General features: G+C 35.4%; 2 protein-coding genes, 1 non-coding gene and 1 pseudogene across 3 annotated transcripts in view; 3 read left to right on the top strand and 1 right to left on the bottom strand.

The window, feature by feature from the left end:
* Positions 1-67, top strand: part of LOC116108025 — a 612-nt gene extending 545 nt beyond the window's left edge. The window contains exon 1 of the mRNA XM_031394308.1: positions 1-67. This exon is cut by the window's left edge and continues 545 nt beyond it. Coding sequence (XP_031250168.1) covers positions 1-67 — 67 coding nt within the window.
* A 17699-nt stretch (positions 68-17766) lies between these two features.
* LOC116108024 (zinc finger MYM-type protein 1-like) lies at positions 17767-18846 on the top strand. The gene has a single exon (XM_031394307.1). It carries the CDS (start codon positions 17767-17769, stop codon positions 18844-18846), a length of 1080 nt encoding a protein of 359 aa, XP_031250167.1.
* Positions 18847-44961: 26115 nt separating this feature from the next.
* Positions 44962-59115, bottom strand: LOC116108022 (annotated as a pseudogene).
* Positions 59116-60105: 990 nt separating this feature from the next.
* Positions 60106-60212, top strand: LOC116108045. Its single transcript, XR_004124578.1, has one exon. It is a non-coding gene; the product is annotated as a small nucleolar RNA R71 (small nucleolar RNA).
* The last annotated feature ends 11877 nt before the right edge of the window (positions 60213-72089 follow it).

Here is a 72089-nt window from a genome sequence, read left to right as displayed (position 1 = left end):
ACTTGAGACCTTGAGCAGGCGTCTGATCAAAACTAGAGTCTCTCTTCTCAACATCCTCAATAACTAGATTACAAAGTTTTGATACTCTATACTTGTACATCAATCAAATACACTTGTATATTCCTATTGATACGCAACACTTCCACAGGCTGATAACAAGCAAGTCATTGTAACATTGTTTGGCATCATCCCCACTATCTACATCTCTCTAAAAAGTTCCAATGCCTCAATACCTTTCCATTTTGTGAAAAACCAGCTACCATTGATGTCCAAGACACAACATTTAATTCCATTCCTTGGCTCTCGAATTGCCTAAAGACCTCGAATGCATTGTCAATAAGACCATTTCCTATAGAGACCTGTAACAAAAGCATTGCAATCACTTACATCCAAATTTTCCATTTCATGAAACACTTTGGGCATCTTCCATGTACACCCACACTTTCCGTACATATCAATAAGTGAACTACTAACGCACTTGTTCTCCAATAAACCTCCTTAATCACAAAACCATGAATCTGAATCCCAAGTTTGGGATTCTCAAAGTCACCCACAGCGGAAAGAACAATAGACAACACTGTGCTTCTCAGGCATAAATCCTTCCAAATGCATCCTTTGAAACAAAAGAATCGCCTCTTCATAATGTCCACTATGATTAAACCCTGCAATCATACCATTCCAAGACAACACATTGGGTTCCACTCTTAAACGACCCATCTCGTTAAAGAGTTTTTTCGCTACATCCACACACCCTTGTCGCGCATAAGCTGCAAGCAGAGCACCAAAAGTTTTCACATCCGGTTGGGCTAATCTGTCAAACACTTAGTGAGCGTCCCCAATGTCCTGACATTTAATGTACATATGAATCAAAGAAGACTGAACAAACGAATCAAAATTAAACCCGTATACAAACACCATATGAATCACATTGTCATCGAAGTCTTGGTGATTTGCATATTGAAACAGAAGCTCTGTTACGAGATTCGCGTCATTAGAGACGTCGGTTTTGAGAATGTGAGATGAATTGAGTGAGTTGAGGGTATGAAAGGCGTTGAATGTTTTTGAAATGAAGCATTATGCTTGCATGGTTGCCCCTTTAAGTCATACTGGAAGGTTAGAAGAGGCATATAACATGATTGAGCGAATACCTTTCGAGCCAAAAGCAAAGCTGTTGTAGAGTTCACGGTAATGTCAGGCCAGGTAGTTTCTGCCTTCTGGGACTAAAGAAATATAGACAATTAATGGTTTTTATATTTGAACTCATCCTACAAGAATAGTCCTTACCACACCAGATTACTCATATAAAGCCAACATTCATCATTCGCATTCATCAAAGAATAGTCCTAAGTCATTACCACACCGGATCCACCAAAAAACAGCCCTCAAACTTCCTGTCACGCCATTGAAAAGGACGCTGTCTGGCCAGTATGTATTTTTCTATTACTTGTTTTTCCTTTTTTTTTTTTTTTTTTTTTTAATTTTCTTTCCTTCTTCAAATGGAAATTTTGCATGTTATTTATGTTAGAAAAATCTTAATAAACATTATGCATAACATACATGCTTAAACAAACACCTTTACATTTTCATATCTTACTTGTAAATGTAATAATTCACACAACTAAAATAATTATATGTTTGTAATTCTATAACACCTTTACATTTTCAATGCTTTATACGAAAATTAACACTTCCCATGTATTAATTTTTTTCTGGAATTGATGATATCCTAATCAGTAATGTATAAAATATTCATAAATAAAATGAAATAATATATTCAATATTTAAATCATTATTGTATACTATAAAAAAAATAAAAAAAACTCCAATTCAATTGGACCGCTTCCACCCCAAGCATTTAATTCCAATCGAAATAATAAAAAGAATTAGACTGATGGAAGCAATCTGTTAATCAAGTCCCAAACAACCAATACCATTACATTTACACCCAAGGATTGTAAAAATCCCCCAAGTCTCAAACAAAACCAAAATGACATGTTACCCCTCACTAAATAGGATTTAATACTCATACTTTCGCATAAGCCCTTGTCTTTTGCAGAAGCCCAAACATCTCAGCTCTGCTTTTCACAACACCCACCTAAATAAAAACCCTAATTTCCCAATCCTCTTTACCCCTTTTATTAATTCTATTTGTTGACGCTTGATTTTTTATGCCAACGACTCGCACATGAGAAGTGCTAAGCGGACTTAGGAATCACACGTGATGGATCCATGAGATTTGAATATGGAGCTGAGATTATATATTTTGCAGAAAAAATAAGTAAAAGATTGGCAAGAGGGGTTTTTATAGTGGTTCGGATGCTCAAGAAGCGACTCCTACATCCACTGTTATTTTATTGATCTCTCACTATTTCTATGAATTTGCCCGTAAGGCATACAAAGATGAAGAAATACAGTGTTTATAGAGAGAGAATGAAATGAAGCTCAAATCTCAGCTCAACCTCCTTCTTCGGGAAGAGGAGTGCCTATTTATACACCTTTGCACTCAATGTAATGAGTATTTTGCAAGTTGTCTTGACACATGGAAGACTCTCATCCATTCATCTCTTAAAATGAGATAGAGTTGGTGCAAATATCTTTGAGGAAATATGGGTTTGAGCACATTTATTAGGCTGATATAAGTGTGACTTTTGAGGCATAACAGTCTTTATAGTACTTGAATCATCTATGGTTACTTGAATCATCTATGGTTCAGAGACCCTATTGCAGATAAATCTTTTGGGGGAGTAAATTAGGGAATAAAGGTCAATGTTTGGTTAGTAGTTTGGGTTCTGCAGAATGTGGGCTCAGTTGTGTCATCAACTTCGAGGAGGTTTTATCTTACTAATGACGTTGAGTATAGATGGTGAGATTGTCAACTTCAGATATGGATTGTTTGGGTTGAGGTTGAGGCCTCCCAAATCTAATTTATATTTGTCAAAGGAATTTCAGTTGAGACGTGGTTATTCGATTCCATCATTTGCACGGTCCATTTGTCCATTACTCTTGGATTTGCATGATATATATTTGCTGATCTCCCATCAATGTCAAGAGCTCTTGCCCTTGCACAAAAGATGCTTTTTGATGTGAACAGAGGAGAAGTTGTGGATACTTAAGTTATTTATGAAGTTTACCCCTTTCAAATTGCAGTTGAGGGGGGTTGAGAATGGCTCTTAACAATGTTGGTCAGCTACCTATCAATAAATTAAGGGATTCTATCTCATCTAATACTTATTTTTCTGAGCTCCCACATGAGGATAAATCGCAAGCACTCCTTGCACAGTCTCTTCAAAGTCAAGCTAAGATGTTCAAGACTATGGTGGCAGTGGTGGATGCTAGTTACTTAGCTGCACTTCGAAAACATTAGAATACTCCTATTCCTGATAAAGTCAAAGATTTGATTGGAGAGTCAGTTACAAGCTGCAAAAATAATGGGGGATATTTCAAATCACATGGATAAGAAGCGTTCATTATCTAATAAACCTGTCATGGCTGTGGGTGCTGAAGCAACTGTTGTCTTAGGATCTTCATCTCTTACTAAACTTTTTCCTACACCAACCTTCATGAAGGTTATAATGTTTAAAGCTGCTGTTTCGCTTATGCTTTTTCTTACCCAAGCCCAGAAAGCAATGATGATAGCTTTAGGCAAGACTCAGTTTTTGCCCCGGGACAGCAACTTTTGGGTCAAATACATCTATCTTAAAGACAGTAACTTCTGCTAGAAAATTCAGGCAGTGGCCCACGCTGTCATGCATCTGTTGAGAAGACCAGTTTTCAACTGAGAATAGCATTTTATGGATAATGAGAAAATGAGTACTCCAATTGGTGTCCTACCATGGGCAACTTTGGGGGTACTACTGCACTTGCGTGGAATTGCTCGTGTATGAGAGGAATTGAATGGTTTGCTGAATCTTTGCCCGTGGCTCCTTTAATTCCCAATTCAGAGCATGATTCAATATCTACATGAGGCATCTCAGAAGGTGAAGCAGACAGATGGCACCATAATTCAAAAATCTATAGAATCACTAAAGTACAGGTTGAAGAAATTTAGATTGAATAAAGTAAGACTTAAATTTTCTTTTATTAATGTATGGTCTTTATAGTTCTACTCACTGTATTTTAAAATTTTTATAAATTAAAGTGAGAGATTTTTATGTCAAATTGAGTCTGCAGGATTGTTGTATCATCTGGGTGTTTAAGTTTTATCATGAGTTATTTTGGTGCAACAATGAGACTCCAATGTTTTTAGACTATATTATAAGTCTTGAGATGGATGCGGTTCTAATCTTTACTTCCTTGCCACTTCCTTTTCTTTTGCAATCCTGATTTACTGGCTGAAGCAATACCTAATCAATGCAATGAAGTATATTTAGTTTTTCATTTCAAGAATTTAAATCTTAAAGTACTGTCTACCATATTACTACTATGTCTTGGTTTAGCACTTTGTGGCTAGTGCAGTTTTTTCTGTTTTTTCTTAATCCCATATTTTGTTGTATTACTATTAGTTAGCGAATAATAATGTCTACTTTATCTAAAAGTAATATAAGCTACTTTTGGTATTCCATATGATTGGAAATCCTATCTGTATCTTTTCTGAGAATATCTTAAATTATGGCTGCTTCCTTACCATTACTAATTAATAATGTAATTGAGTGAATTGCTATAAAACTATTTTTTTTTTTTCTCTGAATTCAATATATATGACAGTGCAATTTAATTTCTAAAAGGTATTCTGATAGAGTTGTAGTGTTGATTTTAATGGTTTCTTATGTTGAATATTGGGCTTGGATCCAAATGGCATTGGATGGCCATATTACAATATCGCTTTAGATAATCTCCCATCTCTACAATTGAAGTGAAGGGATCAAGTTACACTTAGATATTAATGTGGTTATTACTTTAAATATTTTGGTAATGTAATTAAACATTTGTAATATTTTGTATTATAAACATTATTTCTAATAATGTTATTGATCAATTTATTGTCATCATATTGAAATTTGTTGAAATTTATTTTTCCCTTGTGTGTTGATGTTCATTTTAAGAAATTTTGATTTCGCAATGTTTTTCTTAAGGAATGGATTGTTGTTGATAATTATACATCCCCTAGTGTGTCGATTGTTCATGTTGGGAATGTTTGATTTTGCATTATTCTTGTTAACAAGCGATAATTTTGTTGAAATTTAATTATGCGGTTGTGTGTGGATTGTTAATGTTCAGAATGTTTTATTTTCTATGTTTTTGTTGATGAATGATAGTTTAATTGGTGAAATTTATATATGCTCTTGTGCAGATTGTTCATTCTGTACATGCTTGATTTAACAAGTGGCAACTTTGTGGGAATTTTTTGAACGAAATAGAGAAGCAACAGGAACAATAATAATAGTTAAACAAACAAACAGTAAACAAGAAAGTAATCACGCGCGATTTACCCTGGTTCACCATGTAGGCTACGTCCAGCTGTCAATATATTGCAATGCCTCACTTCTCTCGTTTACAATGAATGAATTGTTCTCACACCCATAACAAGAAAAGTATGTTTAATACTAGGTTAAGGGATTAAACCTAGTTTTACAAGAATCCTATTCCTAAGCCCAACCCAAAGGAATTAATAACTTAAAAGGAATCCTACAGCGCTCCGTTACCCATTAATGCTGAAGTATTCGACAACTCCAACATTCTCCCACTTGGCGATACTTCACACATGAAGGCCTATCTCATCAACACACCATGTAAACTTTGCTAAGCTCACAGCCTTGGTAAAATCTGCAGCATTAACATGTATCACCTTCTCTAACAACACCAATTTTTCCTCCACCTTTGCCTGATGAAATGGTATTGTATGTCAATGTGTTTTGATCGCGATGAAGCAGGATTCTTGGCTAAGTAAATAGCCCCTTGTTGTCACATCCAATCTTCACAGCATCAACTTGAACCAGCTCTAAACTCAATCTTCGAAGCCACATAGCTTCCTTGCCAGTGTCAATGCCATGTATTCTGCCTCAGTCGATGACAAGCCACAGTACTTTGCCTTTTACTCATCCAACAAACAGCAGCACCAAATAAAGAGAATACATACCCACTTGTGGAACGCCTACTATCGAATCACCTCCCAATCAGCATCCACAAAGCCTATCACATCTAGCTCATCCAGTCTCCATGCGCCCATAACATAATGATAAATCCGAGGTCCCACGAAGATATCTAAGAACCCTCTTTACAGCACTCCAATGCTCCTTACCAGGATTTGACATAAAGCGACTCAAAACTCCCACTGCTTGTGCAATATCGGGTCGCGTGCACACCATGGCATACATCAAACTACCGGGGAGCGGGGCACCCGCCCGCTGACCGGGCAGCGGGACCCCCGAGTGCGTCTCCGTTACCCATTAATGCTGAAGTAGTCGACAACTCCAACATGTTTGACATTATATTATGCTAGCAGGGGATGATTTTGTTTAAATTATCTGTGCCCTATGTGCGGATGGGAACATTTGGTTTTATATTATATTTTATTTAAGGAATAGTGATTTTGTTGAAATTTATTTGCGCCTAATGTGTGGATTTTCATTTTACGAATGACATTGTTTTAGATGAATTTGTATGTATGTATATATATCTTATTTCATTTTGTTTTGCAATTTATATCCAATGTGCTGGTTTGCAGAGTCAATTGTCAAGAAATTCGATAAGAACTATTCATAGTGAATTTGGAGCCTCACGGCAATGGTTAATTGGAGAGAGGTAAATTTAGTTTATGTTATGTTCACACGAGTACAGTTTGTATTTGGTGTTAATTGTTCATGGTGTTGCAGTTGTGACAAATGAAGAATGCATTAGGTGTTTGATACAGTAAAGTTAGATCATTTTTTCAAGTTGGTAAACTTGAATCAAAGTCTCCTCATGCTTTTTGTTGATGCGTGATTTTGACACCAACTAAATGCACATGGAAAATGTTGAGCTAACTCAGAAGACACACGTGTACGGGGGTATTGAATTGAATAGAAGATGAAGAACAATGTTTAAAGTGGTTCAGATGCTTAAGTAAGCGAATTCTACGTCCACTGGTATCGTATTAATATATGAGGTCAGGTCGCATTCAGCGAGCTAATTTACAAGAGATTACAAGAGAGAGAGAGAAAGAGTATATATACGTTATTCCAGAGAGAAATTAGTTAATCTCACAAATAGGAGAGGATCTCTTTATTTATAGTGAGACAAGTTGAGGTAATGATTACTAAATCAAGGAGTGGGTCAGATTGTCGTGCAAATCCTTCCTTGCGTCTTGTTGTTCACCTGCTCGAGTGATTTACTCGACGTTTGCAGGGATTGGACATGTGGATCATCTCCAGCCTTTCACCAGCCTGGCGCACACCTATTGCACTGGCAGGAGCATGCCGCTTGCATCAGCGTGCGACGTGGTTACGTTTGAATGGCTGCAGGATTTACCTAAGCTCTGACCGCTTAAACTGACAGGGTTCTGTGTCAACCCTATTTTTACAGGCATAACACTTCTCAATGTCATATTTTACACTATAGAATAAATTTATTTTGTTTATTTTCTTATTGTTCTTAGAAAGTAATTTGATTCTTATTTAAAGAAATAAAAGTTTGATTTCAATTTATTGATAGAGGATTACAATTCACGATAATATAGATAAAGGGAGGAATTAAAGGGGCAAGGCAACAAAGAAAGTGATGAGGTTTGTCAAGGAAAGAAATCCATTGGAAATGGCCTTCTCTAAACCCTAACATTCCCCCTTAAACTGATCTAGGATAATTTTCTAATATTGAGCCACCTTCTGGATTTCATTTTTCATCTGAACAGCTACAAATTCTCTACTGAATTGTTTTCTTTTATCTTCAAATTGACTTTGAACATAAATCAAAAAATTGCAACTCCTGCTGATTTACACCAGCTTGCAAGCTACATTTGGATTCACAAACCAACAAATCACAAAACAAAAGAAATAACCATATGTCTGAAAAACTGTAACTGTGAGAAAAACTACAACTGTGACTGCCAACTGCAACTACCAATCATCACAAAGCAATAGGCTACAGAACAATAGTCTGAAAAACTACAATTGTGACTGCCAACTGCAACTACCGATCATAACAAGAGAAAAACTGCAACTGTGACTGTCAACTGCAACTACCAATCATCACGAAGCAATAAGCTATAGAATAATCAGCTTTCACTTCTTATCATATCCACAACTAACTGTATCTGCCAATTGTAACTCAATCTAATTATTCACCAAAGAGTTTCTTGGCTTAATAGAACAACAAGCCACAAGGAAATCAACCATCAACATTACAGTATATAAGATATTAGAAAGATCATTTCAGTAAACCAAAATGTAAAGAGTTTCATCCAAAGTAGTGAACTTGATCATTTTAGTATATTAGTGTCATCTAGAGCAGTGTACTTGATTATTTCAGTAAATCACACAACAATGAACCTAATCATTTCAGTAAATCTGAAAGCATATAGTGTCAATGAAGCAGTCTGTTCATTTCCTCTTTACCAATAACATTCAATTTGCTTCTTAATTCAGTGAACTGAGTAACAGATAAGGCCTTTGTCAATAAATCAGCAATCTGAAGTTTAGAAGGCACATATTGGATGGTTAGCTTCTTTGTAGTCACTTGCTCTCGAACATAATTTGCATCTATCTCTATATGCTTGGTTCTAGCATGAAACATTGGGTTGGCTGCCAAGGTTGCAGCACTTATATTATCACACCAAATGACAGGTGTGATTGAAATGGATAATCCTAATTCTACAAACATACTTTGCAGCCATGCAATTTCTATGGCTATTTGAGCTAGAGCTCTATATTCCGCCTCAGTTGATGAAAGAGCAACAACCTTTTGTTTTCTAGAGCTCCGTTGAATTAGATTGGGTCTCATATATACACAACGCCCACTTGTAGACCTCTTGTCTTCATGTTACTGCCCCAATCCTCACCAGCATAGCATTCTATACTTAAAGTGCTTGCTGCCTTGAAATACAATCCATAATCCAAGGTGCTTTGATGTATCTTAGGATTCTCTTACAAGCTTGCCATTGAAGGTCTGTAGGAGCTTGCAAAAACTGACTTAGTTTATTGACTGGAAAACTAATGTTAGGTCGTGTAAGTGTCACATATTGTAGTGCACCCACTGTGCTCCTTTATAAACTTGGATCAACAAATAACTCACTATCAGTTGAATATAACTTGGTTCCCACTGCCATCGAGGTGGCACAAGCATGACAATCCAACATTTTTGTTTTAGACAGTAGATCAATGGCATATTTTCTCTATTTCAGATGAATTCCAATAGCAGTTTGTAATGCTTCCAGGCCCAAAAAATAGGACAAAGATCCAAGAGTTTTAAGTGAAAACTCATCATTTAGATCTTGCATAAGCTAAGTGATGAAGGAGTTATCTAACCCTGTTATAAGAATATCATCTACGTGCACAAGTACATAGGTGAGATGGGAATTCTGTTTGAAAACAAATAGACTACTGTCAGAAACTGAATTTTGAAATCCTTTTGCTGAGAAGAGCTGTTTTTAGCTTGTCAAACTATGCTCTTAGAGCTTGTTTGAGCCCATATAGGGCTTTATGCAACTTACATACATAGGCTGACTTAATAGGATCCTCAAAACCAAAAGGCTATTGCATGCAAACTTCTTCATTTAGAGCTCCATTTAGAAATGCATTATTTACATCCACTTGTTGAATATCCCACCCTTTAGTGACAGCCAAGGTGAGAATTATTCTAATTGTGGAGGCTTTAACTACTGGACTAAATGTTTAAAAATAGTCAAGTCCAGGGGTTTGTTGAAAACCCTTGGCAACAAGTCTAGCTTTGTATTTTTGTAACGTACCATCAAAATTAAACTTGGTCCTAAATACCCATTTGTTCCCTACAATATTCTTATTTGAAGGAGCAGGAACTAATGTCCAGGTTTCATTTTTCAGCAGAGCATCAAACTCACTTTTCATTGCATTTTTCAACTCAGGGCTGTTAAGAGCTTCAAGAACAGTGTGAGGTTCAGGTATCACTGCACAAGTTTCTAAACTAAGACCTTGATAATGATATGAAGTGAGAGTAATGGTTGTTGTGTTGATAACATATGCATACTGATCAGACTGAATATCAGAGGCTGTAGTGTTTGGCAAGGCTATGGAGTGATCAAAACTAGGGCTAGTAGCTACAATGTTTGGTAAGGCTGCGTAGTGATCAGTGGCTGTAGTGTTTCTCAAGGCTACAAAGTGATCAGAACTAGGGCCATTAGCTGTAATGTTTGGTAAGGCTGCATAGTGATCAATGCCTGTAGTGTTTGTAAGAGCTGTTGTTTTGGATGTAGTTAGCATTGGATGGGTGTTTGTAGCAACAGATTTGTCAGTGTGTAACATCGTAGAAATCTTCGATGAAGTGAGATCAACCTCAAGTGAGCACGTGGGAAAGGAAAGTGATGATGGTATAATTGGAAGAGTCAAAACTGATGTATATGGTAAGGGAACAAATTTGGTAAAATGTGGTGAAGTAAGAGTGTTATTTGGTTTAGCATTGGAGAGGTCTGTTTGAGAATGGGGTAGAGATGATGAATGTTGTGTTTAGGAGGATGATAAAATGTTGGTAGGAAAAATAGTGTGTGGAGAGGTAGAACAATGTGGAACTGCAAGATTAATGCAATTGTTCTGCCATTTTTGGACTGATTTGGAGAGCTGGTTACTGCAAAAGGATCTTTCAGGGTGCACTTTGTACCTAAACTATTATGAATAGCAGTATATGGAAATGAAATAGAGGTGGAACATGTTTTAGGTAAAGTTGTAGGAGCATCAGATTTTTGCTGAGAGGTTGAGGTAAAATTGGAACTAAATGGAAACTCTTGTTCATTAAATTTTACACTAGGAGTGACAACAATTTTCCCATCAGGCGTTAGACACTTGTAACCTTTATGAACAAGCCTATATCCTACAAAGACACACTTAGTAGAGTGAAAGCTAAACTTGTGATGATTGAAGACCCTAAGAAAGGGAAAACAAGAACACCAAAAAACTTTTAGACTTTCATACATAGGAGGTTTATTAAAAAGTTCCTCATATGGAGATATGTTGTCCAAAACTAGAGTAGGCAGTCTATTAATCAAGAACATAGCAGTTTCAAAAGACAACCACCAAAATTGAAGAGGCATAGATGCATGTGCAAGCAATGTAAGTCCTGTTTCTACTATATGTCGATGTTTTCTCTCACATCACCTATTTTCCTGGTGAATGTGAGAGCATAAATCCCCAAATTGAATTCCTAAGTCTGTAAAATAAGAATGAAGTGCAATAAACTCTCCACCTTGATCAGAGTGTAGGCATTTTAACTTAGTATTAAACTGTCTTTCAACCAAATGATGGAACTTAATGAAAATGGACTTAACCTCAGCTTTAGTTCTAAGAGGAAATAGCCAAGTGTATCTACTGTAATCATCTAAGAATTGTACATAATACCTAAAGCCTTGAGATAATGTTAGGGATGTAGGACCCCAAACATCACTATGGACAAGTTCTAAAGGATTTGTGGCTTGTGTATGTGAGGTAGGAAAGCTAACATTATGCATTTTTCCTAGTTGACATGCATCACAAAATGAAGTGGAGTTGTTATCATGGTCAGAATTGGTTTTTGCATACTTATGCTATTTGGGCAGTAAAGATAGGATTCTATGCATGACTGTTGTTTCGTTTGCAACAACTACTAGCAAGTGCACTAGTCTCAAGTAATATAGTATAACAAAATACAGGTTATCGTACCCAAGAGATTGCGTAAACAAGTACTAAAATATTAATTAGTCTTAACTTTATCTAGATAATCAAAACTTAGAATGGTGATCTTTAAAACTAAAAATATTAAAATCTGAAATATTATAAACGAATTTCAGTAAAACTAAAATTAAGAATTCAATGAGAGAAAACGGCTAAGACTTCAGGCTCATCTATAACTTCTCTGCACCCCTTAATTTACTATGGTCAATGAATTTATTTAATTAATGTGACAACAGGATTTCCTAGGTTAACCAATATTCTTTCTCAAGCAATATTTATTCTACTTCTATTTCATAACCTAGATATCTCTATATGGATTTAATGAAATAGACGAGCATTAAGCTTTATGAAATCCTCTAACTTTCAGCACAAGTTAATCCTGCCTATGACTATTGCATGTATCAATTCATATATCTCTATATCTAATTAATCCATGGCCTATATTACTAAAGCACTCATGTGATATCTCCTCTCGGTCTCAATCACACAAAACAATTCTATCAGAAATTGATCAAGTTCCTAATAGCATTAAGCACATAATATAGACTCATCATTAGAAAAAAAAAATGCATTGATCAAAGAGTAAAAGATTGATCACAGATCCATAAATAGACTAACCCTAGTCTTAGCCTATTAGTTCATAATAAAAGAAACAAGAGTAGAATCCAAGCAATAAATCACATTGAAAAAGTAAAAACAAACTCTGTGATGAATTTTGTTCTTGATTCTTCTTTAACCCAATAATCTCTCCCCAAAAATGGGTAAAATTTGGCCTCCTTAAGGAGTAATCTTAATCACACTTAAATACCCAAAAGAGTCCTAAGTGAAAAAGGAAAGAAAAACTAATAAAAACCCTAAAAGTGTCCGACACAGCCCTGGCCGTGTCCAAATGTATGTCACCACAGCCTAGGCCATGGTGTTTCCTGTCCTCGTTATTTTATCTTCATTCCAACACCACGGCCGTGGTGAACCACCAAGGCAAGGCCATGGCCTTCAAACTTGTTAGCTAATCTCAATTTCTTCAAGCTTTGAATTCCAATTTCATTCCAATGCTCCAATCTACTCAATTAATGCCTGAAAATTACAAAAATTCTCCAAATCAATAGCTAACCATTCATATTTCAAACTTAACAAAAACTAACATCAAAACACAGAAAAAAAATGAGAAATTAACTAGAAGGCTATAAAAACAAACCTAAAAACATTAAATTTATGCAACTTATTAATGACACTAGAGTGAGGGTGTCCCAACCTTCTATGCCATGTTAAATGATGTTGAGCATTTGTGTTTATAGTGAAGTATGAAGCATGTGAACTAGATAAGTTCTTGTATGGCAAAGCATTCATAGTATTTTCAGCAACTTTTATTAACTTAGAAGTAGGCAAATCAGCAATCATATCAGAATTTCTAGTTTGAATAATAGGTAAAACAGGACATTTTCAAGTAGAATCAAAGTTGTCACTTTTATTTATAGGTAAGGTAGTACATTGTGCAGAAGACATGTTATCATGAACATCATATTTCAAGGGAACAACCTTTGAAGTAGAATCATAAAGTGTTGTAGTAACATTTGAACCAGAATTGATAGCTTTTGGAACACTAAAACTACCTTGACAACTTGACTGTAAGTCATTATTAATAGTTCTTTTGCAATGAAAGCTGTAACTATTTGAACCAGGATGTTGAAAAACAGGTGATGGAATGGAAACAGATTTTGATTGAGAAATGGAATGAGGAATACGCAGTTGATACATGCCACCTTTAAGATCCCCTTGCAGTAATGTTACTCTGGTTAATTGGTCCTTGACAACACAACACTCAGCATCAAACTCAATAATTACATTATTGTCCTTAGTGAACCTAGAAATACTGAGCAGATTTTATTTTATTTTAGGAACACACAAGATATTTTTAAGGTGTAAACATTTAGAATGAAACATACTAGGTAAGAATGTGTTACTAGTGTGAGTGATATCCAGGTGCTCACCATTTCCCACTTGAAGTTGGCTCCACCACCATATTCCTTACTAATTTGCAACTGACTCAGGTTTGAAGCTACATGATCAGTGGCTCCAGAGTCCATATACCATGTGGGGTCAGTAAGGGTAAACTAAGTGGCATATACAAGCTAGGAATTATGGTTTGCACTAGTAGAAACAGCAGCTATAAATGCTTGATTGTGACCAGGACTAGTAGATTGTTGGTTAGGTGGTTCAAAAATAGATATTGGAGAGGGCATATTGTGTGATATATTAATTTGTTCTTGTGAGAAACCACTATAACCAGAAGCAAAACTAGACTGTCCAAGATGAGGACTAAATTGTGGTTGACTAGTTGGAGACATTTGCTTCAGAGTAAGAGCAGAAGCATATGGATACTGAGCAATGTTTGGGCTATTATTTGTGTTATGAGGCTGATGGGGAAGCGAACTAGGAAACTGTAAAGGTCCAAAAAACTGGTGCAGATTGCCATTGTAGGCAGAATTAAATCTGTGGTAACATTGAGCAGCTGAGTGACCTGTTTTGTTACAAAGTTGGCAGATCAGTCTATTTCAATTATTACCACGACCTTTTCCTCTTCCATATGGAACAAAACCAGTCCATCTAGGAGTAAACATGGGAGTATTGTTGTAGGCAAAATGTTGAGTATTTGAACTAGTAGGAAAGTTGTTCGATGGCAGTGGATATGGCTATTGAACATGGGGATTTCCTAGAGAATTTAGAGATGGTACAGAGCTGTAGTTCCCAGTAATAACTCCATAGGTTTTGTCATTATTTAGTCCTTGTAAAGAGCTGATGTTGGGTGACTCTCTAGAACTTCCCAAATTTCCACTTCCAATGTTATTTGTAGTTGCAATATGAGCTGAACTATTTTACAAGTCAATTGAATTAAACTTGTCTAATCTAATTTCATATTTTTGAAGCAAAGATTGTGCTTTTTGGAGTGTAATCGAGTCTATTTTCAATTCAAGCCTAGATGTAAGATTTACCACCACAGGATCATATTCAGGACCTAAACCATCCAAAACATATTGTAACAAATCTTCATCAGAAATGATCATACCACTAGCAGATAAACTCTAGCTAATTTCTTTCATCTTTTTGATATATTCAAAAATGCTCAGATTGCCCTTTTGAGTTGTCTGTAACAGATTCTTAAGATGCAATGCCCTAGCCTTTGAGCCTATATCAAATTCATGCTCTAAAACTCTCCAAATATCTACTTAGAATACCTACACTTCGATACAGTACCAAACATACTTTCTGATATTGAAGCTAACAGCCAACTAACCAGGAACTTATCTGTTCTCTTCCATATTATGTAATTTGGATTAATTTTGTCTTTGATAGAATCATTCTTAACCCTAAGTTCTCCACTCAGTTGACTCAATTCATTATCAACATTTAAATCAGACAAAACTAAAGGTGAAGGACAAGAAATTTTACCAAGCAAGTGGTCTTCGATTTCGTACGAACCTACAGCAAAGAGAACTTGGAACTCCAAAATCTGTAATTATCCCGAGTGAGTTCTGGACTGATCACCGGTAGGTTTGAAGCAATCACATATGTGGATCAATTTAAAGCTTCCTTTAGCATTTCCTCAAGGCTATTAGGCAGAGGAATTGAGGTCGAACCATGAGTTTTAGCCATCGACACTAGTCACAGCTCAGATACCATGTAAAAGAGCAAGGATTGGAAGATTTCTAGAACGAAAAACAGAGGTAAATGTCAAGTAGGAGCTACTAATTTCATTATTTGCTAAGTCAGCTCACTTTACTCTTTTATATGTAAAGAGTAAAGTGAAAACAATTGAATAGCTGACTAAATACGGTTGTAAGCAAAACTACACCGTTTTCAACACAATTACAACAAGTCCTCACAGGTTTGATAAGTGACAAACAATACCCTTTGACTTTACATCCTAACATTGCTGATTAATTAAACAGTGAATAATTAGCAATAAATTAATCACTTTTTTATTTTTATAATTGGTGAACGCAAACTTTATATTATTCTCTCCTTATGAATAATTAGAGAAAATAGTTGTCATGCTTCATTTGTTATCTTTCAGTGAGTTATAAAGAAGTTATTTTCTTCTAAAGATTATAAATATTTTTAATACTCTTTATTTGAAATATAATAATATAATTAAAATAAATCTTCCCTCTATTGTATCATCTTTATTTAGTTATTGAATTGATGGATTCTTTTAGATTTGATGAGGTTTCTTTTTTTTTTTTTTTTTTTTTTTTTAGGAAGAAACTTTCAAATTAATGAAAAAAGTAAAATATGGGTTGTAAAAATTAAATATAAATTAAGATTCCACTTTTGCCTTTGCTGAAATAGAAGACCGGGTTACTAATAAAATTAATAGGGGCTAAAAATCATTTCCTTACCTCTTCTTGGTCTTTGTGGAAGTTGTCATTATGGTACCTGGATCCTAGTTAGTAAATATGAGTATAAAACGCGTATTTACGTATTTTACAAAGGGCTGCCGAATTATTTGCGAATTATTGGAGTATCCGTATAATTCACGAATAATTCGCGTATTATTCGCAAAAAAGAAAAAAAACTTATTGAAACGATGTCGTTTTAGTGGGGGAAGAAGAAATCAATGGGTAAGGCGCAAAGGAAGAGATTGGAAAAGGGGGGAGGGGGGAATAAAATAACCAATAAATATTTTACAGCCATTAAAACCAATCTCTAACCGGCTGAAACACATCAAAATAAACACCAATAAAACCCCACCAACCAAACCCATTACGCCAAAAACATTCATCATCACAACCAACAAAACACAAGCAAACCAACAGAAAACAAAAAAACCAAGAGAAAGAAGTTGAATGGGGCTTACACGTTCGACCCATTGGCGAGAAACGTCCGTATCCAAGAACTCCGACTTCAAACTACTCATCTTTCTGTTGAGTTGAGTTGAGTTGTGTTGTGTTGTATTAAAGAGAGAGTGGCTGTAAAATGTTCACGAATTATTACAAAAAAAAAAGAAAAAAGAAAAAAAAAAACTGACTGAAACGACGTCGTTTTAGTGGGGGAAGAAGTAATCAGTGGATAAGGCGTAAGGGAAGAGATTGGAAAAAGGGGGGGAGGGTGGAAGGGAATAAAATAGCCCTCTCAAAAAGTTCAAAACTCAAAATAACATCCATTTTCGCGCCCATTCCCCCACACCTTTACATTTTAAAATCAAAACACATACAAAATCATTTTATATTCTTAAATTATTTTTGTGCTATCTAATAAATTAGATTGGATTAATGATATTAAAATAATAATTTATTGTGAAAAAAAAAACTGTTATATATTATAGGTATAAAATAATAGTTAGACTATTGTAACACTAATCTTTTATATAGATTTGTGAGACAAAATTTTAGTTCTTGATTTAATATAATTTAATGGATTAATGGGAAGTTAAAATTGGTTGCATTTAATATCAAACTTATCAAGTTTTAAATTAGTAATAAAGAATCATGGCTAAATATTGTGTTTGAATCTGAGACTATAATTTGAATATCAGTTATATATTGTATATTTGTGTTATGGTTAATTGAATACTTTGTATTTGAAATACTATATTGATTTTAGCCAAGTAATCCATAAAAGTATTAAAACTCTGATTGATATTGCTGTATTTTTCAAAACGTATTATTGACAATGCACCATATTAAACCTGTATATACCCGTACCGTATTTTTCTCGTATCCGAATTTTATGACCAAATTTTTATAAGCGTATTTTTCACCGTTTGCCGTATTATACCCGTAAAAATTTCATATTGTTTTTTTGCCGTACCTGTATTTACTAACTAGGACTTGGATTGGAAGCATCAGCAATCCACACCCAAAAATCAGTGGCTCATTCGGTAAAGCTTCATGTCTCAAAGTTGAGTCAACTTTGGCATAATTAATAATTAGATCATCCTAATGTTCGAGACCAAGTCAGAATGCGTTATTTACAAAAGGGTCCTTGTCAACCTCGCAACCATAAGTTTCCCAAATCAAAATCTGGTGATCATGAACGGAGTTTCCAACATTCTTGGTTTGACAAATATCCCTATTGGTTGGAATATAGTGTTGAGAATGATGCTACATATTGTTTATGTAGTTATCTTTTCAAACCAGATAAAGGTGAGCAAAGTGGCGGTGATTCTTCTGTTCTTGATGGGCTTCGCAATTGGAAGAGATTCGAAAAATTTAAATATCGTATTGGAGGTCCTAACAGCTATCATAACCAAGCTTTGAAAAATTGTCAAGCTTTGATGAACCAAAAGCAACATGTGAGTACAATTATTAATAAGAAATCTGACCAACAACGAGAAGATTATCGTATTTGGTTGAAAGGATCAATTTTTGCTAGTCGACTTCTTCTTCGGCAAGGATTGCCTTTTCGTGGCTATGATGAGTCTAATAATTCAATGAATCGGGGAAACTTTCTTAAACTTTTACACTATATAGCTAAGCAAAATGAAGAATATAGATTAGTAACATTGGAGAATGCTTCTGGACATGATAAATTGATTGCTCCTAGTACCCAAAAAGACATAATCATTGCATTTGCAGTTGAAACCATCAACAAACTAATTAGTGATCTTGGAAATGCTTTTTTTTTTTTTTTTTCTATATTAGTTGATGAAGCTCGTGATGGATCCAACAAAGAGCAGATGGCAATTATCTTACGTTATGTAAATAAAAAAGGATGTGTTGTTGAGTGTCTATTGAGCATTATGCATGTCACAGATACGACTACTTTGTCACTAAAGATGGGAATCAAAACATTGTTCTCTAAATACAATTTGAGTATATCAAGATTACGTGGACAAGGTTATGATAGTGCAAGTAATATGCAAGGTCAGTTTAATGGGTTAAAAGCACTTATATTGAAAGATAATGAATATGCTTTCTATGTTCATTGCTTTGCTCACCAACTTCAACTGACACTTGTAGCTGTGGCAAAAAAGGATACAAATATTGAAACTTTTTTTGAAAGTTTCTTGTGTGATAAATATTGTTGGATGGTCACCTAGAAGTCGGGATCTTCTTAATGAGGAACAAGCTTTGAAGCGACTTTATTGAGTTTGATTAATTGGTTTCATCTGTTATTGAAGTACTTGAGGATCTTACTGAAAATTATGATAATAGAGTTGAAACAAGTGATTTGGTGGATTATATGACTTCTTTTGATTTTGCTTCTAACCTGCACATGATGAAAAACATTTTGGGAATCACATTTGAACTTTCACAAGCATTGCAAAGGAAGGATCAAGATATTATAAATCCCATGTCTTTGGTTCACTTGTCGAAAAGAAGAATATTGTCGATAAGAAATAATGAATGTGATAATCTACTTATGAAGTTTCTCATTTTTGCATTGCTCATAATATAAATGTGCCAAATATGGAAGAGAAATTTGTTGCACGAGGGAGATCGCGGCGTAATGTTCAAGAGATGACAAATTTATTTCATTATCATGTCGAGTTGCTCTATGCGATAATAGATTTGCAACTATCAGAGCTTAACAATCATTTATGTGAAACCTCGTTTTTTTTAATCCTAATATATATTACATATTCTTTGTGATTTTATTTTTATGGAAGGGGATTTCTGTTAGTTTTTAAAAGTTTATTGGGAATGAAATTGCAAGAAAAGGAAGCTGCTGGGTTTGCATGTAAAAAGGGACAAAATCTGGAGGTTTTTTAAAAGAAAAGCTGATGTGGTAGGGGTTTACCGGAATTATCTGTAATCTAGGGGCAGAAGCATAATTCTAGAAAGATTAAAAATATAAAAAAAANGATCCTAGAAACACTCAAATTACTCAAATACTTATACAATACTTAGTAACGATTTTCTATATGTGAATAACAAAGTGAATCTCCAGAGTTTATTTAGGGTCTTATTTATAGACCATGAATAAAAATTGTGTGTTTTCTCAAGATAAATAACTATTATATAACTTCTAATAATTGTCTAGAAGTTATTTAATAGTTAAATTATCTTGTCCTAAAGTTGCATTTGGTTCGGGGTGATATAAGATTAATCCTGTAATCTTTATTTAATTTTCAAGATTCCCTCATTTATTTGTCAAGTAATAAAATATTATGTAATCTTTTATTGCAAATAGTATTTACTGTTGGTAATATTAGAGGTAATCAAATTATCTTCCTAAGGGGTGTTAATATAAGATTACCGAGGTAATCTTAATTTTGACCCTATTTTGCCCTTAATCTTTTATCATTTAGGACACATTTGCCCTCATATGTCTAGCAAATAACAATTAGCCCATACCCCCTACATTTGAAATATAGCTAAAACACCCCAGCTATAAAAAAGTTTAAAAGTTAACAAAATACCCCCAGTTACCCAAGACCACCGTCAGCCGCTAGCCACCACCGCTGGCCGCCAACGAAAGTTGTCATATAGGGGCAAGACCGACGGGATCTTGTCATTCGTGTGTCGGTAAGGACGTTTCCGGCCATGGATTTATGATCCATGGCCATGAAGATCTGGCCGTTTCATGGCCAAAGATGTGGCCATGAAACGCCATAGATCTGGCTGTGAAAAGGGAAAATCTTGGCTATGAAATGGCCGTTGTTTCACGACCACATCTTTGGTCGTGAAACGGCCATATTTACGGCCAGATCTAGCCATGTCGGATTAGGCCTTACTGGTGCACGACCAGCCAGATCCGGTCGATCATGCACCATTACGACGGTTGCCGGCGATGGTGGCTGGCTGTCGGCAATGGCTTGGGGTGGGTGGGGTTGATTTTGGTACAAATTAAAGATTTATATGGCTAGGGTGTTTTAGCAAAATTTCAAATATAGGGGGTTAAAAAAATAATTTAAAAAATAATAGAATAATAATATTATATTATTATTTAAAAAGGAGGGCAATTTAGTAATCTATATAATATACCCACTCATTTATTCTCTCAACCAAACATATTATTGTAACATACCCACCAATTTATTCCAACCAACCAAATATATTTCTCTAAAGATTCCTTGGTAATCTATCTTTCCAGTAATACAACATTCCCTGAACTAAACGCACCCTAAGAGTAATGTCTCTTATATGAGACATATCTCTTAGGCCAAAGTGTATAAGGTTTATCATATTTGTTATAAACCTTTAACACTTTGTTTCTTGCATGAACTCATGCATATTTAATTATATACTAATAATTCCCACTTGATTAAATGATGCTTAAGCCTAGTTTTGCAATAACTGTTCAGTAAACTGTTGTAAGACTATATATGTGAAACCCCGTTTTTTTAATCCTAATATATATTACATATTCTTTGTGATTTTATTTTTATGGAAGGGGATTTTTGTTAGTTTTTAAAAGTTTTATTGGGAATGAAATTGCAAGAAAAGGAAGCTGCTAGGTTTGCATGAACAAGGGGCAAAATCTGGAGGTTTTTTGGCGGGGAAAGCTGATGTGGCAGGGGTTTAGCGGGATTATCTGTAATCTAGGGGCAGAAGCATAATTCTAGGAAGATTAAAAAAAATAAAAAATAAAAAAAAGGGGAGGCTGATTTTCCCTCGGATGAAGGAAGAAGAAGACTGTGAGAGGAAAAAGAAGAAAAGAAAAAAGGAGAAGAGAAGAAACACGGAGAGGAAGAAGAGAGAAAAGAAAAAAAAAAAAAAAAGAGAAGAGAGTGTGAGGTTCAACCGAGAGGAGTGAGAGTGATCTGGAATCGGTGGAGGAGAGCAAAAACCGAGCAAGATTAACCCAGATCTAGGCTCGGGATCGGAGGAGAAAAAAATGTTTGAAGCTTGCTGGAAGTTTGGTTGAGGTGAATGGTGAGTGGATTTCCAAATACTTGTTTTAAAAACTCAATTTCATTTGCATGTCAAGTGATGAATTTCTATTAAAATGTTTGGGGCAAAAATTGTTAGTTAATGGTGATATTTGCTAAATCCCACTTTGCATGTTTCAGCTGAATTAATTGCTGGATGATTTTGCACTAGATTTGGTTCTAAAGTATGTGATTACATGCTGCATGCTACATGTATGTTTATATACTGTTCACATGGAATTAAATGATGGTGAAAATGCTTGTAAGAGGTGTTGGTTGTGTTTGGTTGTTGGGATCTTTTTGTAAGCATGAAATTTTGCTAGTTTATGCTGCTGCATGTTGAATTTGAGTTTAAAATTTGCTATATGGTGTTTGGCTGGGTATATTTGTGAAAATGTATGGTTATGGGGTTGCTTTACTATGACCGAATGCATAAAAAGAAGTAGGCAAAGTGAACATGAAATGGAGGTGGTTTCTTTTGCTGCATGTGGCTTCTATTCATGATTTATTTGGGTTTCCAATTGTGATGTTTGTTGGCTGCATTTTTGGCCGATTAAAGCAAATGGAGGCTGGGATTACATGGGTTTTGTGGACTGCATTTTTGGCCAATTTATTCATGTAATGGTGGCTAGATTCATATGTGTTTATGGCTGCATTTTTGGTCGATTTATGCATGTGATTGTGGCTGGAATGTTGTTGAGTAAATAAGTTGTTTTGTGTTTTCAAATTCTCTAATTTAAGGCAATTTGAGTGGAAATTGTATCTTGAGTACTGCATTTTAAATATTCGGTGGCCCCTTTTTATTTTCATGAGATGCACATTTTCGCATGCATAATGTAATTCATTACTCCTCGATATATATATTTTGATTATATTATCTGCATATGTGATCAAATTAGAGTTTGACATGTTATATGTAGTGTTAATTGATTGATATAGGACTTGGGTTTTGGATTTAATTAAATTGGGTGTTAATGATAAAAAGGTTATAAACAATTTATTAATTGCTTTGTTTGATATTCGGTCAAATAGTTGAAAAAGGTTGCATTGAATATTTCCATTAACATATTATTCCCTTTTCTAAAAATTGTTTGAACGTTAATATAAAATAGTGAGATGATGTTTTTATTAGATTTTTTTTTCATATGAGACAAAGTTCTAAATTTCTTTTACTTTAAAGAAATTGTCTTACAATAATTACTTAGCAGGATGAACGTGTGAGAGTGGACTGGGAGTCATGATCTGAAAATATTTGTAAAGTTGGGATGCTTTGAAAGTTTGAGAACAAATGGGGTTCAATAGAAAACTGAATAATTTAATAATTTTCTACAAGTTCAAGTAGTCAAATTTTACGGCTATAGAAAATTGGTATTCTTTTTGGAGTGTTGCATTGAGTCTGAAGCATTAAATGCAAGCCAGTGCTTTTCATGTCTATGAGACTCACATGGAGTGCAAACCTTAATTAATAATTACATGTTACAATTTTGTCAGGGTTTAAGTGTTAAGCTTAAGAGTATTGAGGGTGTATTTGAAACTATGATGCATCGAGTTTTGTGGAAGTGCCTGTCATGTGAATTGTAGATTTGTTTAATAATTGTGTAAAGTTTCTTTCGACTCCCTCATGTTTACTTCATTACTTGTCTTTACTTACATTTTAGCCCAGAATACACTACCATAAATTATTTCATAATGTTTTAATAATTTTATAAAGGCCTATGTTTTGAAGAAATATAATGTATTGGGTTAAGAATAAGTATAGTAATGCCTTACAAACCACCCTGCAAAGTACCCGTTCCCCAAGGATACAGATTTTTGGCTCTGCCTGAGAGATGCAGGATCTCGTCGGGTATGACAGTTTCAGATTTTGGCTCTGCACATGCGTATGACAGATTTTATTGGCTTTGCCTGGGCGTTGAGTGGTCCGCCAGGTATGACAGTTTCAATGGCTCTGCCCGCGCGATGATAGACCTTGCCAGGTATGACAGGTACATCCCTTGCTTTGCCTGCGTGCGGGACGCCCACCAGGTAAGACAGATTTCCCTGAGGGTACTAGTTGTGGTGAGAGTTTTCTGTTATTAATATCAAAATCAGTTTTAGAATGTTCAAAATCACACAGTTTTTAGTATCTGCTATGAGCGATAATCTCAATATGAGTTTTTAGAATAATTAAGAGAGCTTTCAGTATTAGCCATAGTTTCAGAATAAGATATCAACTTATCATTTTCAGCATCAGTAAAAGCTATAGTATTCAGTTTAAAGTTCAGTTATCAGCATAAAGTTTACAGTATTCCAAAATCATTTATCAATGCATAGTTTCAGAAAAATCAGCTTTCAATTTTATATCATCACAATAGTTATAAATTTAGTTACCAGATTTTGTTTTGTGATCATGAGTGTCCATTGAATGATGGTTTGGATGTCTGCAGCATGACTAGTAGTGTCAATTGGATTCAATGTCCTCTTAGTGAGGATTTCTTCTCATTATATAGGCACAAATGTGCAATATACAAGGCTAGAATCAAGCCTAAATTACCGTAGAAATATCTGCCTAAATTACAACTATTAATACATATTCTGACTAAATAAGGAAGTGTATATATGTACAACTGGTGAAAACTAATTAAGGAAAGCCTATCATGGTGACATCCCCCCTCAAATTGATGCTGGTCGGTCAAGAAGCATTAATTTGCCTACAAGAAACTGATGACGTTGTCGTGTCATGGCCTTCGTAAACACATCTGCAATCTGGAGGTCAGTAGAAATATGAGGAAGAGAAATGATACGAGTGTCCAATACTTCCCGAATGGAATGACAGTCCACCTCAATGTGTTTGGTACGCTCATGAAAGACGGGATTGGCAGCGATCTGAATGGCACTAGTGTTGTTAGCATGTAGAGGAGTAGGATCGAATTGAACACAACCAATCTCAGCAAGGAGGCCACGAAGCCAAAGAATCTTAGAACAAGCAGCAGACATTGCACGGTATTCAGATTCGGTAGAAGATTTGGACACGCGATCTTGTTTCTTACTCTTCCAAGATATCAAAGAGTCACCAAGAAACATACACCAACCTGTAACAGATCGGCGCGTATTAGGACATCCTGTCCAATCTGCATCGCTGTAAGCCACAAGCTAAAGAGGAGTCCCAATAGGGAAGAATATGCCACGACTAGGAGAACCTCGAAGATATTGAATGATACGACGAACGACAGCTAAGTGTAGATGACGTGGAGCTTGCATGAACTGACTAACCTACTGTACGGCAAAGGAAATATCAGGACGTGTAATGGTTAAGTAGTTCAAACTCCCCACTAACTGTCGATACATAGTAGGGTCGGAAAGGAGATCACCCTCTTCCCAACGATACTTCGTGTTTACTTCCATAAGAGTATCCACAGAAGAAGTATCTTGAAGACTAGCCAATGCAATCAGATCTTGAGTATATTTATGCTGATTCAAAAAAATGCTAGAAAAATCAGTATGACTTCCAAACCTAAGAAGTATGTAAGAGAACCAAGGTCCTTCATATGAAATGAGGCTTGAAGATGTTGCTGCAGTCGGGTGATCAAGCTAGAGTCTGTGCCAGTAATAACAATATCATCAACATAAACCAGAAGAAGGACAATGCCAAGAGATGTCTTGCAGAAAAATAAAGAAGAATCATATGCACTCAACTGAAATGAAAATTGGAGCAAAGTGGAGCGGACTTTATCAAACCAAGCCCGGGGAGCTTGTTTCAGCCCATACAATGATCGTTTCAACCTACAGACATCCGAGGAAGAAGATGATGACAAACCAGGTGGAAGGGTCATGTATATCTCTTCTTTGAGATCACTATGAAGAAATACAGTTTTGACATCCATCTGATGAAGAGACCAACCTCGGGATGCAGCAACAGACAGGATAGTCCGTACCGTAGTCATTTTGGTAACGGGAGCAAAAGTCTCCTCATAATCCACCCCATATTCTTGTCTATTGCTAAGGGCAACCAACCGGGCCTTATACCGATCCAGAGTTCCATCAAAACGCAGCTTGATAGAATAGACCCATTTGCAACCAATAGCTTTCACTTGAGGAGGACAAGGGACAACATCCCATGTATGATTATCCTAAAGAGCCTGAAGTTCCTCGGCCATTGCCTCACACCAACAGTCATGTTTAGCTGTCTTAGAATAATCGGATGGAATGCGAATATTAGACAGAGTAACATGGAGAGAGGTAGTAGAGAAACCATACCAGTCTGGCGGACGAGACACTCTGATCGAGCAACGAGGAACTGGGATAGTATTCGGATCACCCATAGACGATTCAGTCTGAACAGGTTCCGATGGCGGGCTAGGCTCAGGAAAGGGCAAAGTACATTGTCGTCTTTCATATACAAGTCCAGATTTGAATCGGTCAATAGAAGGAGGCAAGTCATCAAAATGAGGCAAAACATGTATCTCAGGCAAAGACTTATCATGAGAAGGAAAAAATGACTGATTTTCAAAGAACACAACATGACGAGAAATACGAAATCGGTTAGAGCATGGATCATAGCAAACATAGCCTTTGTGTGAAGTACTATAACCCATAAATGCACATCTAACAGATTGAGCAGATAATTTATGTCGTTCATGAGAAGGCAAATGAACAAAACAAACACAACCAAAAGTATGCATGTCAAGGTATTTAGGGTGCTGATTATAAAGACGAAAATAAGGAGTTTCATAATTCAAGACAATAGATGGCAATCTATTAATTAAATAAACAGCCGTAGATAAAGCTTCAACCCAGAATTTAGGAGGAACAGATGATTGAAGCAAAAGAGTACGAACAACATCCAACAAATGTCTATTTTTACGTTCAGCAACACCATTTTGCTGAGGTGTATATGGACAAGAACGCTGAGAGACAATGCCTTTTTGTGTGAGAAAATCATGAAACTCACGAGACATGTATTCACCCCCGGAATCAGACCTCAGAATTTTAATACAAGAAGAAAATTGAGTCTCAACATAAGCAGTGAATTGTTGAAAAACAGATAAGACCTCAAATTTAGCACGAAGAAAATAGATCCAGGTATACTTTGTATAATCATCGATGAATGTAACAAAGTATTTATAATTTGCATGAGAGATAACCGGAGAAATTCCCCACACATCACTATGAATTAAATCAAAACAGCGGTTAGCATGACTACCATGAGAAGGAAAAGAAAGAGACTTACTTTTACCTAATTTGCATGTGGAACAATCAAAAGAGAGAGGAAAAGAAAATTGATCTTTATTACCCAACAAACCAGAGTTTATTATATGAGATAAAATAACAGAATTAGGATGACCCAACCGTTTGTGCCATACTTCACACTTTTTGTTCACAGCATTACAAGCAAATGAAATAACAGCAGGAATGGAAAAATGCATCGGAAATAAACGTCTAACTTTTGGCCCCTTCGCAAGTATCTTGCTCGACACCTGATCCTACACAAGACAACCATCACGAGAAAAATGAACATCACAGTTATTATCAACCAATTGCCCGACTGAAATAAGACTGGAAGAAAGTTGAAGAGATACAAAAACATCTCTAATAGTTGAATCAACATCCCCAATAGCATGAATAGGTAACTGACAACCATTAGCAATCTGAATATGTGTCGATCCAGTATAAGTTCGAACATTGCCAAGAATATCAGAAGAACTAGTCATGTGATTAGATGCACCTGAATCAATAATCCATGAGGGAGAAAGCGAACCGTTACCTTGCAGTCCTAAGGCTGAAAATGCGAAAATAATCATCTGTTGTACCTTCTCAAGAGTAAGAGCAGAGGAAGCACTAGGAGTAGCAGAAGAAGCGGAATCCATAGTAGACTGATAAGCATTGGCCTGACGATTCTGAGGACGAGTAAGACACTCCTTAATAATGTGCCCCAGCTTCTTACAGTAGTTGCAAAATTTCCGTGTACAGTTGGTGGCAATATGCCTATATTCCTTGCAGCTAAAGCATTGAACGTTCCGCATGTCCCGTCCCTTGCCTTTTCCTTGAGCAGTATAAGCCACTGCATTGGATATCATTTTGTCGTGCTGATAAGTGGCCTGGGTGGTTAGTCGTTGCTCCTCACGAAGTAACTCCCCAAAACAGATATCCAAAGATGGCACGGGATTGCGATTCATCAAATTAGAGCGAGTGGCTTCAAATTCAGGTCGTAACTTCATTAAAAATTGATCTCGCTTGCTTTGCGCATGAATTTCCTGCACAATTGAGAGAGAATCTTCTAGTACTTTGGCATAAATAATGTCAGTAAATTCTCCCCAGATATTATTAAATCCAGAAAAATAATCCTAAATGGAGAGATCACCCTAAGTATAACTAGCAATCTCGTACTCTAATTGAGAACGTCGAGCAATATTGTCTTGATTATATACTTTTTTTAAGTATTCCCACATAGATTTTGCAGTCTTATATGGCCTTAGATTAAGAACAATAATAGGATCCACTGACCCTAAAATCCATATCATCACCCGAGCATCTTTGGTTTGCCACTGAGCTAGTTTAGAAACATTCGTAGAAGCCTTATCACTCCCATCAATATGACCCCATAACTTTTTCCCCATAACAAATAAACGAAATTGAAATTCCCGGGCAGAATAGTTCTTACCCGTGAATTTCATCGCAATAAAACCAGAAGACATGATAGCCGAATTAAACACTAACAAAAAATAGCCAATAGTCCAAGAATAATCCCAAACAGTATCAACCAAACAATTTCAGAAAAGAAAACTGGAACGATACCTGCCCAAACACGTCAACAATCAATTCCCAAAAAAAATGGAAAACCCAAACCACCCCAGAAGAGATCGACCACCACCAAGGAACCACCAGAAACTGCCGACAAACGCAACAAACCACCAAAAACTGCGGACAACCTCAGAACCAAAGATGTGCCACCAAGAAAGCACACCCAGAATGCGTCGAAAAACTCCAAGAGACACTCAGACAGTGACGAAAATACCAAGGAGTCCCAATAACAATGCCAACAGCACCCAAGAGGAAGCCCAATGTGACCAAAAACACCAAGAAGGAAAAAAACAAAAAACCCACATGAGAAAGGTTTGTAACTTAGGAACCTAGCTCTGATACCATGTCAATTGGATTCAATGTCCTCTTAGTGAGGATTTCTTCTCATTATATAGGCACAAATGTGCAATATACAAGGCTAGAATCAAGCCTAAATTACCGCAGAAATATCTGCCTAAATTACCGCAGAAATATCTGCCTAAATTACAACTATTAATACATATTCTGACTAAATAAGGAAGTGTATATATGTACAACTGGTGAAAACTAATTAAGGAAAGCCTATCATGGTGACAGAGTTATTATTTTCAGAATCATATGCATTCTTGAGTGATGACATAGATGATTGCAGCATGACTTATAGGAAACATTGTTCCCAGAAGCATAAGCACTTACAGTTATGTTTTATGTTTCCAGAAAAAGAATTTTAAGCATTCAATGATAAGCTATAATTTAGGATTTGTTTTCAGCTTAAATGATGAGATTACAGTACTTAGAACAACATTAGAAACGAGTTATACATGCATACAGGAATGATTTAGTTACTTCCTTAACACGTTCATAGAATCATGTTGTTTTCAGGATTTCATAAGAACTATTGTATGCCATGATTATTGTTTGAAGAATGTTTTGCAAACTCTCCCCAATCCCCCACTCACTGAGTATTTCAGCTCACCCCTTTTCCCTAGGTTCACAAGAAGAGTCGTGCTGAGGAGTGATTCCTCTCGAGGTTGGGCCCATACGTCATCGACTCATCATGTGTGTAAAAATGTCATGCTTGTTCCCGCTACAGAATTATGTTTTATCCCTATGTTTATCTCCTGTGTTGATTATAAAAGATATGAAGATTTGCTACCATCCGTTTTTGTATTTTATGAACGTACGAGTTAGCTTTTAGATTTTCAAATGTATGTATATATATCTTATGTGTTTATGCTTTCAAAACGAATCCAAGCGAATGTTTTTTTTTTTATGAAAAACGTATTCAGAATACAAGTTTTTAGATTCCCACACGGCACGTCTTGGTCGCCCGAGTCTTATAGGTGCACCCGGAGCTTATGGGATAGGGAGGGTCGAGGCGGGTCGTGTCAATATATGGTTATGATCTTTACATGTACACGATTTTAACCATCAATTGGAAATTGACATATGTTTATAAAACTCAATAACTTTTCTTTCAAAGTACAACTTGGTGATGAAAGCTTCAAATTGTTAAAGGAAGATGTACAAGTCCTTAAATGAGGTTACAAAAAACTTAACAGCAATGTTTTAAATATCTTCTAATTTGACTCAAAATCGTAACTATGGATTAAATTATGGGAAATTTTCTTTCACCCCACACGTTTCACCTATTTGTAGTGATCACCCATTGGTTTCAAAAATAGGACCCAAACCCCATTTAGTCCAAGTCCATTAGTGTATATCCATTAATCAGCAAAATGACCATTTTGTCCTTTTTCAACCTTAACCCTAACCCATTACTTAGAAAATTGATACTTTGGCACTTGTTCAACCCAAACACCCAGGACACATTGTTGATGCCACCATTGCTGGCTCTCATCACCTTAAGGCAGACATTAGAAGCCTTGAAGCCCCCGTGGAAGCCTTTTAAGGCCTTGTGGTTGTTAGGAAACGCTTAAAGTCTTATGAGTAGCGCCAATAGAAGCCATTGTCTAACCTCACGGCACTGCCAAGGCTCGATGTGGCCTTTCTGGCACTAAGAGGTGAGATGATGAGATTCTTGGCCCAAATGAGACTTTGGTTGTGCAAGAGTTTTTATTGAAGAATCAAGAAGTCCAAGCTTTGCAAGGTGTGCACCAATCGGCCCAATCACTCAAGGAAGTCCACAAGTTTGTCCATGGAGTGCTAAAGATCCAAGACATTTCTCAATGCCTTTTATTGGCTCAAACTGTGGGCATCAAGTGTGGAGAGGTTTATTTGGCCCAGGCCCAATGATGAGATGTTATTTGATTCAAGTAGATGAAGGTTAGCTAAGTAATTAATTGTTAGAGACATAGATCATAAAATTAAGTGAGTGGTTGTGCTATTGCATTAAGAGGTATGGCCTTATATTTTGAATTTGTGGTGGGGAATTAAGCCCTTAAATTATGTGTAATATTTGCAATATCTTGTAAAGGGCATTTCCCTTTATTTGTATTGCCTATATAAAGACAACTCTCCCATTTTTGAAAGGTTAGAGTTAATGAATATGATGAATGGTATTTCAATGGAAGTTGAATCTTCTTGTATTTCCTTTATCCAAGTTTCGGCCTAAGCTTGGTGGTGGATAAATTCAAGCTGGTGGAGTCTCCTTAAAGTTTGAATGTCCCTTGGCCATTTATCCTATTAAGTTATTTTCATTTTGGTTCCCATTTTCCCATTCTCAGTTTTGCTTTATGAGTGTGAAATCTTTGCTTCAATTTTTGAAGTGTCTTGATTGGTTGATCTTGGGGATTCTTAGCATTCTAGAATTGATGATTTAAGGTGTTAAAAAGAGATTGAGAGTGCTTGATTTGTCTTGGCCGAATTAGTGTTGAGTTGGTTGAATTTTGTGTGTTTTGATGTTAGATTGTTGTGTGTATGAATGAAATGAGATGAAATAGGAATTGAAAACTTAATTTCGTATCATGAGATATGGCTCACAAAGCCAGTAAGGCCAAATACGACCTCCTTGGTCCAAATAAAATGATAATAACAAATTTTTGTGACTTCCAGTTAGTTTTAATTAATTTAGTTGAGCTGAGTGCTTGACCAGCGGGTGAGGAGTTAGAGCCAACAACTATCAACAGGCATGACCCAACATATGGGCTTGATTGTGAGGGGAAGTGTTGGCGTTACACACCGACTAGGCACGCTCAAGCCTATTGGGTTATAAGAGGGGGTAATCCTTCCATTCAACAAGGTCTTATTGGGTGAGAAGTTAGGTCCATCTCAAATTCTATCATGGTTGAGCTGAGTGCTTGACCAGCGGATGAGGAGTTAAAGCCGACAACTACCTCTAATAATAGGCATGACCCAACATATGAGCTTGACCTTGAGGGGGAGTGTTGGAGTCTCACACCGACTAGGCACGCTCAAGCCTACTGGTTTATAAGAGGTGGTAATCCTCCCATTTAATAAGACTTTATTAGGTGAGGAGTCAAACTCACCTCAAATTCTATCAAGTCCTATTTACAAAACTAGTGGATGCTTCATACAATTACCTGAAATGCGTGAGGGTTACGGAAACTTTCCCATTAAAGTATCAATAAGTCTATTTTGATAATACCAGATGCAAAATTATTGATTGAAAGATAATAAAATTTAATGGGAAATATTAAGATCTCCTAAATTAGAGCATATCCGCCTTTCATACAAATTTTTTAAGAAAAAAAAAAAATTAAGATTTGAGTAAATATGGTGATTCAACAAGTCATCATGCTCTTATTTTGATGATAACAAACTAATTTATCCCAAAGCATGATGACTACTGTTCAAGTGTGTACTTAGAAGACAGTGAAGTTTCCCAAAGCAACGCAAAAGCTTATCAATAGAGAGAAAAGGACAAGATTAGGTTAAGAACATTCAGCATTTCAAGAAGTTTAGTCTAGGTATAAATTTCCTTGTAGGTCTTTTTTTTTTTTTTTTTTTTGGGTAAAGCACGAGTCTTAGTTTTGAATTGAATATTTTCTCATGAAAGCTCATCAAGTTTATTTTGGGTTTATATTTGTGTGCCTAAACTTTATATTTTCTAAACCAAGTTTCTCTGCTATATCAAACTCACCGAATCCAATCTGGCTATCCCTTTCCTTCAATGCACGAGCCTACCAGTGTCGGAACCTGCAATCCAATACCATTGAGTCTATAGGACGAAGTGGAAAGACTGGAGTCATAGCCTCGTTCGTAGGTGGGAAAACCTGTATCTCTTCTTTCTTCAAAAGTCAAAAAGTCTCATATGAGAGTGGACTTTGTACCCAAAGACCATGACGGATGTTGAAAACTTATAGTTTAACTCAATGAGATAGCATTGAATCCTTCAATCTTGAAAACTCGTCAAATTTGATTATGGGTTTATATTGTGCATAAAACATATATTCTTGAAACTAGGGTTAAAATGGCTTTTAAAGTTTTTTCTAACATTTCATTTAATCCCAAAGGTTTAAAAATTTCACTTTAGCACATCTTGTCAACCAGATGTGTATCTGGATTACTAGCGGAATAGAGTAAAGAGCAACCTATGTGTTGCTCTATTATTTGATTGATCGGATAACCCACAAGATCAACCAAATAGCATATCCGATAAATTGGATGACCGTTGTGAGCTGTAGCGACTAGTTGCCATGTCTACACAACTAACCGTATCCTCTATACGTTTAACCAGATCTGAAGAGTTGCTTCAACTAATTTTTGGCATAATGCTTTTTTTTAGAACCTTTATATATAAGCATATTTCAATCGTTTAAGATGAACTTTTGTCAATCCTAAACTTGGATATATACAAATTAAAAGTGTTTCAATCATTCTTTTAATTTTCATTTGGGTTATGACTTAAGTCATACATTTGCATTTATGTTGGTTTTCAATCAATCTTATTTTGACACATCAAAACACATGAAGACTGAACAATTTACGCAACTAATAAAACTCTTTCAAATTACCACTTATTTTATTTGTCTTAAAGAACTTATATCAAATATGTTACCGATTGATTCCCATTTGAAATTTTGTAATAAAAATCTTAATTTGAACGAAATGGGGAGAGAAAGAAGAGCAAGAATAACTGTGTTGCAACTATTACTATTATTTTTATTTGAGTTTTATTTCTGTTCATAAACGAATGGATTTTGCACCTTTTTCAATGGATTAAAAATGAAAATGATAGATGCAATCCATAAACGAACGACACCTACTCAATCTCTTGTAAAATTTAGAATTAGTTTTAAACACCCAATTCACCTCTTTCTTGATTAGGCTATCGATCCTTTCAAAATCATCATGACTTCAAGTTGAATCTAATGATGAATGCACCATCCAAAAAAAAAAAAAGAATTTTCAACAAATTGAAACAAAATACTCAAGGAAACATAGATAATGAAATGTTATCTACCGCCAGAGAGGTGCATTTTGCACAAACCAACTCTATATTTTAAGTTTGAGTTTCAAAAGATTTGAAAACAAATCAAGAAGTTTAAGAATTGATTGAAAATTACAAATTAAGGGAGGGCGTTAAGAAATTACTTGTGATTTTAAAACTAAAAAAGAGTTAGACTTTGTAATCATACTTGGGCTAGCATAAAAGTAATGGTTGTGTTAGATTAAGGAAAATTCATATAATTAAGAATAAGTCTGATAGCCCATAATATTTTTTATTTTTTTTTTAAATATAAAAGAAAAAGAAAAAAAAAAAAAGAGTCAAAGTTATTGTAAAGGGAGAGGCGAACCCTAAAGGTCACTGAAATTCTTTTCTTTATTATTATTAAAAAAAATTTACTATATTTATCTTGTCGAAATTGTTCTTCATAAATTAAATTTTCTTTCATTGCAAATATAAAAAATTAAAATAGCATTTTATAATATAGTGTTTTCTACCTTAAACTTAAGTGGATTTTAAACAACAACAAAAATTGGCTCACAACCCAATCTTATAAATTTTCTTTCACAATCCTGACGTGTCAGTTTACAATTGGGTAGACCGAACTCATAGAGAGCATGCAAGACCCATTTGTGAGTTGATAAATTGCGAGCTGCTATGTTAGGGTTGTAAAAGAAAATTTGTGAGGTTGGATTGTAAATGTAGTATTTTCATTTAAACAAATATGATGAAGAGACTAGTCAAGTTTGAAAATTTTCCATTTTAATTAATTGCAAACAACATATATTGGTTAGGCATATGCCTTAGATGCTAGTTGTTTTTTGATGATAAACATTAGAATAATGGATAAAAGAATCTTATTCATGATAAACCATACAATGTATCAAATTACTCGATAACTGAATCAACACAATGTCTAAGGCCCTTGGACTCAGATTAATGTAATGAACTACTTATATGAGGTGGTTATATAGTGGAGACATAGTTCTTTATATAAGTCTGAAAGTTGTTCACAACCATAAATAAGGTTGAGCATTTTATTTGGTTAAGGTTATTGTGTTGTTTGCCTTAGTGGGGGATGATGAGTCTCAAGTCATTAAAGTGAAGACTTTAGGGTAAAAACACTTGTGTATTTAAGAATACATTGAATAGACCACGTGAGCTTAATGTTTAGTATAAATACGGTAACTAAACATAAATTCAAATAAATTTGAATAAAGTGTGAATGGATAAAGACACTCTAGCAATTAAGGGCATGTATATCTAAATCATGAGTGGATAAAATATCTCTTGTTTATAGTATGTTTTATTTTATTAGAATAAAATGTGAGACCACATGATATGGTCAATATGTTGGCCAGCTTTTTGAAAGGATGTACTTATAAACATCGAGAACTCTAATCCATAGATATAAAATTCACGAGTCCTAAGTGAGAAAAAAATGTCACCTTGGGGATTTTTCAAGGACTTGGATAAAAATCTTTGGCTAAGTATTTGATGATTAGATTTATCAATTTGAGACTATGTTTGTATTTATATAAACTATGACAGTCTTAATTATCCATTAAATGAAAATAGTCTCAAAAGATTAAGATGTAATTAGAGGGGTAAAACGATAATTTTCTCTTAACTCCAATTATTGATATTCAGTGAGGATACCTATGTAATTTATTAATTACTATATGGATAGGGTTTTAGTGTAAAACTGTTCAGATTAATTTATTAAAACTTTTTTAGTAGAGTATTTAATTAAAGAGTTCAATTTTAGGCTTTTAGTGGAATAGCCAAAATTAATGGATCAAAGCGCACTGTATTTAAGAGTTAAACTGGTAATAGGCCCATTCCTTGGAGCTTTAATTAAATATGTCCATATTGGTCCCTTATGTAACTCTGAAATAGTTCTTGAAAAATAAAATTATATTTTGTTTTAAACAAAACAAAGTATAATATAATTATGGTAACAAGGTTTCAAACACATAACCACAAGTTTTAGTAAAGCCCAAGTTTACCACTAAGCCATAAATTTTGATACATGGTATGCACACACACACATATACACAATGAGGTTAAATAGGTCATTCAACAAATTGGGTTAATTGTTATTTAACATCAAACGGAGGGCATTTTTATTCAAAATTTCTATTAAGTAAGGGTAAAATTAGAACAAAAATAAGATTACCACAATAATCTTAAAATACCACATTCTAAGTTGGTAATCACATAATCCCCTATGGATGTGTTTGGAATGGGGTTATATAAGATAACAAAGGTAATCTTTGTTTATTTTGCAAGATTCTGTTGTTTGGTTTACAAGTAATAAAATATTACGAGTATCTTTTACTGCAAATAATATTTATTGTTGGTAATGTATGAGGTAATCAAATACCTCCCCTAAGGGCTGTTATTAAAATATTACTGAGGTAATATGATTTTTATACGTATTTTGCCTTTAATTAAATACCATTTTGAATACAATTACCCTCAAATGTCTATCAAATAACAATTCTCTAGCCCTTTTACATTTGAGGAATTAGCTATAACACCTCAGTCATAAAAACGTTTAAAAGTTAACCAAATACCCATAGCCACCTAAGACCACCATCGGTTGCCAGTAGTAGTTGCCGTAACGACACACGACCGGTGAGATCTGGTCAGTCGTGCGTTGGTAAGGCTGTTTCTATGTGGCCGTGAAATGATCATGGATCTATGATCTATGGTCGGAAATGGCTTTGTTAGAGCACGACCGACCATATACGATCGGTCATGCACCACTTCGTCGACCGCTAGTGGTGGTGGCTGGCTGTCAGCAGTGGCTTGGGGTGGGTAGAGGTGATTTTGCTACAAATTAAAGTTTTAAATGACTGGGGTGTTTTAGCAAAATTTCAAATGTAGGGGATTAAAAAATGATTCAAAATATAATAATAAAAATAATATTATATTGATATTTAAAAGGGAGGGCAATTTAGTAATCTATATAACATACTCACCCCTTTATCATTCCAACCAAACATATAAATATAACATGCTCACCAATTTATTCGAACCAACCAAACACATTTCCCTAAACATTCCCAATAATTTTCAAGGTGATCTATATTTTCATTAATATAACAATCCCTTATAATAAAACGTTAAATGATCCAAACGAACCTTATATCACCTCTTATATTACCTGAATAATAAAAGATTATCGAAATTTTTTATTACCTGCTGAAGCAAACAAGGTAATTACTGGATTAAAAGATAGATTACTAGAGTAATCTTCTTAGGGCCCTAAGTTAAAATAATAGGGTTTATGATCCAGTCAAAACAATTGAATTAGTTATTTTATTGTTCCAGTTTTCTTTTTATACTCTTATTTTGTTTCTGCTTCTATTCCTTTCTAACCCCAATTCAATATTACAAACAAATACAACCTTAATATGGCTAAGGCCTTTATTTTTTTAAGTTGCACAATTTAAAATCAATTTCCTCAAGTTCAAGCATGTAGTATTCTCGTAATAAGAACATTAATCACATCGACATAAACATGTGCTCTTGACTTATTAACAACATTATATCTTCGTTAGTAATCTAACATAGGAATTGATTATTTAAATGCAATAATCCAAATTCACAGTATCAATTGACCTTGTTGGAATTTTGAACTAAGGAGACTCAAAGAAATAATATAATGAATTCTATTGAATTGATTATAATTGAATCAACATTTCCTATTTATACTAAAATAAACTATAAAATAAGATAAGTAAAATATTCTAATAATATCTAAAATCTCCTAAAAGAGTAGACTCAATATTATTTAACTATTAAGGAAAAATATATTTTTCTACCGTTTGCATTCCAACAGACCCCACAAAAGAGTGAATGTTGTCATCAAAGGCCATGAAGAAAATATGCTAGAACAATCAAGTGCAAACCAATAACAATCATAATTCCAATAAATAATCCTCGTGTATAGTCTAAAATGGAGTTTGTGCACAAGTGGAGAGATCCAACCCACTTCATAAATTATTTATTAATTTATAGATAATGAATTACAAAATGCAATGTCTTACCCATGTTGCTTCGAGTAAAGGGAACAAGCATTACACACCCCATTAAATTTATTCATTTTATCATAAGGTCTCCCCTTTTAGTGACACTAGAAAAATGCCCAGATGGAATGAAGGAAATCAGGGATTCCCACAATCTTATGCTTATTAAATAATGAAGAAATCGATTGCTTCAATGAATTTTAAATAGGCTGTAGTGTTTTAAGCATTGGATCAGTCACTCAGAAATTGAATGAATGTTTGTGCTTTTTAAAAGTGGATTTTCCAATTACACCGACCCAGTAGCGATAATGGAACTAATTTAATAGCATAACCACATAATATTGAATATTTAGTTAGGTTTATCTGGAACAATGAAATAGTGTATTATGAAACAGGATAATGTACACACTAATTAAATATCATAGATTTAGGTTATTTATCTCATATTTTATGTTATAAATCTATATCAAATTTTAACTAATTGATTCGTACATCATATTATTATGACATTTGTCATGACATTTTGATCAACTTGAGTCCAAACGTTGTCGTTTCAAGTGCTAGGAAACTTCTACCTAAAACTAACTGAAGTTTGAAAAATCCGTGAATTCAAAGTGAAATGATAAAAATACCCCATGGTAATAATGTTAAAAATTTCGCGACCTTTATCCATCAGGTGGATCATACTTGATTCATTTAGGATAAATATACAAAATAAAAATCATTATTAACAAGCTACTAAATAAACTATTTCTAATATTATCGTTTAGGGGTATTTTTGTGATTTCAATTTTATTTATAATTTTAATAATATCTGCTAGAACCAATAAAAGTTTTCTAGCATTTGAGCGATAGAACTAGGATCATAATAAACTGAAACCATATGAGTGATTAAATATTTGTCTCGCATGTATATATATATAATTAATAAGGTCATTTTTCTTATCAATACTAGTACAACATTATAGGTGATGGAAATGGAATGACACAACTACCAACTTTTTTTTTTTTTTTTTTTTCTCTGTTTCGTGTGTGCAAGGATGAAGAAAAAAATGGGCGATTGTTAACGTTATAATGCAAATGGTTAATGTTTTTCAACAAAGAAAAAAGGTGATGAAGCTTTAGTTCAGTGTGGTTAGTGGCAACGCCGATTATGGCAGTGATGGCGAGGGAGAATGATGATGGCGAAGTTAAATGATTTTGATGATTGTCTTTGAAGTTAATTGGGAGTTAAATGATTTTGACGATTATCTTTTAGGTTAATTGGCTATAAAGCAAAAATTATTTAAATCATACAAAGTAAAACAAACTATCATTAAACAACCCAATTAATGACTTATATTAGTTTTCTAATATTGCATATTTATATACATATTCTTTCAAATTTGTGTCAAGTGTCCCCCAAATCCAAATGTGACAATATTTTTATTAGAGTTTGGTTTGCCCCATTATTAATTTAGAGCAAAACTTGCATCAGTGTGAGTACTAACTTTCAATTAATTAACAAAAGGAGTCCAGCTGAGGTTCAATTAATGGAGATATTAATGAGTTCCATTGCGATGGAAAGGGAACAAAACTCACATCACAGTCCTTATGCAGAGTGAATTGATGATTCAAAGAATAAAGGAAACGACACCCATCAAGGATGAAATAGCGTCCCCTAATATTTGGAAAAATATCGCAAATCTCCCTTGATAATGGTTAAAGTTTTAAACTCGTGAGCCTTAAGCTATTTAACACAAACCCCACCCTTTCGTAGTTACTCATCGTCGATGTCACCAGATGCGTCCACGTAATGAAAATAAACTATTCAATTGCCACAAATAATTCTTGGAAAACAAGCCACACGCCACTTGGAAGCCATTAATTTGGGAAGTTTCGCTGAGAAATGGAAGCACGTTATCTTGTACCGTCGGCAACATTAGGTAAGTAGCACATGGCAGCATCAACAAGTGCAACTGGGATAGATCATAGATTGATAAAATTTAGTAAGGAAATTGGGTTTCTCAAGTAGAGCCCAAATAAGAGGTCCATTAACATAAAAAGAGTTTCCCTTACTTTTCTCTCACTTTCTTTCATTTTCTTTTAATACAGAACTCTCAGTTTACTAATTTCAAACTCTTACAGTCATTGAAGATTCAAGGATCTTCAATAAGCTTTAAAACATCCTTTATATATATATATGATCCCGCAATAAAATCAACCTAAAAAGTCTTTTGAGTTAGTTTTAATTATAAGTCTAATTTTACCAAAAACTATTTTGGTATCAAACTGGTAACAGATATACAAAAAGGAAATTTCATAGGCAGCGCAAGAGAAAAAGGAATGTTGGAAAATGCATGGTTAAGAAATTGGGGATTAAAATTGAATTGAACCATTTATAAATTTGTGGTTAAAAAAAGAAGAAAGAATTGAATAATTGGCACCAGTCCTACCAATACAAAAAGAAGATATAATCTTCCAGTAGAGTGAAAAAGTGTTAGGATTATTTTAGAATTAGGATAAGTTTGTTAAGTCTTTTATTATTATCTTTTATAATTATATTATTATCTTATTAGGATAGAATTAGGATTATCTTATTATCTCTTTATAATTAGAGTCCTTTTGGGACTTATTATCCTTTTATAATTAGAGTCCTTTTGGGAGTCAGTAGAGTCAAGTGTAAGACTATATAATAGCCTAAATCTAGATTGTGGGAATCAATAAAGAATTTTGTCAACTAATTTTTCTATTTCTTATTCTTAGAGGTCTCTGTTCCTCATATAAACAGATCCTATCCCAAACCCTATCATTGGTGCTCTCGTTCTCTAGTTATGGCTGAAGGCACTCGCTTGCGTCTTTTGGATGAGCAGCTTGCTAAAATTATGGCTCTACAATCTACCTGTTAGTAAACGGTCTCGTATACGCAGCGGAAACGAAAAATAATATAACAGGATCGTTTACATGAGTCAAGATCAAGGGTATGATTTTACAATTTATATTAAAAAATCTGCATAAATATTCAACATGAGTTAAGAGAAACAAACGCACATTGAAGGCTCCTCCAAATTTGTCGACGAACGTTTTGCTACCGATCCAAGTGTAGAATCGAACCTGCGTAGTCCACACGAAGACAATCTTAAAAGAACCAAAGAGGGATTTGCTAGATCCTCTTTGGCTTCAAGATTAAGAAGAAAAGAAGAATCAATGAAATTGATTTCAAGGCCAAATCAATCTGCCGTGGGAGTGTATTCAAAAGGGGGCTGCTGTGTATATTTTTCTTTTGGAAGAAATCAATTCATTTTTTTTAATTAACACACACACTTTTCTTTTTATAGTTAATCAATTGCCCTAATCCCATACGGAATAGGCTTGGGCTCCAACCCAAACGCCCCATGTTGCCAAGCACTCCCAATTTGATTTATTTTATTTCCATCATTATCTCAATTAAAATCAATTAATATAATATATAAATATATATATATATATATATATATATATATATATATATATAACATTTACAATAATGATAATATATTTAAATATGTGCGAACACATATTTAAACGTAATTTCACTTATTTATTTTTCTAACTAATTAAATAAAGGCTACGACCTCAGCAAATTTAATTACAATGTGAAATTACAAAATACCCTTTCGCCTTAAAAGACGAAAATGCCCTTCTTTCTCTTGCATCTTAATTGTCTTCTATGTGTGTGACCCTTAGGCTCCTCATCATATCGGCAGTGTATAGTATTGCGATTAACACTAATTAATCGTCTCACTAATACACAAGACCAAGATTGGCCCCTAGCAAGGCATCATGGCCACCTGTAGATTCGGATTCAGCAAAGTAGCTACCTGTCAACGATATGGTTACCGTGCAATTCGATCCTTTCATCATACGTTATCCCGACGAGACGAAGACATAGAAGTAGTGTCACCTTCGGTTACTCTCGATATTATTTATTCATTTTCTGGACCAATGACCGCTATTATAAACTGGATAGAGCAACAACTCAATCCCACTGTGGCCACAGTTTTATGTCATTGCCATATACTGAATTGCGCCGTGGATAACTTTCTCCCGTACCCGGGAGTGATAAATCCTCTGTCAATCCACCATAGTCTTGATACACTCCTTGATGCAGCCAATCACCACGGTATTGACAGCTCTGAAAAGACTCTGCGTTAGGCTAGTGTCAAACTACACCAATCGTTGCACAAGTGCGCTTCCGGTGATCTCAAGTCTAAGGATCACATGCACCACCATTCGTTAGAGGATTTGTTCCATAGACACTGGGGTTACCATCCATATGGAATCCTCTGGTGGGTCAGTCCAGTGAACTTGCTGTGGTGTAATCGCCTACAACAAACACCCATGTGTTGCACCAGGTTGTCACCAAACAACCTTGACAAGTGAGATCAGTCACTGCCTTTCGACAAGGTCGTTCAACACTATGATAGCCTTACCGTATTATCTGTGCCCTTAGTTCAGAATAATACTGGGGCTACGCCCGTTTCTAAAATGGCCACCATATGTGCTCATAGGGTTCTCACTATCAAGATTTGAAACACTTGATACCCTCGTCATGGCTCTACCATTCTAAGGACATATATCAATACATATTGCAATAATAATGATTTACACGATATAGAACAAAATGCCTTTTATTGATTAATGAACATTATTACAAAGAGTCAATTCTATAATAATTGATTGGCTCTAGGGCATCTACTCTAACACTACCTAGGCAGAGACTCTCACTTCTTTAACAAAGAAATTGGAAGTTTTGACAGTTGGTTTTCAAGATGTTACTTTGCAGATTTCAGCTCTAAACAACAAGTTCAATCAAACCTGCCAGCAAAACCAACAACAAAACCAACATTTCGGTGAATCATCTTCCGATTTGACTGGGTGAGGTGGATTGACTTCTGAGAGTTTTTTTCCCAAGTCCTTCCGTTTAGAAGTCCTTCGTTTTGATGGCACGGATCCGCATGGATGGAGGTTTAAAGCCGAGCAATTCTTTGATTACCATAATATCTCTACTGAGCAACGATTGACGATCTTTTCCTCTCACATGGATGGGCCAGCTCTCTCCTGGTATCGCTGGATGCATTCCAATGGGTAGATTCGTTCTTGGCATTCTTTCCTACAAGATTTAGATGTTCGTTTTGGGCCTTCGGAATTTGTGGATTACCAAGGGCAGTTGGCGAAACTTACTCAAACAGGTTCTGTAGTCGCTTATCAAACAGAATTTGAGGAACTCTCTAATCAAGTTTCTGGCCTTCCAGGTACGTTCCTTCTAAGTTGCTTTGTATCAGGGCTCAAACCAGGAATCCGAAGGGAGGTGCAGTCCTTTCGGCCTCACACCCTTAACCATGCCATAAGTCTTGCCCGCTTACAGGAGGACAAGCTGCAGGATCTACACCTATACTTGCATTCTGTCGACCCCGTATCTTGCGATCCTAGTAAATCAACTCCTAATGTTCCTTCAGTGCAACAGACCCTTTTTCCTACTCCAAACAAATTGGATTCCTTGCCTATTAAGCGACTCACAGCAACACAGATGCAAGAACGACACAAGAAAGGTTTGTGCTATAATTGCGATGAGCACTTTCATCCTGGGCATTGCTACACGGCCAAGTTCTTTCTCTTGTTGATGGAGGAGGATGATGATGAGCACGAGGATGAACCGAGATAACTGTTGTTGATGGTGTCGTACCTTGCAACCTTGAGGACAAGGTTGAGGCGAAAGGGAAGACAATGTTAGGATTATTTTAGAATTAGGATAAGTTTGTTAAGTCTTTTATTATTATCTTTTATAATTATCTTCTATAAATATATTATTATCTTATTAGGATAGAATTAGGATTATCTTATTATCTCTTTATAATTAGAGTCCTTTTGGAACTTATTATCCCTTTATAATTAGAGTTCTTTTGTGAGTCAGTAGAGTCAAGTATAAGACTATATAATAGCCCAAATCTAGATTGTGGGAATCAATAAAGAATTTTGTCAACTAATTTTTCTATCTCTTATTCTAGGAGGTCTCTGTTTCTCATATAAACAGATCCTATCCCAAATCCTATCAAAAAGAAAAAAAAAATACTTTTGCAGACTTGATTGACTTCTTCCTATTTCCTTTTTTTGCCAGTTTTTATAGATGGATATTGAGTTTGCTTTATTTTATTTTTTCCCACGAGCCATTATGCTATAGTAATAGTATTGGTTAGTTTTAATTTCATAAATCATCCCTAGAATTAAAGTTGAATTTGAGGGGATTAGTGCGTAGAACAGAACAGAAGTTTCTTAACCTAGGCATGAGAAATCGGGCCTGCTCTGCTTGCCCAAGCTTGACTATGGGTTGGGTCATTCCAAGCCATCATTTTAAGGTTTTCCTTTTTTATACATGTGATTATATGTAAGTACTATAAAGAGCAATTATGGAGTTATTTTCTTTTTGATACTCTAGGCTGTATTATATGACAGAGTTCTAATTAAATTATGGTTGAATAGTGCTCGGTCTCAATATGGTTATATATGAGTATCAAAAGGTTCCATATATGCACTGAATAGTCACAACTTTGATTAGAGCAATTTCTAACCAAAGACTATTTCAAGTTTTAGGCTGATAATTAACAAAAAAAAAATTTACTTACTTTATACAATATCTACATATAATAACGAAATAAAACTTGTAACTAATACTAGTGTTATTACGTATATGATATTTAATTAAGTACAAAAAACAAGCCTCCATAACATTACTGTCACCTTATATATATTTTTAAATCTTTGCATCTCTTTCCTTAAATAAATAAATAAGTTATAATGAAAGAGTAATGTTATGCTTACAATTGAGTTGTACAACTGAGTCATACAAACAGACAAAAAACAAATGACAAAGTAATCATTTTACATAAATTTTGTACAATTTTTGTCTATTTGTATGACTCAGTTGTGAAAAAAATATTATTAATAACTAAATTACAAGTGAAATATGTTATATCAATTTATTTTTATAACTTAAAATGGTGCTCTTTTTTTTTTTTTTTTTACTTAAAAGTTGACAATTTTTCTGACTGTGATTCGTTATAATCCAATATTGAAATATATATTACAAATCTCGAATTACATTTTACAAATACAAATTAATGTTTCTAATAAATTTTTTCTCTTCATCACATATAATCAAAATTCTTTGAACCACTTTCGAACCCACTCCAACGTCACAAACAGAACAACCGTGAATGGTCCTTGCCTTGAAATTGTAGGGATAAAACCTTTATACAAAGCCATCACCCCCTCCGTCCTAAACCTTGTACAGCGGCGCAGCCCCGACCTCCATCTTCATATTCATCACCCTAGTCTTTATCACATCAATAGGATTTGATGCCACTGCGGCCACAAACCCCGCCTCTAAGCTTGCTGCCACATTGGTACCGATTCCATCACTCATCACCCCTTCCTCCAATATCATCTCCTTGATTTGATCATATGACGCTAGCTGTGATGCAGTCACGATCATTGCCCAGTTCACCGTGAGACTTGACCCCTGCCACAGGCTCATCACGCCCTCTTGCTTTGACATTTGACTTAGTGCATCAACTACACTCTTGTAGTTGTGGCGTTGGTCGATGGGGAGACGTCCATCAGCCTGCATGCGGACCATTGCCACGCCCGTAGGGTTCCCCACGACTGCACCGACACCACCGGCGATAAGCCCTGCGGCTATCTTATGCATGAGAGGCAAAATTTCATTTTCTTGGTTAATTAGTCCATTTGTTTTCAGGAATATCATAAAGGCCCATTCGGGTGGTAGAGTATAGGGTTTGGCGAAGAATGGTAGCTGAGACACTAGAAAAAAGGGCAGTGGCCCCTTCGATTTGGATAATACGAACTCGTATTGAAATGGGGCCAACTCGGGAGGATGGAGCTACGTGAAAGTTTGAAGGTAAAGAAAGATTTGCGCCATTAACTGAGTTGAAAGATATTGCAGGATGAGGGATATTAGAAGCTTGCATGGAGGGTTTTGGGATGTGAGATTCGCCTTGAAGTTGCATACGAACATTGATTAGATCAAGAGGCTGTGTGGAAGCTCCAGCCACAATGGAAGCAATGCCACCTTGAACGAAACCTTTGAGCCCTATGAATTTGCTTTTTTGTCTTTTATTGACGCACCGACTAAGCCAAAAAAACCAAGGCTAGCACTTGAGTATACCTTTAGGGTTGATAAACAAATCTTAATCCAGAAACTTAAGCCTCAAAGTTTGAGATAAAATTTGAATAATTCATTCCATAACATCCAAAATGAAAAATGAGTTTATATAGGGTGACAACCAACCCTAATAAGACTCCTAATAACAAAAGAAAACAAAATCTAAATTAATTAAAACAAGAAAACCCGAAATAAAATAGGAAAAAGTGCGCAGACAACTAAAACAACCTCACAACATGACACAACGGTGGATTTTGACCTCGAAAACGAACTCTAACTGGTTAAAGCTGTGCCACATAGTCAAGCTCGAAAAGAACTTTCTGTCAATATCTTATGGGCCCGGTAACTCCTCTCGGATCAACAGTTATGACCGTTTGAATGGGACATGCTCATTTAGGATCTTTGGGCTTTATATATGGGCTTCTGATGCTCAACGCCCTTCATGAATTCATCTGCTAGACGTCTTACGTTAGTCCCCTCCACTTGAGAAAAACTCGACCTCGAGTTAAGTTGGGCATCAGGATACAAGGGTTCATTAGTGTTAGGAAACGATCATACATGGCAGCGGAAACAAAATAGTTTAAACATTATAGATCGTTCTTTGGAACCAAGATCAGGGCACAAATTTACAGTTTATACAACATATTAAAATCTGCAATAAAACAGCTCAAGGTTAAGAAACCATACCCAAGTTTGGAGGCTCCTCCAATTTGTCTCGGAATAGGTTTCGCTATCGACCCAAGTGTAGGATCGAACCAATGTAGTCCACACGAAGACAACCTCAAGGAATTAAAGAGGAATTTGCTAGATCCTCTTTAGCCTTTAAGAACTAAGATGAAAAATCAAATGAAATATTTTCTTCAAGCAAAAGAAATCTGGCGTGAGAGAGAAGAAAATGGGTTGGAATATTTTGCTTTCAATGAATGAATGAATTTATTAAACAATTCACAAAGTGTTGTACTTATACAGTGCACACTTTGCCCTATTCCATCATGGAATAGGCTTAGGCTTCAACCCAAACACCCCTTGTATCCAAACAGCCCCTTTAAGATATTATAATTATAATTATTATTGTTATTTCAATTAAATTCAATTAATATATATATTTCATATATTAACATTTAACAATAACAAAAATTCATTTAAATATATGCGAACACATATTTAAATATAATTTCACTTATTTAATTTAATTAAAAAAATTAAATAAAGGCTATGACCTCAGCAAATTTAATTGCACTGTGAAATTACCAAAATACCCTTTCCCCTAAAAAGACGAAAACACCCTTCTTACAAACTGGTTCTTAAATTATTCTCTATGTGTGTGACCCGTAGGCTCCTTATTATACCGATAGTGCGCAGTATCGCGATTAATACTAATTAATCGTCTCACTACACACAGACCAAGATTGGCCCCTAGCAAGGCATCATGGCCACCCGATAGATTCAGATTCAGCAAAAAAACTACCTGTCAACGATATGGTTACCGTACAATCCAATCCTTTCATCATCTGTTATCTCGACGAGACCGAGGCATAGAAATAGTGTCAACCTCGGTTACTCTCGATATGTATGTATTAAGTTATTGGACCAATGACCTGAATAATAATCTGGATAGAGCAACAACTCAATCCCACTGTGGCCATAGTTTTAATGTCACTGCCATTTACTGAATTGCGCCATGAGATAACTTCTCTCGTACCCGGGAGTGATGAATCCTCTGTCTATCCACCATAGTGTTGATACACTCCTTGATGCAGCCAATCACCACCGTATTGACAGCTCTGAATAGAACTACGTTAGGCTAGTGTCAAACTACACCAATTGGTGCATAAGGCGTTCTGGTGATCTCAAGTCTAAGGATCACATGTACCACCATTCGTTAGGGATTTGTTCCATAGACACTAGGGTTACCATCGATATAGAATCCTCTGGTGGGTCAGTCCAGTGAACTTGCCTACAGTAAGCACCCATGTGTTGCACGGGGTTGTCACCAAACAACCTTGACAAGTGAGATCAATCATTGCCTTTCGACAGAGTCGTTCAACACTATGATAGCCTTACTGTATTGTCTGTGCCCTCACTTTAGAACAATACTAGGGCTACAGACGTTTCTAGAATGATCACCATATGTGCTTATAGGGTTCTCACTATCAAGATTTGAAACACTTGATACCCTCGTCACGGTTCTACAATTCTAAGGACATATATCAATACAAACAATGATGATTTACGCGATATAGAATAAAATGCCTTTTATTGATCAATGAACATTATTACAAAGAGTCAATTCTACAATAATTGATTGGCTCTAGGGCATTTACTCTAACAGTTAGAAGAGTGAAATGGGAAAATATTCACCACGTTAAACGTCTTAGAAATTCCCATTGTGTCTAGCCGATCCACAACGTAGGCATTGTCATTGATCTTTTGCAAAATCTGGTAAGGCCCGTACTTTTTAGGCAGCAGCTTATTATAAGTCCCTACTGGAAATTTGTCCTTTTGAAGAAACACCAGCACCTGATCGCCAACTTCAAAAATCTGTTTTTTGCGAAAGCTTTCTTAGACTTGGTATTAGCTTGCTCTAACTTCTGCTTCACCTCTGCTTGAACATTTTTCCACTGAGTAGCCATATTTTCTGCAGTTGCACTAACATCAGGGACTTTTGGCAGCTTGATCAAGTTAAGAGCATGCTGCGGGGGCTTGGTGTACACAACAGAAAAAAGGAGACTTCCCTGTGGTGCTATGAGTAGCACTGTTGTAGGAAAATTCTACTTGCATAAAGCTACATCCAACTATTTTGGTTTATCACCACAAATACTTCGAATCAAATTGCCAAGAGTTCTATTCACAACTTCAGTTTAACCGTCAGTTAGTGGATAAGCAGTATTGGAGAGGTAATACATCTGGTCCTGACCCTTCTTTAGTCTATACAAATGGACGAGCTCCTCGATGGATGGGTCGCCCAACTTGGCGATCATATATGCTATGTATAGACGATTATGACGTATAAGTTCGCAGACAGCTGAAGAGGGATGATGTTGAACAGCCTCAAAATGCTGTCGATGAAATGATGAGAGGGAATAGATACCCCGTATCTCAAGAGGGTCTCAAAGGTTGCCACCCATTTGGGTGGGGGATTCTTCTAGGAAAAATTCCCCGAAACTATCAAATTGAGTTGCGACGCATAAGTCTCTCTTATGCGCCTTAGGTCCTCGACGTTAATCGAGAATTGTGATTCCCTCCGTAGCCAATGAGCTGGAGACCACTTGGATTAAGCTAGCTATACAGAAGCACAGTCGGATGAGCCCGCCACATCAAGATTCGAGCTTTGCGCAATGATCTCCTTAAATCGGGGATTGTACCCCTGAGGACTGTTGAGCTCGCGGGTGATTCGAACATGCAATCAATCATGTGGCTGTTGGATGAAGCGAACATGTGTCAAAGCTTAAAAAATTTGGCAACCTATCCATACTTGCTTTCAGTTCAGGCACCCGAGATAGCTCTCGCCATACAACGAACGCATGCGACCTACTCAGGATTTCAATAACCACTATAGTAAACCCTCCTTAAACCCAAGACCGTCGGAGACACATTTAAAAACCCTAGTAAACCCTTAGAAGACTCAATGTGGCCATGATAATGGCCACCCTTAGCCGTAAAAACAGAGAAAGCAACTAAGAGAGGGAAAAAAGCCTTACCAGAGCAAGAGAATGGAAAGAACTCGTCGGAAAGAGTACCGTGACGACGATGAAGCAGCAATAGAATAAGTAAAAGACGTCAGAAAATTTTCGTAAGTTGAGTAAGTTTTTGACGACTTTGCTCACTTTTATAGTAGCTTGCATGGGAGACGAAAGGGCGGGGTTGGATCATAGCTGTCGATCTACAGTGAATCTTGACCCTCCATTTATCGAACAATCCTAGCCCTTGGACATGGCCACGTGTTAGCCATCTACGAGGCACAACGAATCGTCAGACTGTTGTGATCATAACCGTGGCCGCACATCGCCTGAACTCCACGCGTGGATAGCTGTAGTCGCCCACGTGTAACGAAATGTAAGTGGCCAAAGGCTACTGCATTTAATGTGACATGACCACGTGGAATTTACATAATTGTCCTAACCATTCATATTCCAAGTTTGACAGGTGTCACAGAAGAGAGAAGATCCTAGTGTGAAGTACATTGACCGAGCATGGGTTCGACCCTCGAAGCTCGATCGAACCTACATCTGATGGCCTACTGACAACGTTGAGCTTGATATTAAATCAAGCAATCGTCTTCAAAGCTCGAAACGAGCATCAAACACTAAGAGGCAGATGCTGTGTGTGATTTTTCCATCAAGCTCAGAGTATCACGAGGTTATAGCCTAACCCGACAATAGCTAGACTTCACCGATTGTCCAACCCAGTGTAAGCTCATCGAGTGCTTGACCTAGCACAAGTTAGTTGTGAACAATCTATGTGATCATTCAACCAACTATCAGATAACTTCAGATCCCAGATATCTCGGAAGGGATCAAATTGACAGCAATTTTTGTGCAATCACAACGCCCAATCGTGAGAATACTAGAGTTGCATTTCAATTCAATTGTAATCCCTTTATTTTTGTTCTTTCCTTTGTACAAACTCTGTATTTAAACCCCCTCAAATAATGAGAGAGGGGTTGGAAATTATTTCTAGTATTACTATTGTAAGCTCTCACAGCAAATGCAAAAAACAGTGGACATAAGCTCAAGAGTTTACCTCGCCGAACCACTTTAAAAATCTCTTTGCCATTTTCTTTACTGCATTCATTATTCATTCATTGCTAGTTACCCATAATCACGCACACACCAGTTCTGATCTCGCCAAGGTAGATCGGATCACTCGAGTTGGTGCAGATTTTTGTATCAATAAGGATATTTATTGTCATCCCTAAGGTTTGAGGTTTGTTCTCGTAGTCCCAATATCATGGGATACAAACACTTCAGTCTTGTGAGATAATAGACGTTAGTGTTGTTGGCTCACTTCCTTACCATAATAAAAGGCTAATGAAGTGTATGTTTTGTAAGGTATGTCAGGTATATACCCTAGGGTTGGAAATTTCAAGGGATAGGGACTAGTAGTGGTTTCCTCATCCTCACCCCCAAATCCATCCCCAACCTCATCCTCGAAACTTAGCGGTCAAGTAGGGGTGGGTAAACCCACACATAAGAGACAATTCATCCCCATGCCCATACTCGTCCCTTCTCCAAAAAATTCAACACATTTTCTTCTTCTTCTTCTTCTTTTTTAATGAAAAATAAATAAAATAATAATTATAATACTCTTTAAAGGTGTATTGGATTATTATTTGGAAGTCTCTTGGACTAACTATTGGTCATTGTAACGTAGAGAAAAAAATACACCTAACATATATATTAAACAATTAATCAATATATTTATAACCATTTCCTTCCAATTTTGATATATAAATCAAGAAAAACTTATACAAGTCATATGTATATAACATTTATTTAATAAATTAATTGAAAATTAATAATATGGGTTAAATTAAACCTCCCTGAGGTATGATAAATTAACAAAAATTCGCCTTCTGTTAATCAGCTGTTAGTAAGATGTTAATTTACACTATTAAGAGTTCATAAATATTACCGAATTACCCTCCTACCATTTGTTTTAACACCTAAAACTTAACGGCTAGGGGATTTCTGTTATTTTTGAAACCTTAGGAGAAATTTTGTTATTTTGTCATACCTTAGGGGGATTATTGTCATTATATATTAATAAACTATTAACTAGGGATGGGGACGGGGACGGGGACAAATACAGGTATTGATGTTTGCGAGTTGACACCTCTAGTTGCCCCTATACTTGTCCTTGGTAACAAGGATGAAAATTTTCTAACCTTGACCTGAAATGTTTTGGGGATTCCCCACTCGATGGGAGTGAGTTTTTCCAAGCACCCAACCCTACTGGGTTTCATTGTCATCCTTAATTTACCCTTACGATGTTAAGAAAATGTGCTAAAAATACTAATGTTAATCATCTAACATGACTAAAGTGTTCGTATCCCATAATATTGGGGCAATCTACAACATAGCTCAAACCTCAAGCATGAAGATCTACAACATAGCTCAAACCTCAAGCATGAAGTGTGAATATTTCACTGTTTTTCTTCTCATCTCACTTCTTTCTTCTCCACGTTAAATGTAAACACTTAACAACCTTTAAAAACCTCTAACTTTAGTAAATTATAATTTCTCTCCAAATGTCGTATTTAAGGAAATTTTTGACAAGTTTGATTTAATAATTGGTCATAGAATGTTGAGCCCTCATGTGTTTTGATGTGTCAAAACTAATAAAAAGAGTGATTAATGGACTAATGAAGAGTGCTTGGAAGTGTACTCATACTTAGTGATTTTAAGGGTATTTGTATGGGAATTAAGTTTAATTGGTTAATTTTACTTAATTTCTATATCTCTTTTGTTTTCTAGAATCATGGGTATGTTTTGTAAATTTTAAGGTATTTAGGTGCTGAAAAATGAGGATTTGAGGCATGAACAATAAAAAGAAAAGAATCAGAATCGTGTAGGAACAAACGGTTCGCAAATCGAAGCTCAAACGAAGAAGTTATGAATTTTTTAAGATTGTTCGCCGCAACAGAACTATTCATGAGCTGCAGCGGAAATATTCCCACGCTGCAGCAGAAAAAAAGTTGCAAAATGGACATAAACTTCATGCTGCAGCGCCACTAAATCATGTCGGGCGCCTTTCGTGAATTTTATGCTTAGGAGTTTTTCTGCCAGAACATGCTGCACAAAAATAGGCATAACTTGAGCTACACAACTTCGATTGACCTAATTCTATGGCATTTTAAATCTAAGAGACAGAGATACATCTTTTATGTTTTTTATCAGGATCCAGTTCAAACTGGAAAATGGTTAAAAATGGAGACGAAAGTTACATCGGTGCATGGAAGACAAGCAGACGCGGGTTCTAGAACATGCTTAACTGTTTCTACAATAACTTGAGTTGTAGACCTTGGATTTGGATGATTCTTGAAGCGTTGAAAAGATTATTTTAAGACCTACAATTAATATGTTCATAAAATTTCTATATTCAAAAGCTAGTGTGTTCTATTTCACCTAGAATTGAATTTCATTCTCCTATTTTGTATAGGATTTTTCCTATTACTTTCCCACAACCCTAGCACTATAAAAGGATTCTTTAGGTCTTTTTAAAGGATACTTTTACTTCAACTTGGAGAGAATTAGAGGCAAGGAGAAGAGATCTACCTAGGGTTTCATCTTTTTCTCTACCTCATGTTATTGAAGGGTTTGTGGTTTGATTTCCTTATGATCATGTGTAACTAAATACTTTTCTAGGGATCCAATGTAGCCTAATAAGACGGTTTATGTCTTTATTAATTCTATTTGTTTTATCAATCCATTGCAATTCTAATTTTATTCATTGTCCTTTATTCAATCTTTTATTGATGTTATTGCTTGATAACCATTAATAATAATTAATTGATTGTGTGAGACAAGGTTAGACTACATGCCCTAGCTAATCTTGAATAGCTCGTGTGAGTGAATGATTAGTATTTTGTGCATACATCCTAACAAAATGAAAATTGGTTCATGATTTCTTGAATAATTAGTATTTGTGCATACGCCTTGACATATGCGCATTTATTCATGATTTCAAGTGCTCTTGTGTTTAATGGGTTTTTAATCATTAGGCTAGACTATGTTGGAGTAGGTGCCCTAGAGCCTATCAATTATTGTGGAATTGACTCTTTGTAATAATGTCTATTAATCAATAAAAGGCATTATCTACTATATCATATAAATCATAGTTGTATGTATTGATATATGTCCTTAAGATGGTAGAACTGTGAGGAGGGTATCAAGTGTTTCAAATCTTGATAGTGAGAATCCTATGAGCACATATGGTGGCCATTCTAGAAATGTCCATAGCTCTAGTATTATTCTAACCAAGGACATAGATAATACGGTAAGGCTATCATAGTGTTGAATGACCCTGTCGAAAGGCAATGATTGATCTCACTTGTCAAGGTTGTTTGCCGACAACCTGGTGCAACACATGGGTACTTGTTGTACGCAAGTTCACTGGACTGACCCACCAGAGGATTCCATATAGATGGTAACCCTAGTGTCTATGGAACAAATCCTCTAATGAATAGTGGTGCATGTGATCCTTAGACTTGAGATCATCGGAGAGCCTTGTGCACCGATTGGTGTAGTTTGATACTAGCCCAATACAGTTCTACTCAGAGTTACCAATACGGTAGTGATTGGTTGCATCGAGGAGTGTATCAAAACTATGGGGGATCGACAAAGGATTCATCACTCCTAGGTGTGGGAGAAGTTATCTCACGATACAATTCAGTTAATGACAATGACAATAAATTTCTGATCACAGTGGGATTGAGTTGTTGCTCAATCTAATTTGTTATTCTGGTCATTGGTCTAGTAACTGAATATAAATATATCGAGGATAACTGAGGTTGACACTATTTCTATGCCTCAGTCTTGATGAGATAATAGATGATGAAAGGTTTTAATTGCACGGTAACCATATCGTTGACAGGTAGCTAAATCTGAATCTATCGGGTAGCCATGATGCCTTGCTAGGGGTCAATCTTGGTCTGTGTGTAGTGAGACGATTGATTGGTGTCGATCGCAATACTACTCATTTCCGGTATGATGAGGAGCCTACGGGTCACACACTAAGGAGATAGTTTAAGGCTGGTTAACCACTGAAGAGTATTTTCGTCTTTTGGACGAAAGGGCAAATTGGTAATTTTGCTATGTAATTAAATTTACTGAGGTTGTTGCCTATGTCCAATTTTATTGGAATAATTTAGCAAAATTACGAGTTTAATTATTGAATTTAATATTAATAATTAAACAGGGACCTATGTGTGATTTCACCTAAGTTTGAGTTGTTGCTAAACTTTGGGGGTGGAATTGATATTTGGCTTTTATATATAAAGAAAAGCAAAATACGTTTTCATGGAATTCTCATTCATTCTGCCATGGGAGTTAATTTGAGATAGAGAGAATTCATTCTTGCTTCAGCTGTGGGAGATAGATTTAAGAAAGAATTTTTCTCTCTTCATTTTCTTCACTCTTCCTTCCAAATCCTTGAAACCTTAAAGCCAAGGATTGGTTCTAGCAAAACCAATCTTTGGTCTCTGTTGTACTGTCTTCGTGTGGATGACGTGAGTTCGGTCCTACACTTGGATCGGTAGCGAGATCGCGTTCAGAGATACTAATGGAGCCTCCAAACGCCGGTATGATCCGATCCCTGTTTTTTTTTTTATGTTATTTCAATTTAAGCATGTAAAATATATAAGACTAGCTAGAGCGTATAGTCTAGCCTATGAATTAAAAACCCATTAAACACAGGAATACTTAAAATCAAGAACAAAGGCACATCAGTCAGGGCGTATGCACAGACACTAATTATTCAAGAAATCATGGACCTACTAATACTCTGTCAGGGCGTATGCACAGAGTACTAATCTTTCATTCACACGAGTTCTTCAAGACTAAAACATAACATATGCCTAATCTCAACACATACAACCTAATAATTCACACTAAGTGTCGTCACACAATAATGAAAATTAAAGATTCGAATAATAACATGAATGAATCAAGATTTCAAATTGAATTGATAGCAATAACATCTGTTTAACAAAGAGTCTTCTAATTAGGCTACATTGGATCCCTAGATAAGAATTTAGTTACACATTGACATAAAGAAAGCAAACCTCAATTTCCCCAAAAGCATGTGTAATCCAAAACCCTAGGAAGAATCTCCATCTCTTTCTTGCTACAAACTGGCTCTTAATTTAGGTCAAAGTGAATCTCTAAAATAAATTACAAAGTCTTATTTATACCTTTCCTTTGCTAGGGGTGTTTTTGGGAAAATACAAGTTCAAGTTGGAGTTGGAAAAGGTGAGGTTTTTATTTTTCTCGCGATCCATGCCGCGGCATGATTTTCTGGTGTCGCGGCACAAAATTCTTCTGCAACCCTAAAGCTTTGTCATGCTGCGGCACCAACTTTTTCACGCCGTGGCATTAACTTTCTACCCGAAATCATCTTTTTGCCCCATGGTGTAGAAAAACATGTCGTAGTGCCATCCAACAATTTCACATTATTTCTTTTGCTTGACGATCCGATTCCTCTCTTTAGCACATCCAAAGCCTCCAACCATTGCGTGAGTATAAAGTCACCATTTTTCCGCCTAAAAACCTGAAACTCATACACATACCCATGATTCTTGAAAATATAAATATATAAAGAAACTTGCATGAAAATAATCTATTAAAGTCATGAATTCCCCACAATCTACCCATAAAATCATGGAATATATATATCATTTCACCACTCATCACAACCTCCAACCAACGTTTTGCTAGTCTCTAGCAATCAAAGTGATCGAAAATAACCTAACCCTATTCTAATACTTTAAACTAAACTCTTTTTGTAGGTTGACACGATTGCATTTAGCATATGCAATAAGCCTTTAAACCCCTAGGTCCCCCTAGTGGACAAGTTATAGTCTCGTGAGGGTTTACAGCAATGTTACCCACAAACATCCAACAAATCCTAACTAACACACAAACATTCACACATAGAATTAAAACAAAACAAAAGTTTCCAAACTAATTCATATAAGTGTCTCAGAAATCACATACACACACAACATAGAGAATAATCAAACATTATCTCAAATCTAGGAACATCCCAAACATCAATCTCACCTTCGTTCTCAACTATCTAATGTCCATCAATCCACAATCTGTCAATCCTAACACCAAAGATAATTCCATATGCAACATCCATAGACAAAAAGTTGATCCCAATAATTATGAAATATGAATAAAATTCTGTAACTACAAACTCCATAGGCTTACTTTTCAAACCACTCTCCACTAATGTAGAACAATCACACAACTTTAGATCATTAGGACTTTATTGAGCTTATAATGTTTAGGCTAAGGTATTGGATTATGAAAGAATGGAAACAAATGAAACAAAATAAGAAGATTAATCTTCCTTATTTGCAACAAAATCGCTCAAAGCATATCACATTCTCTCTAAATTTCCCAAGCCTTTGTTACATCTCTTTTCCCAATCGCATTTGCATTTACACACTTTCCATACTTCCTTGATTCATTCATTTTTTTTCTTTTCTTTTTCTTCCTTTTTTTCAGATTTTCTTTTCTTTTCTTTTTCTTCCCTTTTTTTCCAGATTTTTTTTTTTTTTTTGAATGAAACTATAGTTACGAAGCATGGATATTACAATCATTCCCCTTGTTACCTTGATATTCACAATACACCATAACCCCCAACCCATTCTTTTGAATATCCTTCAAAATTTTGAGAAAACACTCTGAGCCACACACAAACACTCTCACTTTGCATAAATTAAGTTTAAATCCTCTTAAAAATCATGGGTAGAGTAGTGTGTTTAAGGGTTCAAACGGTATGTTATTATGGGATAAATGAAAGAAAACAAGGTTAATATAAATTCAATATCGACACAAAAGGGTGACAAGAGATAATAAAATGTAGGGTTGGCTTGAAAGGCACAAACGGTCCAAAGATGGCCTAAGTCATTTCTTCAGTCATGTGTCGTCTACTATTTCGCAACAAGTGGTCATCAAATAGGTTCTAGAATTCGGGGATCTCAACAATGTCATAGGATAATCACACACAAAACATCCCTAAATGCTAGAACTAACCCACCTTACAAACCACATTCATGAGAGTCTAAAACTTAAGCAAAACCAACAATCAGAATTATTCCTAAACTAAAGTAAAATTTGACTTGTTTTAAATGCCCATGTCATTGCAATCATGTTATTATCATTGACATATAAATTAATTTAGAAAAACTAAAACACACTCAATTAAAAATAACACAAAAGCACACCAAATCTCAAAAAAAAAACAAAAAAACAAAACAAAAAACAAAAATTAAGAAAAATATTCAATTAAGAAAATTCAAGAAAAGGGAACTTCCCTACCCTCAACCTAAAACCTACATTGTCCTCAATGTAACAATTAGAAAGGAAAAATAGAGAAGGAAAGAGAAAGTTACCCCCCTTTTAGACACATCATCAAAACCTGTGTGGCAATACGGCTCCATTTACATCACGTCGTGGCATGAAGTTTCTATCTTGGAGGGTGGTTTTATGCCGAGGTGTGGTAAAGTTGCACCACGACGTGAATTCGTGTTTAAAGCTCTCACCTTTTCGCACTGTGGCGTGGAGAATTTCCACGCTGCAGCATGAAGTTTTTTCCTTCTTGGCCCTTTTTGTGCCACAGCATGGAGAAGCAAGGTTGCGGCATGAACCAGATATTCCTGAAAAAAATTAATAAAATAAAAATAATTTTGATCTACATTATTCGACTTATGAAAATAACTAACTAACACATAAACAAAAATAACACGAATTATAAATGTAACATTAAAAAAAAATTGAAAAAATTGGGTTGCCTCCCAATAAGTGTTTTACTTAACGTCTACGAAGACGAAATGCAAGGTCTTTCAGGCTCAATCATTGGAATTTGAGGGAAACACCAAGGAATTTAAAACTAAGAACTCCATTGTTTCATCCAAAACTGTCATAGTGAGCTTGCCATTTTGAACCTCAATCACTGTCTTAGTTGTAGCCATAAATGGGCGACTGAGCAAAATGGGCAAATCTCTATCATGAGTTGACGGCTTCTCCATATCTAAGACGAATTATCAGTTTATCAACTTGAACTAAGACATTCTCTATAATACCTCTTGGATATTTAATTGAATTGTTAGCCAATTGTAGAGACATTTTTGTTGGCTTTAATTCCCCCAATCCTAATCACAGATAAGTGGAGTAAGGCATGAGATTAATGTTTGCCCCCAAATCTAGCATTGCTCATTCTTCCTTTTTATCACCCATGGTAAAGTTGATGATGAAGCTACCTGGATTTTTCAATTTGAGTGGCAAATTCCTTTGAAGCACAACACTTTCCTTTTCAGGAACCATCACTTTTTCATTAGGTTCAAACTTATGATTGTGAGTAATCAAATCCTTCAAGAACTTTGCATAAGCTGGCATATTCCTTATCACATCAAGCAAGGATAAATTCACATTAACTTTAGATAAAATATCATAAATTTTAGAGAATGACTTATCCCATTTGCTTTTCTTTAATCAGCTCGAAAAAGGAATAGGTGGAACATAAGGCTTTGGTGGAGCAACAATGGGGCTGATCTCCTCATTCTGAATGGATATACGTGATTGCTTCTCATTCACTTTATCTTCCCCTACATGATCAATTAAAGGCTTATTAGATTCAGAATTAATTTCCTTGTTAATTACCTTACCATTTCAAAGCACTATGACTACTTTCGCTTGCTCAAATTAGCTTGGTAATTTTCCAAGAACATGGCCTTGTACTGCCTCTGCTATCTATCCTAACTGAATCTCTTGCTTTCTAATGGACACCTCTTGCTATTGAAACCTTTGTTCAAAGTTTTGTTGGTTCTGGTGAGGCACTTGGATGAAGCTATTTAATGTCTCTTCTAATGAAGATATCCTTGATTGATCGTTTAAGCGAGACTACTGATGATTGTTATTCCATGAAAAACTAGGATTACTCTTCCAACTTGGATTGTCCATATTTGAAAATGAATCATATTTAGGCCTCGGGTTGTAAGAGTTCATCATATTAGCTTGCTCTGAATACTTTGAAAAATTCCCACCAGAAGGACACGAGTTAGTTACATGACCAATAGTACCACAAATAGCACATACCTCTTTGACAATACTTTGTCCTTGTCCCATCATTATATTGCACATAGTTTTCATCTGCTTGGCTAACTCTGAAACCTGCATTGCCAACTCAGTGTTAGTATTTACTTTATACATCCCTTTTGATTTTCTTCTAACACTTTTCTATTGTGAGTTGGCTGCAAGCATCTCATATAACTCATTCGTTTGTTATGCAGTCTTTTCTCCCATAGCACCACCTACAGCATTATCAACCATGGCTTGACAAGTCTGTGTCAGTCCATCATAGAAAAATTGGTTCAGTAACTCTAAAGGATACTATGATGTGGACACTAAACTAAAAACATTTTAAAACGTTCCCAAGCTTCATGGAATGGCTCACCTTCCATTTGTGAGAAAGTAACAATCTTACCTCTAAATTTTGCAATTTTGGCATGAGAATATAATTTACCAATGAACTTTTTATAAACTACATCCCAGGTGGTAGGTGAAGCAGGAGTTAAGGACATGAACCATGTTTTAGCCACATCCTTCAAGGTTAAGGAAAACAATGCATCCACAACCGATCTTCTGTCAAACTTTGTAAAGGAAAAGTTTGAACAGTAGAATAAAAATCACGAATAAAGGTAAGTGGGTCCTCTGCGGCTATGCCATAGAATGACATTAACATCTAAAAGTTAATGTGCTTCAGTTCGTAATTCCTTGCTGCCTCATTCAGCACTATGCAAGATAGCGATGTTCCTATAGTAGGACGTGCATACTCCTTCATAGGACCAGGTAATTCAGCCATTATCTTTGGTTCTAAACTTGAATATGATGAATCTGAATCTGATGAATTTTCAGGAAGTTCTAGTTCCTTCCTCTTTCTACCGTTCAAATCCTCTCTATCCATGTAAGGTACTAATTCTTTATCTAGTGATCGGTGACCTTGCATTCAAAAACAAACACACCAATGAAAACAAAAACAAAAGAAATAAAAATAACCCAAATAAAAATAATACAAGTTAAATTAAATAACAAAAATAACAATAATTAAAGCACATGTTATCGAGAAAGCTAAATAACTTAAAACAAATCCTCGGCAACTGCGCCAAAAAATTGATGAACGATTATATAACCTCGCAAGTGCACGAATCGCTCTCGTAGTCTAGTTTGCAAAAGCAAGGGTCGATCCCACAGAGATTTGTAAGCAATTTACTAATCCTAATAACTATGCTTCAATTAAAACTAATAACAAGACTTAATAATGAAGAATTAAGGAAGATCGCTTGGAAAGCAACAACTGATTAAAACTAAAATTAAACAACTATTAAAATTATCTAAAACCCAATTGACCAAAACCTAGGGCTCCAATTTCACCATAATTATCCAAATCTATGTCAAACATCTCTCTATTGTATATCAATTCAGTCTCTAGGGTTCGCATTCACTAAATCAAGGTATTACCGTAAGGCGTTCGGGATTAACCTAGTATTTTTAACACAAAACTAGCTAGGGCGTATAGTCTAGCCTATGAGTTAAAAACCCATTAAACATAGGAATACTTGAAATCAAGAACAAAGGCGCATCTGTCAAGGTGTATGCACATACACTAATTATTCAAGAAATCATGGACCTACTAATACTCTATCAGGGCGTATGCACAGAGTACTAATCACTCATTCACATGAGTTCTTCAAGACTAAAATATAACATATGCCTAATCTCAACACATACAACCTAATAATTCACACTAAGTGTTGTCACACAATAATGAAAATTAAATATTCGAATAATAACATGAATGAATAAAGATTTCAAATTGAATTGATAACAATAACATATGTTTAACAAAGAGCATTCCAATTAGGCTACATTGGATCCCTAGATAAGAATTTAGTTACACAACGACATAAAGAAAGAAAACCTCAATTCCCCCAAAAGCATGAATAATCCAAAACCCTAGGAAAAATCTCATTCTCTTTCTTGCTACAAAGTGGCTCTCAATTTAGGTCAAAGTGAATCCTAAAATAAATTACAAAGTCTTACTTATACCTTTCCTTTTATAGGGGTGTTTTTTGGGAAAATACAAGTTCAAGTCAGAGTTGGAAAAGGTGAGGTTTTTATTTTTCTCATGATCCATGTTGCGGCGTGATTTTTTGGCGCTGCAGCTTAAAATTCTTTCGTAACCCTAAAGCTTTGTCATGCCGCGGCACCAACTTTTTCATGCCGCGGCATTAACTTTCTGTCCCAAATCATCTCTTTGCACTGCGGCTTAGAAAAACCATGTCGCGGCACCATCCAGCAATTTCACATTATTTCTTTTGCTTGATGATCCGATTTCTCTCTTTAGCACATCCAAAGCCTCTAACCATCGTGTGAGTATAAAGTCACCATGTCTGCCTAAAAACCTGAAACTCATACACATACCCATGATTCTTGAAAATATAAGTATCTAAAGAAACTTGCATGAAAATAATCTATTAAAGTCATGAATTCCCCACAATCTACCCATAATATCACGGAATATATATATCATTTCACCACTCATCAGATACCTAGGTTTTGGTTAATTGGTTTTTATTTCATTTGAATATTGGTTTTCTTTTAGTTATAGTTTTAGTTATTTTACTTCAATTTGGAGTTTCATCAATCTTGTAAGTTAAAGTTAGTTTGTTATTTAAATTAAGGCATCATTATTAAGATTATTGGTTAGCTTACAAATCTCTGTGGGATCGACCGTTGCTTTTGCACACTATACTGCAATAGTAATTCATGCACTTGCGAGGAAGTAAATTTGTTCATCAATTAACAAAGTGCGAAGGTATGACACAAGTCATAACCAAAACAAAAAAGTGGATTTTCCAGATGGAACAATCGTCCGCGTAGATGGAATTCCATTCAGTTTTTCTGGAAAATAATCTCTAGTCAAGCCATTCCATTTTGGAATGACATCACAGTTCTATCCAAAATGAAGTCAAAATCCATTCAAGCAAACGCAAATCAGAATTGGGATGACCAAACTGAACGACCGTTCCAACAGTGTAATCTCTCACTAGGCAAGTATTCACTGAGTATTCTATAGAGAGAATCCAGAAAATTGCTAGCTTAAAAAGGGTGTTCATCTAAAATTTTTATCCTTAATCCAGTTATAAAATACTATTACACAATTACTATTTCTCACATATATAAAAATAATAAGGATCATTTTCTAATGAACCAGAAAGCGTGAAGATGTTCTCTAAATATTATTACTACCAAAAATACATACGTAAATCCACATTAATTCCTTCACTGAGATAGTGTGGGCAACCCTCTCGCCAGCTTGACGTCTCCCGACCGCTACAATCTAATACCTGGAAAAATAAAGAAAGCAACGTGGTGAGCTATAAATGCTCAGTAAGTAAATCAAATCTAATTATGCTCTTACTCTACTGTCCCCGTTTTCGTTGTACTACTTTTAAATTTTTGCTTGCTTTCTCTCTTTATTCTCAGGCATACTACTTAGCAGTCTTCTATTTTTCTCAAATCTTTCTAAATCTTTCTAATGTTGTGCTATTCTTTATCATTTTATTTCTCTTTTCTACTAGATTATATCTTTTTGTTTCTTTCTCTACTCAACAAATCGCTAAGTTTCCTTGCTATTTGTCATGTTTCTAATTTCTATTCTTTTCTAGCATATATCTAATTTCTATTCCTTTCTCGTATATCTCTAATTTCTTTTCTATTCTCGTAGGCTTCTATTTTCTTTTCTTTTCTATTTTTATAGGCTTCTATTTTCATTTCTTTTCTATTTTCATGGGTTTTTATTTTCTTTTCTTGGCTAGTTAGACACGCAATAATAAAATAAACTCTTTAATCTATGCATAATGCATAAAATGCAATGCATATAAAATGTCTGACGCATATGCAAATAATCATGTTTGTATTCTTTCTTAAAATTCTTTTCTAATTCTTTCTGAAATTCTTTTCCTTTCTTTCTGAAATTCTTCTTATTCTATTTTTTCTTTCTTTTTCTCATTCTGTATTATGTTCTGGTTGGCCAATCGGATTAGGCTGAGGCATGGATTTGGAACCCTGGCTTGTGAGCATATTCTAAAATTCTTTCTAGGTACAGTCCTCATCCACATACACCTCTAGCGGACTATACAATTCTATTTTCTATTCTAAGGTCGCTCACTGATGGCCGCGTGCATGTGGAAAACTTATACATCTCTGTTGCCACTAACTAACGCAACGAATGGTTACAAGTTCCCCATCGTAATAGCCCTTTGAAAATATACTCTGAAAATCTGAAAATAACTAGCTAGACATTTTCCAATAATTTTAAAATTTCTGAAATACATGCTATGCTATGTCATGTATTTATATGTTGTCTATGCATGATCCCAAAGTACGTGTCTGACTCTGGCATGTGTTCTATTGATTCTAAGGCTTTTATTTCTATATTTTTCTGGAAAGCCCAAAGTTCTATTCTAATAACACCCTTAACTTAAACATTTTCTATTTTATTCTTTATTTTTGAATTCTATGCATCGTGTGTACGTACGCGATTCTATAATTTCTACATAATTGTGTAATTCTTCAATTCTATCATGCTATGTAAAATGTACACGTACACAATTACATTATCTCTCACAAATTCTACTCTTCTATAATTCTATGAGTAAGATATTTAAACGGCACAATTCAACTAGGGAATGAATTCTACATTTTGGGCAATCTAATTTCTTCTATAAAAATCTATGCCACAACTTAGGTATTAAGTCTACTAACTTGCCCAATTATGCTACTAGATTTTCTCAAATTTATATATATATCACATAACCATGTCATTAAACTACTCTCTAATATTTTCTAATGTTACAAACATGCATTGTACAACTTTCTAAATACAAATTTTAACGCCATAAATTTGCATTCTCTTAACATGACCATCAACATTGTTATACATGCCCTTCTTTCTTCTTTTCTTTTGGCTACACTCTATACATTAATCTATATTGTCATATTAATCATTGTAAATACAATCTAACATATATACTTTGGCTAAATTCTAATTTCTTTCTAACATTCTTAACTAAACTTTTGGCCAATACAACATATTCTCAAGATCTTCTAGCACAATTCTATAGCTTGTAATATATAATAAGGCATGAAAACTATACTCATACAAATCAATTTCTAAAATGGTCATGTATTTAATACATAAACCAAACTTCTATTTCTTTGATGTTTCTCTTTGTGATTTTCTTTTGATATCTCCTTGGGAAAGCTTTTCTATCTTTATACAATAATCACTTATTACATATTGTTTATAACTAATCTTAAAACAAGAAACAACAATATCCTCATTTGGCCAAGCCATTCTTTGAATGATCTTTCTAATTTCAAGCATACAGCTTGACAATTTATTGTGCATATTGTAATATTATAATATAATCACCCATCTTTTACTACATCAATACTACATTATTGCAACATTTAATATGCAATTCTTGCCATCACTTTTCTAAAGTCATAAGTTTCAAAACTCATAATTCAATGACTAAATACATGTCATTCAACTAATGCTAAAAGTTCAAGCAACTTGAACCATCACTAAGGCCATTCATTTATTGAACTAACAAACCAGTGTTATTCTAAATTTTGGCATAACAAAAGCACTCTTAAACACTAAACTTATACTTGGTCAAGTCTACTACAACCTTTTAACATCAATTATTTCCTTTCTCAAATAATATCTTTAACAAAATTTGATAAATTATGCATGAATTTCTTTTTGAAATTTCACCAAACACTTTACATGCACATATAAGTACATGCTAGCCACACGTCACATCTCTCCAAATACTAAAGTTGGAAAAAATTCAAACAAAAACTCAGCCCCTTTTCTGCCGAATTCAACACTTCCAAATTCCACCATCAACTCTTCAAAATTTCATCAAAGGTTCAACCAAACATCACATCTTCATAATACTCTCTTGGCTGAACTTCTACACATTATCTCCTCAACAAGCTCTAAACACCCTATACTTCTTATCATACATACACAACACTCATGAATCAACTTACAACATACTACCAATTAAAGCTTAGATTGGGTTTACTTACCTTGAATTGTATAACATAATGATTCAACCTTCCTTTGCTAAAATTCTTTTCCTCTTGGACCTAATCATAAAAACATAAGAATTCAAAACTTTAAAGACTTAAATACACACTTTTGCTTCGTCTATCATATCTTAATCACTCTGTTACGAGCTTGAATCTTCTTGACAAATACTACAAAATTAATAAACCCTATGAATCTCTTGAAATTTTGATGAGAAGCTTGAGAGAAATGGATGAGAGGTGGCGCTCAAGGGATGAAATGGCTAGGTTTTGTCAATTGAACACTTATAACATATATAATATATACCATATTATACTAATTTGCTTTTTTTTTATTCCCTTTGCCCTTGCACTTTCTAGAAATTCATCTATGTCCTTTAGTCATTTCCTAATTACCCTCATTTGTATCATCTTCTTCACATTATTTTGCTTCCTTACACGCACCACTTTTCCATCTAGTGGTGAGTGAAAAGACCATTTTGCCCTTATTCTTTAATTTCTTACTATTACTTACAAACACTGTAAACCCCGCGTTTTATTCCAATGCCTTAAGGTATGAAATTTACCTTTTCAAGTAATTTTCTTTTTTGAATGGAAGGGTAAAATGGTCAATTTAAATATTTCGAGATGTGGCCGTTATAAGTGTAAAGGATGATGTCATTGAAGAGAAATGAGGGTAGAATGGTTAAAAGTTATTGATAAGGTAAATGGCATAAACGGTAACCAAGGTTAATGGTCTTTTCATACAAAACCATATGATTAGTGTCCATAAAAGTGCACCAAGGTAAATTAGTCATTCACCTAATGGATTGCTTAATGGTTAAGTGTTTTAAAGAGTCAAATGGCATTAAATGAGTACTTATCTTTATGTTGAGGTAGAAATGACCAAAACGCCCTATATGAAATTTTTATGCCAAATGACCTTTATATCTAACTTTTATTGACCAATCATATTTGAGTATCAATGGAATGAATATTTACAGGTTTAAAGAGAGAGTAGTCGGCCTTGGAGACCCCAAATATATCATCTTCTTCTTCATCTCTCAAATCCCACCATAAAGCCACTAATCCAAGCTTTTATTCTCAAATTTTCTTAGGATTTCAAGTGATTTTCAAAGGAGATCACCATCCCACCTTAAAGAACTTCAATTTCAGGGTTAAAGGTGAGTTTCAAACCCTAGTTTTTCTGAATTTTTTTGTTAAAAGAGAAATTCATAGGTGGTTATGTGTGTAAGGTAGAAAGTGAAACTTTGGAGCCAAGGAGGAGTACCTTTGTGCTTGAATACTAAGGTAAGGAAAAAATCTCCCTTATGACTATAATGATAACACCTAGGGTTTATGAAACTTACATTTATTTATGTTAATATGAGTGTGATGCTATGTTTTTTATGGTTGTTTAAATGGGTGTGTTGATGGTGTATGGTGCATGTGGAGGATGATTATGCCAATTAAGAGATTTGTAGTTGGACGATCTTTGGCACTTTTTGGTTCTGTAAAAAGGGAGGTTTTTATGGCCTTTTATACTAAGAATATATGGCAAATGATATGAATGTGCAAAATGAAGGTGACATGGTTAAAGAATAGAATTCGGATTTGGCTGTTTTAAGACTTAACTGTACATGCTTCACTGAATCGTCATAACTGAAGTTATAGAAGTCCGATTGAGTTGTTCTTGAAGTGTTAAAAATTTAGAAACAGACCTAAAACTTTGTGTTTTAGGTAAGAACCAGTTCGAATTGTAAGATAAGGTAAAAATTGCTTGAAAAGTAACGAACTGTATGGCATCCACCTTCTTAATGGAATTCCCATTTGTTTCTAATTCTAATAAACCCCTGAATAATCTTACTACTGAATTCTTTTGTATGTGATGAGAAATTGAATGAATTAGTTAAGAAGTTTAGTAGGAGAATATAGTATGATTGAGCATGGAATATGTTAGCCATATGTTGCATTCATAATGGTAATGCATATAGCTTATTTAGTTGTCTTATAAAAATTTATGAAATGTTAATGAATATCCTGAGTCTTGAGGTATAACCAAGATCAGAGGAATGGAATTCTTATGAAACCATGAGTCCTTTGAGGTGGACCAAGACCAAGGTAATGGTTCAAAGAATCCGTCGGATAACAAGACTAATGAAACCGTCAAGTATAAAGACAAAAGAAATAAGCATGCCATGTACATGAATATTTCATAAGTCATATGTTCTATGCTATTTATGTATGATTATGTTATGACTTATGTTTAGAAAAGTCCAAAGTGTATGATATGTTTTATGAACTTGTTATGTTAAAGAATGAAGGTCATATTTTGTAGGTAGGTAAGGTCCTAAGTAATATACTGTAAAATGATGTTTAATGAACCTAATAGTTTATAAATGGCCATATTCCTACTAGGCGATTACGCTCACCCCACACGTGTTTTAAAAGTTTTGCAGGTACGGATTGGCATGAACTGGAGAGAATTCCAGGGACGCTATGAGCATGAGGGGATGCTTTAATGATGACTATGAATGGTTTTGCTAATATTTAGTATGTATTATGTTCATATCTCATATGTAGTAATTATGTCCATGTTCTATAATGGAGTAAATATGTTGTATTAATAGAGGAAATCAAATTGCTAGTAAATTTTATAAAAGTGTGTATGTTCTAGTAAGTATTACTATGATTTCATAATTTACTCCAAGAAAGGAAATTATATTTTTGATTATACAATACTTATATAGTTAAGAAAAAATTAACACATATCTCTATATATGTTTTAAACTACAAGTTTATTCTTAAATAGGATTTTAAAATAAACTTCTTTCTAGGCGTGCGTTTTCTAGGTTCTCAATGGCCAAGGGATACTTAGGAAATACCCGGCTAGGGAGGGTTTTACATTTGGTATCAGAGCGCGATTTTGGGTGTTCGAAATGATGTTTTGATTGAATTGTTGTAGTTTATTTCTATTTTTGATGATGAAAATGGTGTTTGTAAGTAATGGAAGTACCATTCCTCATGCGTCCCCAAGATACTCTCTCCAGCCGATTGCTGTAAGTATTTCTTTAATTGTTTAGTGAATAGAATAGCTAATATTGATTGAAATTTGTGTGAGTAAAGGGTTGGCTATGAGGCCGTCCACGAAAGGTTAATAGGAGGGGCGAGGAGAATATTATGAAGCAGGCACTAGTGAGCCAGTAGCACCGACTACCAGTGTGCCCCCTAATAGTGGACCAGCTACGTCTGCCCAAAATGCTTCTGTTTTGGATAGGCTGCAATCAACAGGATGATTCAGACAGCCATTACTGAGGCCTTTAGGAGGGTGATCCCGGAGGGTATAAGTACCAAGTGAACACAAATCCCTCAGCTCAGTAGTTCAGCCACAGCTCCAAATACCAGTTCCACCTCCGGTAACTGGACCAGTTATGCCGATGGGTGCTACACTTTCTGGACAAGTAGAACCAATCTATAATCTTTCTCAAAAGCACCAACCTCCAGAGTTCAGTGGTTCAAATGATCCGGCTGGAACGAGGAATGGCTAGAGACTGTTGAACGGGCAATGGCCTTGTTCCCATGAGTGATCAGGAAAAAGTCCGCTATGCTTCCTATTTGTTGAGAGGAGATGCTCGGGTATGGTGGAAGCTAATGGAGCATACCTATGTGACGAGTAATCTTTCTGGAATGAATTTAAAAGGCTATTTGAAGCAGAATATCGGTCGGCAGACATGTTATCCGTGAAGACTCAAGAGTTCACGGAATTGAAGCAGGGTAATATGACTGTTAGAGATATCTACAATGTTCAACTCCTTAGCCGTTTTGCTCCTACTATGGTGAGTACTCAACAGTGCCGGTTAGAGAGATTTTATTAATGACTACACCCAAAAATTGCCCAGATTGTTATAGCGGTGGTCAACCTCCTCAGACTTATAGTGAGGCTGGAACGGCATTGAGGGCGGAGATTTATGTGAATAAGGAGAGGCGGATGGAGAACCCCAAGTTGGTGATTGGTAGTTCTAGTTCAGGCCAGACAGCAGTTCAGAAAGTTGAAGTGGGGAATTCCACTCAGGCCTCAGAGGACAAAGGTAAAAGAAAGTTTCAGCAAGGATTTCAAAAGAAGGGTAGCAAGAATAAGAGGGCTCCTCAGCAACAACAGAGAAGGAGTAATCTTCCCCATTGTCAAAAATGTGGGAGGCAGCATAAAGGGAATTGTCATTAGGAACAATGTGTGTTTCAAATGTAAACAACCGGGACACATGGCAAAGGACTGTAAAGTTACTCAGCTACTTCCCTTCACTGTTGGAGGTTCGACTGCCAGAGTTTACTCAGTAGCTCAGAAAGAAGCTGAAGCCAATCCATCTGCAGTTACTGGTCAGTTACAATTCCACTCTACCTCTTTATATGTACTGATTGATTCTGGGGCTACCCATTCTTTTATCTCATATGGTATTATAAAAAGTTAGGTTTAGAGCCTTGTAAAGTGGAACATGCTGTTAAAATCGAGATGCCTAATGGGGGAGAATTATTTTGCTGATAAGTTGTTAATGGGGGAAACTTAGTGATTGATGGGCATAGTTGAATGTTGATTTGATGTTTTGATATGCCTGATTTGATGATTATTGGGATGGACTCCTAGCAATATGGAGTATTGATAGACTGTCGAAAGAAGAAGGCTAGGTTTAACTTAGATGTTGGAGATAGTTTCACTTTGGGGAAGGTCATCACACCGCTAATGATAATCAGTGAAGGCAATGAAGATGATAAGGAAGGGGTGTACAGGGTACATAGCTAATGTGGTGAATAAAGAAAGTTTCCAAACTTTAGTGTTCGGGATGTACCCATAGTACGAGAATTCGAAGATGTTTTTCCAGAAGATTTGCCAGGACTTCCTCCAGAAAGGGAAGTGGAATTCTGTATAGATTAGCTCCTGGTACGGCACCATATCTAAAGCCCGTATAGAATGGCTCCAGCAGAGTTACAGAGTTAAAGAAGCAGCTTCAGGAGTTGTTAGATAAAGGTTCATTCGACCTAGTCATTCTCCATGGGGAGCTCCGATTTTATTTGTCAAGAAAAAAGATGGTTCGATGAGAATGTGTATTGATTACAGGGAGCTCAATAAGGTGACGGTAAAAAACAGTATCCATTACCAAGAATTGATGACTTGTTTGATCAATTAAAGGGAGCTTCGGTGTTTCCAAGATTGATCTTCGTCAGGCTACCATCAATGAGGGTCGCTGACAAGATTTCCCAAGACTGCATTTCGAACCAGATATGGGCATTATGAATTTTATAGTGATGCCATTGGATTGACTAATGCACCAGCGGTATTCATGGATTTGATGAATAGGATTTTCCATGATTGTTTGGAAAAATTTCTAGTAATTTTATAGATGATATCCTGGTCTATTCCAAAACAAAGGAAGATCATGAAGAGCATTTGAGATTTGTGTTACAAAGACTAAGGGAGAAAAAGTTATATGCTAAGTTCTCCAAATGTGAGTTTTGGTTGGATCAAGTACATTCTTGGGACATGTTGTTTCACAAAGGGTATTTCAGTGGACCCTAGTAAGATTGAAGCAGTGATTGAATGGCCAAACCAAAGACGTAAAAGAAGTTAGAAGTTTTCTTGTTTAGCAGGATATTACAGGAATTTTGGAAGGCTTTGCTAAGTTAGCTTCTCCACTCACGCTCTGACCAAAGGAAGCCCCGTTCAGATGGACTGAAACCTGTGAGAAGAGTTTCCAAGAATTGAAAAGAAATTAACTACTGCTCCTATTTTAACACTTCCAGAGGATGGTAGATATGATATTTATACTGATGCTTCTCATAATGGTTTGGGGGCAGTATTGATGCAAAAGGCAAGGTGATTGCTTATGCCTCTCGTCAATTGAAAGACTATGAAAAGAGGTATCCCACTCAGATCTTGAATTAGCAGCGGTCGTTTTTGCTTTGAAGATTTGGAGACATTATCTCTTTGGGGTGAATGTAATTATACACAGATCACAAAAGTCTAAAATACTTTTCACCCAGAAAGAATTGAATATGAGGCAGAGGAGATGGCTTGAGTTGGTGAGGACTATGAATGTGATATATGTTATCAGCCAGGGAAAGCTAATGTAGTTGCAGATGCCCTCAGCAGGAAAGTCTCCTTAGCTCAATTAACTTTTCAGAAGCACCTGAAACAAGAATAATGAAAGGGGATAGAGTTGGAGTTTGGGAAATTA

This window comes from Pistacia vera, unplaced genomic scaffold, assembly GCF_008641045.1.
Source record: "Pistacia vera cultivar Batoury unplaced genomic scaffold, PisVer_v2 Contig551, whole genome shotgun sequence".
Taxonomy (NCBI): Eukaryota; Viridiplantae; Streptophyta; class Magnoliopsida; order Sapindales; family Anacardiaceae; genus Pistacia; species Pistacia vera.
This window is presented reverse-complemented; position numbering and strand designations above follow the sequence as displayed.

Excerpts from the sequence above, each read along its gene's own strand:
- LOC116108024 (XM_031394307.1), top strand. The coding sequence starts at position 17,767 with ATGCGTTATTTACAAAAGGGTCCTTGTCAACCTCGCAACCATAAGTTT.